Genomic DNA, 71,630 nt, shown 5'->3' with positions numbered 1-71,630 from the left:
TGAGTGACTGTGACAATTTGTAAACAAACATGGCTGCCAGGTTTGCTTCATTAAATACGGAAGATTTTGAGATAATTGTGAAAGAGAAAGACGCATTGAACACCCGAAAGGAATGTATAATAATAATAATATTGGCTGGGGCGGCACGGTAGTGTAGTGGTTAGCGCTGTCGCCTCACAGCAAGAAGGTCCGGGTTCGAGCCCTGTGGCTGACGAGGGCCTTTCTGTGTGGAGTTTGCATGTTCTCCCCGTGTCCGCGTGGGTTTCCTCCGGGTGCTCCGGTTTCCCCCACAGTCCAAAGACATGCAGGTTAGGTTAACTGGTGACTCTAAATTGACCGTAGGTGTGAATGTGAGTGTGAATGGTTGTCTGTGTCTATGTGTCAGCCCTGTGATGACCTGGCAACTTGTCCAGGGTGTACCCCGCCTTTCGCCCGTAGTCAGCTGGGATAGGCTCCAGCTTGCCTGCGACCCTGTAGAAGGATAAAGCGGCTACAGATAATGAGATGAGATGAGAGATGTTGGCTGGCTTTTTTCGTCGTATATCAGATATAGTCCATTCAGGTACTCGTCTTCGACTCGTTCAATATCACGCTAGCTGAATGGAATATATCTGATATACCACGAAAAAAGCCAGTCAATATTATTTAAATAGTATACTCGGAGTTAAATTGTATAACTAAATAAGGAATACATAAATTTATTCGGGATAAAATTAGCTCATATGTTTAAAGTCTTTAATTTTGTGTCAAGCTGCTTTGCGACAATGTCTGTTGGTAAAAGCACAATACAAATAAACTGATTTGACTTGACTATAAGCCAAGCTGTTAAATTATTACTTACATCTATGCACAATGCTAATATCTATATAAATATTACTATTATGGCTGCACTGGTCGACTGAAAACAAAACAAAGTGTGCAGATTTAAAGATGGGCTGCGAGACATTTTATCAAACTCCACAGCCCATACTGACACAAAAATAAAAATGTACTGCCAGCGTGTTATAATAAATGTCTGCCATTACCTTTCTGTGCAGGTATTTGTGCTGGTAGTTGCGCAGAGGCTGTCCATCCAGTAGGATCTGTCCATGCTGAGGCTGGTAAAACCTCTGCAGCAGACTGACAAGAGTGCTTTTCCCACCACCGGAAATCCCCACCAGGGCAGTCATTTTACCGGGATTCAGCTCCAAATTGAAGTCCTGAATATAACACAGAGACACGTTACAATGTGCTTAATGCATTACTCATCTCATCTCATTATCTCTAGCCGCTTTATCCTGTTCTACAGGGTCGCAGGCAAGCTGGAGTCTATCCCAGCTGACTACGGGCGAAAGGCGGGGTACACCCTGGACAAGTCGCCAGGTCATCACAGGGCTGACACATAGACACAGACAACCATTCACACTCACATTCACACCTACGGTCAATTTAGAGTCACCAGTTAACCTAACCTGCATGTCTTTGGACTATGGGGGAAACCGGAGCACCCGGAGGAAACCCACGCGGACACGGGGAGAACATGCAAACTCCACACAGAAAGGCCCTCGCCGGCCACGGGGCTCGAACCCAGGACCTTCTTGCTGTGAGGTGACAGCGCTAACCACTACACCACCGTGCCACCCCTAATGCATTACTCATTACACATATCATATTTATGACATAATAAATTGTAGAAATATGAGACAACAGCTGCCAGACACTGTCAGATTCTGTAACTGTTAAAAATATTGATTGCACATGATATGTAAGGAATAAAACACAGCAGGGTTTTATCTTGGGGATATTGATTATTTTCCTCTAACACAAAGTCATAAAGTCTTTTATTCCTCTGATACCTCAGCAGTTAATATGAGGTTTTTTTTAAATCGTTCTATTCACCCTTGTAAGTTGGTACTATAAACATGACAAAATATTAGAATGAACACATTAATATAAACCGAGCAGCTGGAACTACTGTCAGAGCTGCTGCTACAGGATATTAACCAACACCTTCAATCCAGCATTCAGCAGCACTGTGGTATAGTCACAATTATACATACAGGACACTTTATCGATGGAATAAAAAAAAAACATGTATTCGATTCCCTTCTAGCAGGTTTCATTCATTTGGTTTGATAGCATGCAATATTGTTAGCATATCACTCATCCTATTGTACATGTCTAACGTCACTCTGCCCAGTGGAGAATGAGCCAGAGATGCCTACCCCAAATTTTGAATTTCAGTATTCTTGAAAACATTTTTCAGTATTTTGGAATGACTTTCAGTAACATTAATTTATGCGCATTTCCATTATAAAGAGGTGTATATACCAATATGTTTAACATTTAAATTATTAAAAACTACTGTTTTGTGTGAATTGAATAAACAAAACACGAGCAGCCATCTCAATTGAATTTCCACTCAACAAATTTCTAGAGCATACAATATATCACATTTTTCTAAATACAATAGTGTTCCCTGTTTGCAGACATTACGGTTGACTACCAATCATTGGTATTTAATGTAACTCCTCAAAAGTATTATATTACTATATTGCCTGGCAAAATGTTCTACCTGTTAATGGATTCTAATAAAATTTTTAAAAAAATTCTTATTTCATGCCAAAGAGAGTCCGACATTGTTATCTTAATGTCCCAATATATAAATACTTCAGCATAATGCTTCAGAAGAGACATTGAATAAAATGACATTTATAATTGTATTTAAAAAAGTGGAATGATCAATTTTTTGCCACAATCCCAACAACACTAATTATAAAATTCTGTTTTTGATCATACTACATGTACATTTGCACTTGCAACACTGAAAAGACTTTGAATTAAAGAAGTACAGCCAGTGTTTGATATTTCAGTGAATAAAAATCATATACGTAAAAAGAAACTGAATAAGTTTAACTCACATTTCATGGCACTAATTGGCAAGTTCGACTCCAAGCATAGGTCAACCATCACCACTTCAGCACGTGTCACGTTCCGTGTCTTTTCATCCACAGATTTCGTAAAAAACTGCTGGATACCCCCAGATTTACTTTCCGCCTGACTCGCCATTTCAGCATACTCCATATGTTTTTTTGTAGTTGACATGCCGCGTGCAGTCATCGCGACCACCATGAGTGATGTTAATGTCAGTTCTACACAGTTTGCAGTGCGCGTATCCATTGCCCTTTTGACTGGGTGTAATGCACGGCCATTCTACTGTATATCGTGTGAGGAACACCTGAGACCTGTGTTTCACTTGTCCCGATACTGAGCGTTTCATTTCTACTATTGAGAAGCAGCACCATGCGTGTGTGATGCCGAGCGAAAATAGCGCGAACAAATGTGCGGTATCTGCACATGTCACACACAGCATGTGCGGTATCTGCGCATGTCACACACAGCATGTGTGGTTGTCGTAAAAATAAATAGCTGTGAATCACGCATGGATTGAAAAAGTCGCTTGGACATTTAAAAACAACTCACTGGTATTTTTTAAGACTTTATAATAATTCCGTACAGAATAACACTGTTTGTCATAACATCATATTTACGTAACTTTTCCGTACAAAATACGGCCAATCCATACTAGTAGGCGTCTCTGATGAGCGTTGAATATGGTTTACGATATTGCATGGTTGTCAAGACAACATGGCGTCACACATCGGAGACGTAAAACTTCCATGCTAGCAATTGACTGTGACAATTTGTAAACAAACATGGCCACCAGGTTTGCTTTGCTAAATCTGGAAGACTATGAGAGAATTTTGAAAGAGAAAGACGTGTTGAACACCCGAAAGGAATGTGTATAAATAATAATGTTTTTTTCCATGGTATATCAGATATATTCCATTCAGCTATCATGATATTGAACTCATCTTCAACTCATTCATTATCATGCTAGCTGAATGGAATATATCTGATATACCACTCAACACCAGCCAATATTATTTAAATAACACCTACACTACAATTGTAGGATTGCAAATTTAGTTATCAGCTCTTGACACATTAACAGCAAATAAGCTCATGTAGCGTGTTCTGGCCATGCTGTAATTCGCACCTCCAGCACATTGCGGTCAGGACGTGTTGGATAAGAGAAGGTGATGTTCTGGAAGCTGATGTGTCCCTTCAGTTCCTCTGGCTCCAGGGTCCCATCTGTGCTCACTTCAGGCTTGCGGTCCAGGTACTCAAACACCTTCCCAGCAGCACCCACAGAGTTCAGCATGTCTCCAAATATGTAAATCAAAGTCTGAAAGGGATAGAGCCGTTTTATTTTCATTAAGGTTTTAGGTTCTGACTTCAGTATTTTTAAATATATATATTTTTTTATTTACGAGGTGCACATACCCTAATGTTGTCCGCAAGATCTGACTGGTAGAGGATGAATGAGACCAGATTTCCCGTAGTCATCTGTCCATATGTTATAAACAGGCGACCATAGTATAACATAGCCACCTTCACTCCCAACTCTGTGAGCTGTGAATAACACACAGAAGCATACACATATAGAAATGCATTTTCATATGTAAATATATTTAGCAAAGGAGAGAAGACAGGATTATATCACCAAAATAAATTATCATATTACTGTAGTTGTACAAAAATGCTCTTTAACTAATTTGTATTATAGTCTACTGATATACTGAGATATCTTAAAAACTACACATATGTAGCATATGTCATAAAACCAGTACAAATTTCGATGTTTATTCTGATTTAGTATTGGTTCTAAACACTCATCTGGAATGTGACCCTGAAATAGAGACTGTATACTCACCCTTCTCACCAGGAGGTACAATGCTCTGACTGTGTCCCGTCGAGTCTTTATATTATGCGTGTCCATCAGCCGCTCATCATAGCGACACTTCTCACTCTGCTTTGCGTTGAAGCTCTTTACTGTCCTGATGCTTGACACAGCCTCACCTGCAGCATCATTTGCTCTTGCTATGGAGTCCTGCACCTTCTTTGAGAGTCTCTATAGGAAGCACAAGGGGGGGATGATGATGATGATGATGGTGAAACAAGGTACACTCACCGGCCACTTGAATAGGAACTTGTTCTTGATTCTAAGATTCCTGTTCTTGGCTACAGGAGTGGAACCCAATGTGGTCTTCTGCTGTTGCATGCTGAGATGCTTTTCTGCTCACCGTGGTTGTAAAGAGTTACTATAAGTTACTACAGTGGTGCTTGAAAGTTTGTGAACCCTTTCGAATTTTCTATATTTCTACATAAATATGACCTAAAACATCATCAGATTTTCACACAAGTCCTAAAAGTAGATAAAGAGAACCCAGTTCAACAAATGAGACAAAAATATGATACTTGGTCATATATTTATTGAGGAAAATGATCCAGTATTACATATCTGTGAGTGGCAAAAGTATGTGAACCTTTGCTTTCAGTATCTGGTGTGACCCCCTTGTGCAGCAATAACTGCAACTAAATGTTTCCGGTAACTGTTGATCAGTCCTGCACACCAGCTTGGAGGAATTTTAGCCCGTTCCTCCATACAGAACAGCTTCAACTCTGGGATGTTGGTGGGTTTCCTCACATGAACTGCTCGCTTCAGGTCCTTCCACAACATTTCCATTGGATTAAGGTCAGGACTTTGACTTGGCCATTCCAAAACATTTAACTTTATTCTTCTTTAACCATTCTTTGCGAGAATGACTTGTGTGCTTCGTGTCATTGTCTTGTTGCATGACCCATCTTCTCTTGAGATTCAGTTCATGGACAGATGTCCTGACATTTTCCATTAGAATTCGCTGGTATAATTCAGAATTCATTGTTCCATCAATGACGGCAAGCCGTCCTGGCCCAGATGCAGCAAAACAAGCCCAAACCATGATACTACCACCATCATGTTTCTCAGATGGGATAAGGTTCTTATGCTGGAATGCAGTGTTTTCCTTTCTCCAAACATAATGCTTCTCATTTAAACCAAAAAGTTGTATTTTGGTCTCATCTGTCCACAAAACATTTTTCCAATAGCCTTCTGGCTTGTCCACATGATCTTTAGCAAACTGCAGACGAGCAGCAATGTTCTTTTTGGAGAGCAGTGGCTTTCTCCTTGCAACCCTGCCATGTACACCATTGTTGTTCAGTGTTCTTCTGATGGTGGACTCATGAACATTAACATTAGCCAATGTGAGAGAGGCCTTCAGTTGGTTAGAAGTTACCCGGGGGTCCTTTGTGACCTCGCTGACTATTACACGCCTTGCTCGTGGAGTGATCCTTGTTGGTCGACCACTCCTGGGGGAGGGTAACAATGGTCTTGAATTTCCTCCATTTGTGCACATTCTGTTTGGCTGTGGATTGGTGGAGTCCAAACTCTTTAGAGATGGTTTTGTAACCTTTTCCAGCCTGATGAGCATCAACAACGCTTTTTCTGAGGTCTTCAGAAATCCCCTTTGTTGGTGCCATGATACACTTCCACAGACATGTGTTGTGAAGATCAGACTTTTATAGATCCCTGTTCTTTAAATAAAACAGGGTGCCCACTCACACCTGACTGTCATCCCATTGATTGAAAACACCTGACTCTAATTTCACCTTCAAATTAACTGCTAATCCTAGAGGTTCACATACTTTTGCTACTCACAGATATGTAATATTGGGTCATTTTCCTCAATAAATAAATGACCAAGTATAATATTTTTGTCTCATTTGTTTAACTGGGTTCTCTTGATCTACTTTTAGGACTTGTGTGAAAATCTGATGATGTTTTCTGTCATATTTATGCAGAAATATAGACAATTCTAAAGGGTTCACAAACTTTCAAGCACCACTGTATATCCTTCCTGGCAGCTCAAACCAATCTGGCCATTTTCCTCTGACCTCTCATCAACAAGACGTTTCCACCCACAGAACTGTCACTCACTCAATGTTTTTTGTTTGTCACACCATTCTGTGTAAACTCTAGAGACTGGTGTGTGTGAAAACCCGAGGAGATCAGCAGTTTCTGAAATACTCAAACCAGTCCATCCGGCTCAAACCAACACCCATGCCACAGTGAAAGAAAGTCACATTTTGAGATCACAATTTTTCCCATTCTGATGTTTGACATGAACAGTAACTGAAGCTCTTGATTTGTATCTACATGATATTATGCACTGTGCTGCTGTCAAGGGATTGGCTGATTAGATACCTGCCTAAAACAGCAGGTGTATGGGTGTATCTAATAAAGTGGCTGGTGAGTGTACATCTTAATGGTTTATCATGATTCATATTTTAATTTGTTTAGTTTTGTAGAACACAAGCTTATATTTCAAATAACTAAACACTCGGTAAAAAGCTTTCCTGAGAAAAAGTATAAGCTTGCTTGGAAAGTGGTGCAGCCCATTCTTGCATTTCCAAAAGTCAGTAATAAATAGTACCAGTGCCAACAACCATAATACAGAGCTTCATTTTGTTGAGAAATTGGGCCACACTTTACACCTAATGTCTATGTGTACATTTACAGACTATTTGGTCAGTACCTGGTAGTGTGTATCATAGATGTTCTGTAGCAGTCCATTCAAAGGTGTCTCCAACAGCGTCAGTACAGTGAGCTTCCAGGAGAGTCCACACATCAGGTACAGCATCCCCAGGGTCTTAATCAGGGTTCTCAGAAGGACGTTCACATTTAGAGCTACAGCTTGGGCCATGAGATTGGTGTCTGTGGACAGTCTGGATGTGATGTCACCTGGTGAACAAATGTAGATTAAAAACCCAATGTGATACTCCATAGACAGTCAGGGAAGCAGGTGTACCAACAGTTATATGCTAATGTGGCCATGTGACAACTTAGTGTGTAACAAAACACTGCGAAAACTAAGGTAATTTTTAAAATATCCTTGTTGGTTAGCATGCTAAACCATGATGGGAATATGTAAAAGTCTACCTGTCTTTGTTGTCTCATAGAAGCCAATTTCCTGCTTAAGCAAGTAGCTGAAGAGTTGATGCTTCACTCTACTAATAAAGCTGCCAATCGCACACGTGAACAGACCTCCTCGGCAGCCTGCGCTGAAAGAACTGAAAACGGATAGAAAACATTAAAATCTATTAATAAAATAAGCTTCATCCTAGTAATATAGTAGCCTGTCTTTGGAATATAGCACTGGTTAGGATACTGTTAGGAAATGTTGGGGGAAGCCATAGCCAAATGGTTAGAGAAACAGCTTTGGGACCATAAGGTTGCTGGTTTGATTCCCTGAACCAGCAGAACTGGCTCAAGTGCCCTTAAGCAAGGCACCTAACCCCCAACTGCTCCAGCAAGAGCGGTGGTGTACTTTGTGTCTGATTAGCCAGAGAAAAACTGATGATGTGATTATCACTTGGGGCAAGGACCCGGCCAAAACTAGGAAATGTTGCTATGCTGATGAATACTACAACCCCGATTCCAAAAAAGTTGGGACAAAGTACAAATTGTAAATAAAAACAGAATGCAATAATTTACAAATCTCAAAAACTGATATTGTATTCACAATAGAACATAGACAACATGTCGAAAGTGAGACATTTTGAAATTTCATGCCAAATATTGGCTCATTTGAAATTTCATGACAGCAACACATCTCAAAAAAGCTGGGACGGGCAATAAGACTTAAAGGTACAAAAAAGGAACAGCTGGAGGACCAAATTGCAACTCATTAGGTCAATTGGCAATAGGTCATTAACATGACTGGGTATAAAAAGAGCATCTTGGAGTGGCAGCGGCTCTCAGAAGTAAAGATGGGAAGTGGATCACCAATCCCCCTAATTCTGCACCGACAAATAGTGGAGCAATATCAGAAAGGAGTTCGACAGTGTAAAATTGCAAAGAGTTTGAACATATCATCATCTACAGTGCATAATATCATCAAAAGATTCAGAGAATCTGGAAGAATCTCTGTGCATAAGGGTCAAGGCCGGAAAACCATACTGGGTGCCCGTGATAATCGGGCCCTTAGACGGCACTGCATCACATACAGGCATGCTTCTGTATTGGAAATCACAAAATGGGCTCAGGAATATTTCCAGAGAACATTATCTGTGAACACAATTCACCGTGCCATCCGCCGTTGCCAGCTAAAACTCTATAGTTCAAAGAAGAAGCCGTATCTAAACACGATCCAGAAGCACAGACGTCTTCTCTGGGCCAAGGCTCATTTAAAATGGACTGTGGCAAAGTGGAAAACTGTTCTGTGGTCAGACGAATCAAAATGTGAAGTTCTTTATGGAAATCAGGGACGCCGTGTCATTCGGACTAAGGAGGAGAAGGACGACCCGAGTTGTTATCAGCGCTCAGTTCAGAAGCCTGCATCTCTGATGGTATGGGGTTGCATTAGTGTGTGTGGCATGGGTAGCTTGCACATCTGGAAAGACACCCATCAATGCTGAAAGGTATATCCAGGTTCTAGAGCAACATATGCTCCCATCCAGACGACGTCTCTTTCAAGGAAGACCTTGCATTTTCCAACATGACAATGCCAAACCACATACTGCATCAATTACAGCATCATGGCTGCGTAGAAGAAGGGTCCGGGTACTGAACTGGCCAGCCTGCAGTCCAGGTCTTTCACCCATAGAAAACATTTGGCGCATCATAAAACGGAAGATACGACAAAAAAAAAAAAGACCTAAGACAGTTGAGCAACTAGAATCCTACATTAGACAAGAATGGGTTAACATTCCTATCCCTAAACTTGAGCAACTTGTCTCCTCAGTCCCCAGACGTTTACAGACTGTTGTAAAGAGAAAAGGGGATGTCTCACAGTGGTAAACATGGCCTTGTCCCAACTTTTTTGAGATGTGTTGTTGTCATGAAATTTAAAATCACCTAATTTTTCTCTTTAAACAGGCACGTGCACACATAGGGCTTTAGAGGTGCTTGAGCCCCTGCCCTTTTTGCCTCGAATTAAATGTTGCCCTTTTAAAATAATAATAACAATAAACCTAATAATAAATAATACAGTCCTGTTAGAAGTTTAAAACAACGGCGGTACAAAAACTCCACGGCAATCTACCAATGTTCTTGTATTCCGGGGTGGTTGTGTGCGTTGAGCTGCCGCTTCTCTGTCCATTGCTGCTCCGCTCGAGTGCGGCCAGAGAGAGGGGGCGCGCGGACTGAGTGAGAGGGAAGAAGCCGCTGCGCGCGCTGCCACAGTGATAACAGAGGAGACGGACAGTGAGGCAGCTTGAACATGTGAGTTATGGTCTAACAGTTAACCCTTTCAAACTGTATGGACATGACATTTGGGCGTTTGTAGGGCTACTGACATTTGTGCGAGTAATTTAAGTCTCTATAGTTTAATAATCTGCTTGTTAACTGACGTGACCTGACCTGTTACTGTTCACAATCGATTGCCTCGACCGTGCTTCGGTCTACATGCAAGTATCATATATCGTCAGGAAGCTTACATTCTCCTCTTGTATATATAACTAGTCGTCGACCTCTTCCACAACGTGCTCAAATCAAATGGGTTATGTTTCAGAAAAAAAACAAAAACAAAAGTTTGTGAAAAATGTACTCAGAAGCCTATGCAAAGAAGAGAGGCTCTCTGATCTCCTTCTCCTCTCGATTGAAAAAGACATACGCATAAATCACAATGAGGTCATTAATATCTACAGGGACATGGCCCCCAGAAGGTTACTGCTTTAAGGCCCCTGGAATGTTAGGCTTCTACCTTATGAGAGGAAGGACTGATTTTTATCATTTTGTCCATTAGGCTATTTACTTATTTGTTCAAAGTTCAGGTTTCACTGTTCAATGTTAAATCTTTAACAATAAAAAAGCCTAATAATGCACCAGTGTTTTATTGCTTTGCATGTCTTTTTTTAAAGATTTTTTCTGGGCTTTTTTCACCTTTATTGGATAGGACAGTGTAGAGACAGGAAATGAGTGGGAGAGAGAGACGGGGAGGTATCGGGAAATGACCTCGGGTCGGAATCGAACCCAGGTCCCCGGATTTATGGTATGGCTATGATAATGTGAGTGACAATTTTGCTGACACAAAAGAAATGGCAATTGCATATCACTTTCACCAACACAGGACACATAGCTAAGTACTTACCTTCCTATTAGTATGTTAATTTTAATTCTACATTTCCATATTTTGGAAAGGACCAGGAAAAAAAAAAATCATGCACTTGCTGCCCTTTTTCTGACTTTGAGCCCCTGCCCCTCTATAATCCTGTGCACGTCCCTGTCTTTAAATGATACATTTTCTCAGTTTAAACATTTGATATGTCATCAATGTTCTATTCTGAATAAAATATGGAATTTTGAAACTTCCACATCATTGCATTCCGTTTTTATTTACAATTTGTACTTTGTCCCAACTTTTTTGGAATCGGGGTTGTAGTTCTAGGACTCATATGGTCATTCTAAAAGCTGGCATGTAAGAATCCACAATGCCATGTCATTTAGCCTACTGACCTTCCGAAAGAGAAAAACGTCATTAATATTATTGCGGACAGAAATTCATCCCAGCTGTACTGAGTCTGCAGGATGTCGATCAACTTTCCTGTGTAGAGTGGAATAAACATCTCACCTGAAAACACAAGAACATCTCACCTGAGCATGCTGCTTCATTCAAAAAAAAAAAAAGATTGACTGATTACTTACAAAGGACAGCTAAGGCGAGAAAGACAGATGCCCCGATGAGAAACAGGTAGTCAGGTTTGTACAAGAGGATCACTCTCATGAAGAGCACTCGAGCTTTCTGCTTGTTCTCCTTACTGCTGCTTTCCCCATTAGACTCTGGTAAGAGCGTCTCCCAAAACAGGCATCCCAGAGCAGCAGCAACGCTTCCCAGCAGCCACATCGCAGACTTCTCCAGAGGCCAGCTCCCAAACAGAGTCAACCGACCTGTTTCATACACAGGAGTGATAAAACAGTGGGCTAGAACCCATCGCTTCATCAGTGGCCCTCTCACACCATTATCACTCTCACTCCAGTGGAAGAGTGAACAGAGCACTGAGCATCTCAGCACAGCCTCAGTCCACTGCCTCACTAAGTCAGCTCCACCATCCAAACTCCTCACTTCACCTCTCAGCTGGCTGCCCACCAAGTCCAGCACGTAGATCATCACCAAATCCGTGAATAGAGCAAGAGCAGCCACCAAAAGTTTAGCCATGTTGTAGCCTTGGCTATGAACAGTGTCCCTGATGTAAACAGTAGCTTTTAGGCACCTCAGTATTTCAGGAGCTAGAGCAGTCTGAAGGAAGGTCTTTCCCTGCACTGAAGTCTGACTTCAGGTTTACTTTCAGTTTCATTTTCTTTCCAGGGGTTTTCCAGAATGTGAGCCAAGATATCAGCTGTTCACCACGACCTAAACCTGACAGAACATTTTGTGTGCGTTTTATTCCCCTGTGTAGCTCATATGGATTTTTGTGCGAGCTCTGACTGATTTGAAATATTTTCAGGTTTCTCCATGGGGAGGCGATAAACGCTACCTTTCTACTCAAAGCCTGAGCTAAACCTGCTAATCTCAGATCTGCCTAGCAACTGATGAGTCACCTTAAAGACACACAAAGAAGTTTTGCAGTACAGTCCTGTCCATTTTCCATTATCTATCTATCTATCTATCTATCTATCTATCTATCTATCTATCTATCTATCTAGTCAAGTCAAGTCATTTGTATAGCGCTTTTAACAATAAATGTTGTCGCAAAGCAGCTTTACAGAATTTGAACGACTTAAAATATGAGCTAATTTTATCCCTAACCTATCCCCAATCTATCCCCAATGAGCAAGCCTGTGGCGATGGTGGCAAGGAAAAACTCCCTCAGACGACATGAGGAAGAAACCTTGAGGGGAACCAGACTCAAAAGGGAACCCATCCTCATTTGGGTAACAACACACAACATGACTATAACATGAACAGTCCTAACATAAAGTTAGCTTCGTTGATGCTATAAACCCCCCACCGACGGAAACCCGAGCACAAAACCGTTCACGATAACTGCAGTCCTAAAGTCAGCAAGCCAACTGCAGTCCCCAGCCACAAAAGCACCACTACAAGAGTCCAGAGCGTCCTCCAGGCACGACCCCCAGATCTATCTATCTAGATATCTATCTATCTAGCTAGCTAGCTACAGTGGTGCTTGAAAGTTTGTGAACCCTTTAGGATTTTCTATCTCATCTCATCTCATTATCTCTAGCCGCTTTATCCTTCTACAGGGTCGCAGGCAAGCTGGAGCCTATCCCAGCTGACTACGGGCGAAAGGCGGGGTACACCCTGGACAAGTCGCCAGGTCATCACAGGGCTGACACATAGACACAGACAACCATTCACACTCACATTCACACCTACGGTCAATTTAGAGTCACCAGTTAACCTAACCTGCATGTCTTTGGACTGTGGGGGAAACCGGAGCACCCAGAGGAAACCCACGCGGACACGGGGAGAACATGCAAACTCCACACAGAAAGGCCCTCGCCGGCCCCGGGGCTCGAACCCAGGACCTTCTTGCTGTGAGGCGACAGTGCTAACCACTACACCACCGTGCCGCCCAGGATTTTCTATATTTCTGCAAAAATATGACCTAAAACATCATCAGATTTTCACACAAGTCATAAAAGTAGATAAAGAAAACCCAGTTAAACAAATGAGACAAAAATATTATACTTGGTCACCATTCACACTCACATTCACACCTATGGTCAGTTTAGAGCCACCAATTAGCCTAACCTGCATATCTTTGGACTGGGGGGAAACCGGAGCACACGGAGGAAACCCACACAGACACGAGGAGAACATGCAAATGACCACCGTGCTGCCATATATATATATATGAGCCACCATATGTAATTATATATGAGCCATATATAATTTAGAGCCACCAATTAGCCTAACCTGCATGTCTTTGGACCGTGGGGGAAACCGGAGCACCCGGAGGAAACCCACGCAGACACGAGGAGAACAAGAACATGCAAACTCCACACAGAAGGCCCCTGTCGGCCACTGGGCTCGAACCCAAGAGCTTCTTGCTGTGAGGTGACAGTGCTAACCACTACATTACCGTGCCACCCGATATATATATATATCGGGTGGCACGGTAATGTAGTGGTTAGCACTGTCACGTCACAGCAAGAAGATCTTGGGTTCGAGCCCAGTAGCCGACAGGGGCCTTCTGTGTGGAGTTTGCATGTTCTTGTTCTCCTCGTGTCTGCGTGGGTTTCCTCCGGGTGCTCCAGTTTCCCCCACGGTCCAAAGACATGCAGGTTAGGCTAATTGGTGGCTCTAAATTGACCATAGGTGTGAATGTGAGTGTGAATGGTTGTCTGTGTCTATGTGTCAGCCCTGCGATGACCTGGCGACTTGTCCAGGGTGTACCCCGCCTTTCGCCCGTAGTCAGCTGGGATAGGCTCCAGCTTGCCTGCGACTCTGTTGAACAGGATAAGTGGCTACCGATAATGGATGGATATATATATATATCTCATCTCATCTCATCTCATCTCATTATTTGTAGCCGCTTTATCCTTCTACAGGGTCGCAGGCAAGCTGGAGCCTATCCCAGCTGACTACGGGCGAAAGGCGGGGTACACCCTGGACACGTCGCCAGGTCATCACAGGGCTGACACATAGACACAGACAACCATTCACACTCACATTCACACCTACGCTCAATTTAGAGTCACCAGTTAACCTAACCTGCATGTCTTTGGACTGTGGGGGAAACCGGAGCACCCGGAGGAAACCCACGCGGACACGGGGAGAACATGCAAGTTGACTGTTGGAATTCATTCATTCATTCATTCATTCATTCATTTTTGTTCTGGTTCGGGATGATAGATAGATAGATAGATAGATAGATAGATAGATAGATAGATAGATAGATAGATAGATAGATTGATTGATTGATTGATTGATTGATTGATTGATTCCGAACAGTAAAGAAGATATAAAAACAAACAAAAAAATAAAAAATGCAATCATCAAAACATCGTCATAAACAGAATAGCATAGCCACAAGGCAATAACATAATAATGTTCGGAAAGGATTAGGAAGAAGTAAATAACTTATCAAATCACCGATCCTCCCCTATACTTCACAGTGGGCATGAGGTGCTTTTCTGCATACACATCTTTTGTGATGTATTAGAGTGTTTGTTGCCAAAAAGCTCTATCTTGGTCTCATCTGACCAAAGCACACGGTCCCAGTTGAAGTCTCAGTCCCGCTTAGCGAACTCCAGATGTTTGCGTTTATGCTTGTAAGTGAGAAAAGGCTTTTTATGTGCATGCCTCCCAAACAACTTGTTGGCATGTAGATAGCGCCTGATGGTTGTTATGGAGACTTTGTGACCCCAAGATGTTACTCTTTGATGCAATTCTCTAACAGTGAGCTTTGGAGAACTTTTTACTTCTCTTCCCATCCTCCTCACTGTGCATGGTGGCAAGATAAACTTGCATCCTCGTCCAGGCTTGTTTGCCACTGTTCCAGTTGTTTTAAACTTCTTGATGATTCCTCTGACTGTAGATATGGGCAGGTGTAGGCGAGCGGCTATTTTCTTGTAGCCATTGCCTGACTTGTGAAGGTCGACACACATCTGCCTTACTTGAATGGTGTGTTCTCTTGCCTTTCCCATGTTGAAGAGTGGATAAGAGAAATAGGCCTCTGTGTCACATCATATTTATACCCCAGGGAAACAGAAAGAAAGAAAGCAAGCACAACTTTATTCATCACACACTTTTGAAATTTCCTCTCTGCATTTAACCCATCTGAAGCAGTGAACACACACATGCAAGTAATGAGCACACACACATACCCAGAGCAGTGGGAAGCCATGCTAACAGCACCCAGGGAGCAGCTGGGAGTTAGGTGCCTCGCTCAAGGCCATCCCATATTAACCTAACCTGCAAGTCTTTGGATTGCACCCAGAGGAAATCCGCACAGACACGGGGAGAATATGCAAACTCCACACAGAAAGGCCCTTGCCAGCTGCTGGGTTTGAACCCAGAACCTTCTTGCTGTGAGGTGACCGTGCTAACCACTACACCACCGAGGATGTAATGAATTACTAATTAAAGGTTACTAGATACTCTGATCAAATTTATAAGCTACAGTAGAAATAACAGAAATGCTTCAATTACATTTATTTTCAGGGCGGCACAGTGGTGTAGTGGTTAGCGCTGTCGCCTCACAGCAAGAAAGTCCGGGTTCAAGCCCTGTAGCCGACGAGGGCCTTTCTGTGCGGAGTTTGCATGTTCTCCATGTCCATGTGGGTTTGCTCCGGTTTCCCCCACAGTCCAAAGACATGCAGGTTAGGTTAACTGGTGACTCTAAATTATGTGAGCGTGAATGGTTGTCTGTGTCAGCCCTGTGATGACCTGGCGACTTGTCCAGGGTGTACCCCGCCTTTCGCCCATAGTCAGCTGGGATAGGCTCCAGCTTGCCTGCGACCCTGTAGAACAGGATAAAGCGGCTAGAGATAATGAGATGAGATGAGATGAATGGTCGTCTGTGTCAGCCCTGTGATGACCTGGCGACTTGTCCAGGGTGTACCCCGCCTTTCGCCCGTAGTCAGCTGGGATAGGCTCCAGCTTGCCTGCGACCCTGTAGAACAGGATAAAGCGGCTACAGATAATGAGATGAGAGATGAGAATTGTTATGGGTGCCAATAATTGTGGAACAGAATAATTATTTCTTAGTCAGGGATTTTTTTAAATTCATTTGAGTTAAGGGTTACATTTTTCTATAATTTTCAGTGTAAGATTATGCTTTTGCAATAAAAATTGAATTTATTTTAAGGCTTTTAACACATCTTAACCAGGGGTGCCAATAATTGTGGAGGGCGCTGTGTTTTTGGTTGGTTGGTTGGTTGGTTGGTTGGTTATAATTAACGAGGATCTGGCAACACAACACACAGGTTTACAGCGCCATCTCTGGCCATATCCGTGTAATTGCATTAAAATCCAGCCTGAACACATCAAGGCAGAAAGTTTCCTGTGGACATGGCTCAGTTTCACGTCTTCGAAGCACCTGTAGCAGGTTTTAATTTCGAGAACTCTGCAAGGTATGGTCAACCTTATCCCTCTTCCCTTTGTTGGTATTAGTGTGTGAAAAAGCGATCAGGTAGTGGGGGGTTTTCTTTGGAACCGCATCAACGTTTTTCAAAAACGAAAGTAAGGTCTTGCTGTCCTGTGGTTCAGGATAAAACAATATGTTTTAAAACAAAATAAGACTGATGAGTTTAGGACTGCACTGAGAAACTACAATTAAAATTGTTGGAATGATGAAAACCTTATTTATGGAGAAATGTGAAGAGGTTTCTTTGACTAATGCCTGCCTTTGTCCTGATGTGTCTCCTGCATGTCATTCAGAAATGTTGTATTGGAGAATGCTCTGGCTGAAGGGAAAAGCAAAACGCCCAAACCTTTAAAGACTGGCACAACCATAGCAGGAGTGGTGTTTAAGGTAAATAGAAGATAAGTGTCCAAATAGGATGATGTCTCATCTCATCTCATCTCATCTCATCTCATCTCATTATCTCTAGCCGCTTTATCCTGTTCTACAGGGTCGCAGGCAAGCTGGAGCCTATCCCAGCTGACTACGGGCGAAAGGCAGGGTACACCCTGGACAAGTCACCAGGTCATCGCAGGGCTGACACATAGACACAGACAACCATTCACACTCACGGTCAATTTAGAGTCACCAGTTAACCTAACCTGTATGTCTTTGGACTGTGGGGGAAACCGGAGCACCCGGAGGAAACCCACGCAGACACCATGCAAACTCCACACAGAAAGGCCCTCGCCGGCCACGGGGCTCAAACCCAGACCTTCTTGCTGTGAGGCGACAGCGCTAACCACTACACCACCGTGCCGCCCTAGGATGATGTCTTACGCTACGTTCACACTGCAAGGCTTAATGCTCAATTCCGATTTTTTTATGAAATCCGATTTTTTTGTGAGGTCGTTCACATTAACAAATATATGCGACTTGTATGTGATCCTCAGTATGAACGAAAAGCGACCTAAAAGTGTTCCGCATGCGCATTGCAGGATACGACGACGTCACACGCAGTGAGCATGGCCAGTGTTTAGGGAAGTAAAACCGCCCGGTTGCGGTATGACCCATCCAATCTAGCTTGAATAGCTGTATCCCCCCAAATGGAAATCAGCTCCCTAACCTCTGCGTCCTTCCATTGAGAAGATTCAGAACCTTCACAGCCCGAAGCGTCCCTCGCATTGATGTCATGCGCAGGGGCGCAGATACGTTTTTTGAACTGGGGGGGACAAAAAACTGGGGGGGGGGGGGGGGGACAAAGCTGCCAGCAAACCAACCCCAACCCCGATATGCCTGTCAAACTTGTTGTTAGTAACCATAGCAACCAAGCTCGAGCTCGCAACCTGTGCAGTCTGCGCAGCTCAACCAACCGAATATCAGTCTTTGTTTTATGTGAATTGTTGCAACTATGTATACACTGCTGTGCACCTCAATAAACCGAATGGTAATTAGTCTTTTGATTTTTCCGTGAGGTTTGCCTTATGCAAAGAAAGACAGCATAGACGTTTTTTCCTCCCTATAAGTGGGGGGGGGGACCGAACGAGGTGAATTTAAATCTGGGTGGGACGAGTCCCACCCTCTATCTGCGCCCGTGATTATGCGCCATGTTGTTGTAACTTTTTTTGAGAGACCCGCCGCCTACTTCAGCGCAGAATAGTGACGTTTGTGGCTTGTCGATGACGTGTAAGTCGGATGAATGCGACCTGGCGGTTCAGATTGAAGTCGCATATGAAAAGAGCGGATAGGAATCGGAATTAGGACCACATATCCAAACGGCCTGGGTCGGATTTGAAAAAATCGGATCTGTGTCGTTCATATTGTCAATAAAAGATCGGATACAGGTCACATATGGGCGAAAAGATCGGATTTGAGTCACTTCAGCCTGCAGTGTGAACGTAGCCTTAATGATTTTAATGACCCAAAGTATTCTCTTACAAACCTCATGTCACAGAAACCTTATGTGTGTGTGTGTTTGTTTCTAGGATGGTGTGATCCTGGGAGCTGACACAAGGGCCACCTCCAGCGAAGTAGTTGCTGACAAAATGTGCTCCAAAATTCACTTCATTGCTCCAAATATATAGTAAGTTGACTGTTGGAATTCATTCATTCATTCATTCATTCATTTTTGTTCTGGTTCGGGACGATAGATAGATAGATAGATAGATAGATAGATAGATAGATAGATAGATAGATAGATTGATTGATTGATTTATTCCGAACAGTAAAGAAGATATAAAAACAAACAAAAAATGCAATCATCAAAACATAATCATAAACAGAATAGCGTAGCCACAAGGCAATAACATAATAATGTTCGGAAAGGATTAGGAAGAAGTAAATAACTTATCAAATCCTAACCCTCTATACCACCGTTAATCAAACGTCACTTTCCACCATAATAAACTATATATACAAAAAAAAGCAAAATCAACAACAAAAAAAACCATACCAACATACCAACACATACCAAGATGGTATAATATCGCCCAAATCAAATCATATATAAAATATATAAAAATACTTATGCTATGCATATATACACACATACAATACATATATACAGTACATACATATACAACCCCGATTCCAAAAAAGTTGGGACAAAGTACAAATTGTAAATAAAAACGGAATGCAATGATGTGGAAGTTTCAAAATTCCATATTTTATTCAGAATAGAACATAGATGACATATCAAATGTTTAAACTGAGAAAATGTATCATTTAAAGAGAAAAATTAGGTGATTTTAAATTTCATGACAACAACACATCTCAAAAAAGTTGGGACAAGGCCATGATTACCATTGTGAGACATCCCCTTTTCTCTTTACAACAGTCTGTAAACGTCTGGGGACTGAGGAGACAAGTTGCTCAAGTTTAGGGATAGGAATGTTAACCCATTCTTGTCTAATGTAGGATTCTAGTTGTTCAACTGTCTTAGGTCTTTTTTGTCGTATCTTCCGTTTTATGACGCGCCAAATGTTTTCTATGGGTGAAAGATCTGGACTGCAGGCTGGCCAGTTCAGTACCCGGACCCTTCTTCTACGCAGCCATGATGCTGTAATTGATGCAGTATGTGGTTTGGCATTGTCATGTTGGAAAATGCAAGGTCTTCCCTGAAAGAGACGTCGTCTGGATGGGAGCATATGTTGCTCTAGAACCTGGATATACCTTTCAGCACTGATGGTGTCTTTCCAGATGTGTAAGCTGCCCATGCCACATACACTAATGCAACCCCATACCATCAGAGATGCAGGCTGCTGAACTGAGCGCTGATAACAACTTGGGTCGTCCTTCTCCTCTTTAGTCTGAATGACACGGCATCCCTGATTTCCATAAAGAACTTCAAATTTTGATTCGTCTGACCACAGAACAGTTTTCCACTTTGCCACAGTCCATTTTAAATGAGCCTTGGCCCAGAGAAGACGTCTGCGCTTCTGGATCATGTTTAGATACGGCTTCTTCTTTGAACTATAGAGTTTTAGCTGGCAACAGCGGCTGGCACGGTGAATTGTGTTCACAGATAATGTTCTCTGGAAATATTCCTGAGCCCATTTTGTGATTTCCAATACAGAAGCATGCCTGTATGTGATGCAGTGCCGTCTAAGGGCCCGAAGATCACGGGCACCCAGTATGGTTTTCCGGCCTTGACCCTTACGCACAGAGATTCTTCCAGATTCTCTGAATCTTTTGATGATATTATGCACTGTAGATGATGATGTGTTCAAACTCTTTGCAATTTTACACTGTTGAACTCCTTTCTGATATTGCTCCACTATTTGTCGGTGCAGAATTAGGGGGATTGGTGATCCTCTTCCCATCTTTACTTCTGAGAGCCGCTGCCACTCCAAGATGCTCTTTTGATACCCAGTCATGTTAATGACCTATTGCCAATTGACCTAATGAGTTGCAATTTGGTCCTCCAGCTGTTCCTTTTTTGTACCTTTAACTTTTCCAGCCTCTTATTGCCCCTGTCCCAACTTTTTTGAGATGTGTTGCTGTCATGAAATTTCAAATGAGCCAATATTTGGCATGAAATTTCAAAATGTCTCACTTTCGACATTTGATATGTTGTCTATGTTCTATTGTGAATACAATATCAGTTTTTGAGTTTTGTAAATTATTGCATTCCATTTTTATTTACAATTTGTACTTTGTCCCAACTTTTTTGGAATCGGGGTTGTACACATACCTATAACTATACACATCCATGTGTACACAGACGCCCATATCATAATTATGCATATTTATGCTTATATATTATATACAATTATGCACTAATACACACACAAATACTCACTTTTTATATAATATATCCGAATGTACCCATACCCACATATATACACTTATATTATCAATAGCATGTTATTGTAATTCCTCCTCCCTATACCTCATAAAGATCTGTTCCTTATACCTTTACTAGATAGATAGATAGATAGATAGATAGATAGATAGATAGATAGATAGATAGATAGATAGATAGATAGATAGATAGATAGATTGATTGATTGATTGATTTACTTGATTGAGCCCAGGCAGGGAGATTGTTTTGTTGCAACAGCAAGTTATCACACATGCAAAGAAAGCAAAAGACTTACAACATAAAACCCAAGAACAAGCCGACTGATATATATATATATATATATACACACACACACATCAATGGCGACTCCTCCATTGAGGAAAGGGAGGAAGATCCTCCCTTAAAGTTTTAAAGAAAGAATTTCCAGGACACATTAGTTTAAAAAAACGCATATAATTAATAGACAAATGTTTAAAACATGTCAAAACAGTTGAAATAACTATATTTTATTAATTAAAAATGGAAGAAAAACTCGCCAAAATATCGTCCTCCCTAACCTCCTCATTGACATCCATTGTATGCGCTCAGAACATGGGCGATTCGCGGGCTCCTCTTTTAACATGGGAGTGAATGGGCGAAAGGGAGGCGATTCCTCCGTTTGGGCGGGTCTATTTGCCTGTCATCAAGCAGCCAATCAGCAGAGCTGCATTCGTCAGTGCGGCCAATCAGAATGAAGAGATGAGTTGGCGGGTTGAAATCATAGCATACTTACTGTCAGTGTCACTGCCGAGCTAGAGTAGTGTCGTTTTGAGTAGTGCGGACAGTGGAGAATTTGACTAATTGTTGGCTATTGCTTTGTTGTAGTTTATCAACTTAATAAAACGCGATGGAGGAACGTGACATTGTGTACACGATGTTAAACACGCCATTTCAAACACTGGGTTATGAGGAGAAGGTTAGAATCAAAACCGAAGGGAGACCAGTTCCCCAACTTAACATTCAGAAACCGAATGGTAAGCTAAGTGTGTTTAACACCAACACCTCATGGTATCGGAGATACCCATGGCTAACAGGCAGTGTCACAACCAAACGGCTGTATTGCTGGCCTTGCCTGTTGATGGGTAGCAAATCCCAAACATGGTCTGTGCAGGGATTTAATGACATTAAAAATTTGGACAGGGCCACCAAGCGCCACGACCAGACCAAGGAACACGTTGGTGCAGCTATTCATCTGAAATTGCTAGGCAGTGTGTCAGTTGACCAGCTAGTGGACGAGGGTGTGCGGATGCAAGTGGCACAGCACAATGCTAAAGTGCGTCGCAACAGAGATACACTGAGGCGTCTGATTGATGCTGTGGCGTATTTGGGCATGCAGGAGCTGGCATTTAGGGGGCGGGATGAAGGGCCAAATTCAGACAACAAGGGAAACTATAGGGAGCTGACGGAACTGATTGCACGGTATGACAATTTGCTGGCAGAGCAGTTGCAGTCTTCTGGTGTTTTTAGTGGCATGTCCTGTGGCATCCAGAACGACTTGATCTGTGCAATCGGCACGTCGATCAGCCACGAAATATCGAAAGAATTAAACGTGACTCCGTTTTTTTCATGGCAGATTGACGAAACCACTGATATAGGCTGTCATTTCCAGCTCTCAATTATCGCGAGGTTCGTGGACAGTCAGGGCATTATTCAGGAACGTTTTCTGGGCTTTTTCGATGTGTCTAGTGGGAGGGATGCGCAGTCATTGTTTCAGTTTGTGCAGTCCGAGATGTCCCCTTACAACTTCACTGAGAAGTTGGTTGCACAAACTTACGATGGTGCTGCGGTGATGGCCTCGGCTCTCAATGGACTGCAGGCTAAAGTGAGAGAGGTTGCTCCAGCCGCAACTTTTGTTCACTGTCACGTCCACCGCCTGAATCTCGTCCTTAGTCAAGGTGTCAAGGCCATACCCAAAGTCTTTTTTGCAAACCTGGGTGGGTTCACGTCATTCTTTTCCAAATCAAGTAAGAGGGTGGCACTACTTGAGGAATCTGATTGCGCGAGAATGCCAAAGACCGCTCCAACACGTTGGAATTTCTCATCCAGGGTCGTGAATACTGTCGCAGGTAACCATGAAAAATTGCTTAACACATTTACCCGCGTTCTAGAACATCCTTCTGTGGATGATGAAACAACTCGATTGGCGGATGGCCTGAAGGCAAAATTGGAAGACTTTGAGTTCATGTTCTTGCTTTTTACTTTTGAGGAGCTGTTTGCACAGACTGACGTTTTATTTAACATACTGCAACAGAAAGTCATGGATGTTGCCTTCTGCAAACAGCGCATAGAAAACTTTATGCAGTTGCTTAATGAGCTGAAGTCAGACAGGGCTTTTGAGAAAACATACAGCAAAGCTGCCAGTCTCACAGAAGACCCCGAATTTGGTCACAGGAGAAAGAGAAGGCAGGGTGAGCAAGACCATCGCCAGGTCTATAAAACTCTCTATGACTCCGTGCATGACAGCATCAAGGCCCAACTCACACAGCGCTTCAGCAGCTTGGCCGTTTGCATTTCATGGAGCTGTTAGACTTTGACAAATTTGAATCATTTAAAGCAGAATTCCCTTCTCGTGCATTGTCCAACTTGTCAGAGGCATATGGGAATTTCTTTGATGAGGCCAAACTGAAGGTGGAACTGCAGCATTTCTACAGTGATGCAGAGATCCACTCTTCCCGAAAACTGTGTGAGGCTATCAGCTTCATGAAGTCAAACGGGCTTGATGAGGCAATGTCTCAGGTGTATAGACTCATGTGTCTGATTGCCACCATTGGTGCCACCTCAGCAGGAGTTGAGAGGAGCTTCTCATGTCTGAAGCGCATAAAAAGCTTCACCAGAAACACAATGGGACAAGAGAGGTTGAAAAGTTTAGCAGTCATGTCAATTGAAAGGAGGATGCTTAAATCTCTTCAACAAGATCCCCAGTGGTATGAGCAAGTCATTGACAAATTTGCCACCCAGACATCCAGGAGACTTGACTACTTTTTTTAAATGAATTACTGTTTTAAATTTGACCCATTCACACCTCACATAGCTCATTCAACAAGCATTACACTACATGGTATTTCCCATGCTGATGTGTCCTCAAAAACATTTTACTTTTATTTCTTGCAGTAACAAAAAACCCCATTTTTAACAGAGCTTATCTTTAAAAATATACAAACCCCCTAACAGTTGTAAACACCCACACAACTTCCAACCTCTCTCTCTCTCAACCATCCACCTATCTATTCACTCACTGTCCTCCCCTATTTTTATGACCACAAGTCGCCACTGATATATATAAGTTAGGTCAATATGGGGGCGGCACGGTGGTGTAGTGGTTAACGCTGTCGCCTCACAGCAAGAAGGTCCGGATTCGAGCCCCGTGGCCGGCGAGGGCCTTTCTGTGTGGAGTTTGCATGTTCTCTCCGTGTCTGCATGGGTTTCCTCCGGGTGCTCCGGTTTCCCACACAGTCCAAAGACATGCAGGTTAGGTTAACTGGTGACTCTAAATTGACCGTAGGTGTGAGTGTGAATGGTTGTTTGTCTCTCTATGTCAGCCCTGTGATGACCTGGCGACTTGTCCAGGATGTACCTCGCCTCTTACCCATAGTCAGCTGGGATAGGCTCCAGCTTGCCTGCGACCCTGTAGGACAGGATAAGCGGCTACAGATAATGGATGGATGGATATATATATATATATATATTATAAAGTTAGGTTAATATGGGGGCAGCACAGTGGTGTAGTGGTTAGCACTGTCGCCTCACAGCAAGAACGTTCAGGTTCAAGCCCCGTGGTCAGCGCGGGCCTTTCTGTGTGGAGTTTGCATGTTCTCCCCGTGTCTGCGTGGGCTTCCTCCGGGTGCTCCGGTTTCTCCCACAGTCCAAAGACCATGCAGGTTAGATTAACTGGTGGCTCTAAATTGACTGTAGGTGTGAATGGTTGTCTGTGTCTACGTGTCAGCCCTGCGATGACCTGGCGACTTGTCCAGGGTGTACCCCGCCTCTCGTCCATAGTCAGCTGGGATAGGCTCCAGCTTGCCTGTAGGACAGGATAAGCGGCTACAGATAATGGATGGATGGATGGATGGATGGAGGTTAATATGGGACGGCCTTGGGCTGAGATGCCCTTGAGCGAGGCACCTAACTCCCAACTGCTCCCCGGGCACTGTTAGCATGGCTGCCCACTGCTCTGGGTATGTGTGTGTGTGTGCTCATTGCTCACGTGTGTGTGCATGTGTGTGTTCACTGCTTCAGATGGGTTAAATGCAGAGAGGAATTTCACAAGCATATGATGAATAAAGTTGTTCTTGTTGTTTAATGTATGCTTGGTACATGTGAATGTGCGTTAATAGTGCTAAAAACAAGAATTGAGATAAATGAAGAAAAAAACTGTGCCAAAGTGGCAGTATTGTATGGAAGATCTCATCTCATCTCATTATCTCTAGCCGCTTTATCCTGTTCTACAGGGTCGCAGGCAAGCTGGAGCCTATCCCAGCTGACTACGGGTGAAAGGCGGGGTACACCCTGGACAAGTCGCCAGGTCATCACAGGGCTGACACAGACACAGACAACCATTCACACTCACATTCACACCTACGCTCAATTTAGAGTCACCAGTTAACCTAACCTGCATGTCTTTGGACTGTGGGGGAAACCCATGCAGACACGGGGAGAACATGCAAACTCTGCACAGAAAGGCCCTCGCCGGCCATGGGGCTCGAACCCGGACCTTCTTGCTGTGAGGCGACAGCACTAACCACTACACCACCGTGCCGCCCCGAATGGAAGATTGACAGATATATTGATCGTGAAATAGATGGATAGATAAAAACAAATAAACTCTAACGGTGCAACATGATGAATGACAGTAAACAAATAAGCTCTGGCAGTGCAAGTGGATGGATCCGATCCAAGTATCAGTGGATCTGATCCCATAGATGCCAGTCCATCACAGCATCATACACACACATTCATGCACCATTTCATATCTTGGGGGCAATTTAGCATTAAGCCAACCCACCTATTGGAAGAGAGCAACTGCTGGCATATTTTTAGGAGGTAATATGAAACCAGGCACCTGAATTGAAGATCCAGAACCAGACCCTGGAGCTGTATGGCATCAACACTACCCACTGCACCCATTGTGTCAACCGCAATAGGATTCAGTTAAACAATATCAGAATAATAAACAAAAATCACACTCTTGATACAGCAAAAATGTCATAATTTATTAAATATTATACTATTATGGTAAGATTTTTAAAAATGGCACACAAAGACTGACTGTAATACAAAGGTGTAGTCATAGATTTCTCATGTGTTTTTGTGTTTTAGTTGTTGCGGAGCAGGGACTGCTGCAGACACGTTTAAAACTACAGAATTGCTCTGTTCCAACCTCGCAATTTTCTCCTTGAATAGCGAGAGGAACCCCAGAGTCACCATGGCAGCTCACATACTACAGGATATGCTCTTCAGGTGGGAAATGTGTTTGTGTTAGTGATGAGAGGTTTTTTTTTTTTGGTATAACTTTTTTTTTTTTTTCAGAGAGCTTCAGCGGTGCATAATTTATTCCAGACACTGGTTAAATATATTCTCACGAATCTGTAATTAAGTGCAAGTTTTCTTTCTGCCATTTAACTGTCCATCATCTGGCTGTTATATTCCAGATATCAAGGTACAATTGGGGCACATTTAATTCTAGGAGGGGTCGACTTCACCGGGAACCATCTCTACACAGTGAGCCCCTTTGGGAGCATGGACGAGCGTCCATATCTTGCTATGGGTAAGTATGTGACATTTACCTTACAGAAATGTACAGTATATTGTGCCTGTGCTAAATATACCAATGTTTGTTTGTTTTTTCAGGATCTGGTGATTTAGCTGCAATGAGTATCCTGGAGGACAGATTTAAAGCCAATATGGAAGTAGGTTTGTTTTGAAAAAGCTTTTGAACATTAGCACCTCTGAATTGATGGACCTGGTAGACAAAATATCAACGTTTGGGCGGCATGGTGGTGTAGTGGTTAGCACGGTCGCCTCACAGCAAGAAGGTTCCAGGTTCGAACCCAGTGGCCGGTGGGGGCCTTTCTGTGTGGAGTTTGCGTGTTCTCCCCGTGTCTGCATGGGTTTCCTCCACGATCCAAAGACATGCAGTTAGGTTGACTTGGGGTGCCCTTGGGCTGAGGTGCCCTTGAGCAAGGTGCCTAACCCCTGACTGCTCCCCGGGCGCCATAGTGTGGCTGCCCACTGCTCTGGGTGCGTGTGTTCACTGCTCCAGATGGGTTAAATGCAGAGGATGAATTTCACTGTGCTTGAAGTGTGCATGTGACAAATAAAGGTTTCTTTTTCTTCATTTGTCAGTGTCCAAATACTTATGGACCTACAATGTTTGGCCAAAATTTTGTGGACACCTGACCGTAACATTCATATGTGTTTGAATGTCCCGTTTCAGATGTAGTCCCCCTTTGCTGTTACCAAAAAAAGAAACATTCTTCTGGGAAAGCTTTCCACTCGATTTTGGAATGTGGCTGTGGGTATTTGCCCATTTAAAGGTCCCATGGCATGGTGGTTTGTTGATGCTTTAAACGGGCTCGTGGAGGCTTCCGGATGTTATATCCGCAGCCTTTCTCGAAATGAACCCTCGGCACGTAAACATAGCCTCCTAGGAGAAAGCCCCATTTCAGCGCTTTTCCCAGTGCGTCGTTTTGCTAATGAGAAGCAGGAGGCGGGGAAGGGTAGAGAGTGGGGGCGGGTCATGGGGGGAGGGGCTTGACCAAGCTGCGCACACACATATTCGCTGCTATCAGCGCCTGTAGCCACGCTGCTAAGACAAAACCCCGTTCTCCCTCGGACTCCTTTCGTAAACTCAACGTGACACAGAGAGTGAGAGTGTTCGGAGTGGTAGTTTACGAACGTATAATACCCTAGGCTTGAACACGCACTCCATAACCAAAGAGGATAGAAGCAGCAACTACAACAACATATCGCTTATCCAACAGAAGACATGCATTGCGGAGCAATAGTCAAACATAAGCTCATAAGTTACAGTCAATTTCCAGACTAAACTCAGTTTAACAGAGCATGCTGCATGCTCTTTAGTTTTGTAGCGCAGATTACCTGGCTAACTGCAGGAAGCGGTTAGCTGCACAGCTAATGTAGCCATTGCTAGGCTAACACACCGATTTTAAAACATGGCAAAATGACCAGTTATACACTTACTTGTTCGGTGTTTGTGGCTGATGCGGCAGGGATGCTTGGTATGGACCCAGGCTTCAGTGACCGTTGATGTGCAAAACCTGCCCTGTACTGTCCCAAGTTGTGGAAACATTCCTCAGGAAAATGCTTCCGACAAACATACACCGTCTTAGGTAGACTCGACGGCGTATTATTGAAGTAAATAAAATTAAGCCACTGCGTCTTCAGGGGCTCTCCCGTCGGCAGTAAAAACAGACTCTTTTCTGTGTTGTCACATCCATGTACAGCGCAATTTCCATGTTTCGCTCGCTTAGGTGATGCCATGTTGTTGTGTCCTCTATGGTCTCCTCACTACAACTGGGCGGGGCAATTCATACAGTGGGTGGGAATCCAGAGGGGGGCGTGGGGATCATCTCCCTTGCTGACGTAGTAAAGGGAAGAGCTTATCAATGCGCCGTTTTGACGCGCCATTCTCAAATGTTGGGCATAGTTTGGTTTACACATTATGAAATTTCTAGCCACTGGGGTGACTTAAGAAGGTCAGAGGAACTCAGTTTAATGTTAAAAAACCTCAGAAAGTGAAAATTTCATGCCATGGGACCTTTAAGCCACAAGAGAGTTAATGAGGTCAGGCACTGATGTTGAGTGAGGAGGCTGGGGGTGCAGTCGGTGTTCTAGTTCATTCCAAAGGTGTTCAGTGGGGTTGAGATCAGGCCTCTGTCCAGGCCACTCAAATCCTTCTACTCCAGCATTAGCTGTAGCTGAGAACCTGCAGTTCCTGCTGGTTCCTGGGGTGTTTTCCCTTCAGTTTTGCCTTTAGCAAGTGAAATGCATGCTCACCTGGATTCAGGTCAGGTGATTGACTTGGTCATTGTACAGCATTCCATCCCTATGCCTTAAAAAAGTCTTGGGTTGCTTTTGAAGTATGCTTCAGGTCACTGTCCGTCTCCACTGTGAAGCACAGTCAAATGAGTTTTGAAGCATTTGGCTGAATCTGAGCAGGCCTGTAACCCTTCAAACTTATCCTGCTGCTTTTGTCAGCAGTTACTTCACCAATAAGTACAAGGCCGCCATTGGCCGCCATACACGTCTACCCAATAAGATGAGGTGGTATGCTTCAGATCATGAGCAGTGCCTTCCCTACTCTATACTCTTTTCTCTTTACATCATTCTGGTGTTGTTGATGTTTGTCTCACCCATAGAATGCTGTTCCAGATCTGTATGGGATTTTTAGATGTTAATCTGGTCTTGAATTTTCATCTTGCTCTTGATTGACAGATATGCCGACCTCCTGGAGGGTGTTCTTAAACAGGCCAATTGTTGTTAAGGGGTTTTTCTTCACCAGGGAAGGAATTGCTGTTATTCACCACGGTTGTTTTCCGTGGTCTTCTGGGCCTTTTGATGTTCCTGAGTTCACCAGTGTGTTCTTTCCTTTTAAGCATGCGCCAGATAGTTGACTTGGCCACATCTAGTGTTTTTACTATCTCTGTGATGGGTTTGTTTCGATTTTTCAGCTGAATAATGACTTGTTTTACTGGCAGAGACAGCTCTTTGGACTTTATATTGAGAGTTAACAGCAACGGGTTCCAAATGCAATTGCCACACTTGAAATCAACCCTAGACCTTTTAACTGCTTAGTTGTAAGTGAAATAATGAGGGAATAACACATAACTGGCCATGGAACATGCAACCAATTGTATGATTACTTTTGGACCCTTGAAAATACAGGACTAAATATAGTGCTGTAATTCCTCCAACATTCATCCAATTTGGATGTAAACACCCTTAAATTAAAGCTAAAGGTCTGCACTCATATCCATCCATACATTATCTGTAGCCGCTTATCCTGTCCTACAGGGTCGCAGGCAAGCTGGAGCCTATCCCAGCTGACTATGGACGAGAGGATGTCTCCAGGTCATCACAGGGCTGATGCATAGACACAGACAACCATTCACACCTACAGTCAATTTAGAGCCACCAATTAACCTAACCTGCATGTCTTTGGACTGTGGGGGAAACCAGAGCACCCAGAGGAAACCCACAGGGAGAGCATGCAAACTCCACACAGAAAGGTCCTTGTCAGCAACTGGCCTCGAACCCAGGACCTTCTTGCTGTGAGGCGACAGTGCTAACCACTACACCACCGTGCCCCTGTATATGTTATTTACATGTTCATTCTGTGCTTCCAGCTAGATGAGGCTAAGGCATTGGTGCGTGATGCAATCCAATCAGGCATCATGAGTGATCTTGCTTCAGGTCACAACATAGACCTGTGTGTGATCACCGGACAAGGGGTTGATTACATCAGACCTTACCAGGAGTCTGAATACAAGGACGTCAGGTGAGATGAATAATTTTCTACTGAAACATTTTTGTATGTATAAAAAGTTATGCTCCAGTAGTTATTATCTTTATTTTCAGTATCTAAGTTTGCCTGGCTATATACTTGACTACATAGGAGCCTAATATGTTGATGCTTGCTTAAGCCATCAATACTATGTAAGCAAAAAAAAAAACAAGGGGGGGGGGATTAAATAGGCCTCTAAATGTCAAATTAGTGTAAATGTAAAAACTTGGGTATACCTACATTATGCAGGTACAGGTCAAGAGCTTCAGTTAGTGTTCACATCAAACATCAGAATGGGGAAAAAGTATGATGTCTGTGACTTTAACCATGACATGGTTCTTGGTGCCAGATGGGCTGGTTTGAGTATTTCAGAAATTGCTCATTTCTGTCTGCATGTGTGTATTTTTCTTTCTTTTTAGAAAGCAGAAGTATAAGTATAAGCAAGGTACAACCCCAGTCTTGACAGAGAATGTGGTTCGTTTGGAGCTGGAGCTACTACACGAGACAGTTCAGACTATGGAAACAGCCTGAGCCAAAAAACCACAGTCATGATGTATTTTATTCAGTCCACCATTTATTACCACCATCAATAACTTTTGTTAATGATTACTTATATAACCGTATTGTAATAAATACATGATGTCTTGGTATCATTTTTGTTTTATTTTTATGGCTGACAGCAAAATACATTAATGCCAAATTTTGTTGAGGATAAATTGGTAATTATTAAAATTTTAATTAAATGTCCTAAAGTGTGCTGATGAATTGAGAATTGTCCAAATGAATGTAATACAAATTAATTCAAATGTAATGAATGCTACATTCAAAGCCAGTGTATGATACTGTCTACCGCACGTCTTCATACGATATCTGTGTCATGTCAAAGTTAGGAATAAGGTGATTACATTTCAATTAATATGTCATTAAAAGGAGTTTTAAACCCATTTTTTAAATTTAAGTGTAACGACAATTAGGTGGTCAGGCACCAAATATTTAGCATTTCTTGTTTGCTCGTTTCAACATCAAAATATCTTTTGATTTTTGCAGTACACAGTAAAACCTTAAAACTCGAAAAAGCTACTTTTTCCTTTTATAATCAAATTTATAGCCTACATCCAACAATAAACAGCCTTGACTGAATTAATACATTATCTATCTATCTATCTATCTATCTATCTATCTATCTATCTATCTATCTATCTATCTATCTATCTATCTATCTATCTATCTATATTTTTTTTAATGAAGTCGCCATTCATATTGACTAAAGGTATCTACTCTCCCTTGTATTTTTCCTGTAGAAAAACAATGCGAATGGTATAGATTTTTATAATTAACACATTTAATGTAACAATCTTTATTTTTGCAACATCTTACAGTTTCCTACATTGCACATAATGCCCTTTAACTACCTCGTAGTAGTGGCACCAGTGGGATTTAACCCTTGTTTCGTCTCTACCTAAAAAGAGTGATTCAACAGGACTTTAGTTTTTTAGTCTGCCTAGAACTCTCACGTCCTCACACTCTGCTAAAATGGAACAGGTTGCTAAGTTTTAGCTTTCATGCTAATACTGCCATCATTGGCATTTTGTCATCTCATAGTTTGCAAAAGAGTCGAGTCAAGTGTCAGCTGTAACTCAGTGCAACTGCAAGGCACTGGATCTTTGAGTCCAGTGTTTACAGTCTCCATTACGTATGTCTATGCTGGATTTCTCATTAATATTACATTGAGCATTCCTGGCAAATGGAGAGTAAGAAATTAAGCTCTTGCTCTTTAATTTTTAGGCGCTAACAGTGAGACCTGGTTGTTATCACTTGTGTCTGAAGTGTGTTCTCCTATTGAGCACCATTGTACAGTAACTGCGCTAGTAATAAGTGGCATGTACACAGGAAGAGACTAGCAGTGATGTGGTGACCAGGGACCATGGAATATCTATGAAATTTGTCCAGTTGTAGTAATGACAGGTGAAATAACTTTTGGCGATGTGAAGTGGGCAGGTACCAAGTTAAACTCATCTCAACTTTGAGGGAACATGATTGAGGTGACTACTAATGGGAGCGAAGGATACCATTGCCTGAAAGATGCTGCCTACACTGAGTTATACATATAAAGATACAAAAGGGATACCTAGGCAACCAGAGCTTGAAATGTCCCCAAGCGACCAACTGTCCACTACTGTCCACTACAGTGATAACCACAGGCACGGTGGTGCAGTGGTTACCACTGTCGCCTCACAGCAAGAAGGTTCCAGGTTCGAACTCCACGGTCAGTGGGGGCCTTTCTGTGTGGAGCTTGCATGTTCTCCCCATGTCTGCGTGGCTTTCCTCCCACTTCAAAGACATGCAGATTAGGTAAAAATTGTTGAACTTGTTGTACGTCGCTCTGGATAAGGGTGTCTGCTAAATGCCAGGAATATAATGCAACTGTCCCCCACCACCTCTAACTTCTCACGGGAAGAAAGAAAATATCAACACCAACCAAATTAGCACCAGAGTCACGAAAGCACATCATAAATACTTGTATACAAACATATTTAATATACAGTGCAAATGTCTTAGGTACATGTAAAGAAATACTGTCGACCAAAAATGGCTTAAAAATAACGAAATTAAATGTTTCAACATTAAAAAAAAATACTATAAACAGCAGTAAGCCACAATAAATGAAAAAAAGTCAATATTTGGTGTGAGACGGCCCTTTGCTTTAAAAAATCATAGTCTCCGGTACAATGAGTGCAGGTTTATAAGGAAATGAGCTGTAGGTTTTACTGAGCATCTTGCAGAACGGGCCACAGTTCTTCTGGACACTTTGTCATACTTGCTTCTTAATTTTGCACCAAAACCCAGTAGCCTTCATTATAGTTTCTTTTTTAATCTGAAAAGTGGTCTCTTATGGAAAATGCTGCTCAGATACAAACTCCCCCCCCCCGTAACATTTAAATTTGTGCTGGAAAACGAACGTTTGGAACTCAAAAATGTTTTTGTACTGATTCGATAATGTACAAGTCCATCCATTATCTGTAGCTGCTTATCCTGTACAGGGCTTGCAGGCAAGCTGGAGCCTATCCCAGCTGACTACGGGCGAAAGGCGGGGTACACCCTGGACAAGTCGCCAGGTCATCGCAGGGCTGACACATAGAGACAAACAACCATTCACACTCACATTCACACCTACGGTCAATTTAGAGCGACCAATTAGCCTAACCTGCATGTCTTTGGACTGTGGGGGAAACCGGAGCACCCGGAGGAAACCCACACAGATGTGGGGAGAACATGCAAACTCCACACAGAAAGGCCCTCACCAGCTGCTGGGCTCAAACCCAGGACCTTCTTGCTGTGAGGCGACAGTGCTAACCACTACACCACCGTACCATTCTAATGTACAAGTCATAAAATAGAAATCTATAACAAAGTTTGTGTGAAAAAATAGGGTGTCTAAGACTTTTGCTCAGTACTATATTACCTTACTATATTACCTTTATGAACAAAATAAGTGAAGCAAAAACCATCCATCCATTATCTGTAGCCGCTTATCCTGTTCTACAGGGTCGCAGGTAAGATGAAGTCTATCCCAGCTGACTATGGGCGAGAGGCGGGGTACACCCTGGACAAGTCACCAGATCATCGCAGTTCTGACACACAGACACAGACAACCATTCACACTCACATTCACACCTACGGTCAATTTAGAGCCACCAATTAGCCCAGGGGTGTCAAACCTGATCCATAAAGGGCCGTGTGGCTGCAGGTTTTCATTCCAGCCATGCAGCAGCACACCTGACTTGGCTCATTCAATCAACTGAACTGTCTTCACACAGTCAAATACTTGCAGCCACACCCACCCTTGATTAAAGGGTGGGTGTGTCAGTTGATTGAATAAGCCAAATTAGGGTGCTGCTGCATGGCTGGAATGAAAACCTGCAGCCACACGGCCCTTTATGGATCAGGTTTGACACCCCTGAATTAGCCTAACCTGCATGTCTTTGGACTGCGGGGGAAACCGGAGCACCCAGAGGAAACCCACACAGATGTGGGTAGAACATGCAAACTCCACACAGAAAAGCCCTCACCGACCGCTAGGCTCGAACCCAGGACCTTCTTGCTGTGAGGCGACAGTGCTACTGTAACCACTACACCACCATGCCACCCTAATGTACAAGTCATAAAATAAAAATCTATAACAAAGTTTGTGTGAAAAAATAGGGTGTCTAAGACTTTTGCTCAGTACTATATTACCCTTATGAACAAAATAAGTGAAGCAAAAACCATCCATCCATTATCTGTAGCCTCTTATCCTGTTCTACAGGGTCACAGGTAAGCTGGAGCCTATCCCAGCTGACTACGGGTGAAAGGTGGGGTACACCCTGGACAAGTCGCCAGGTCATCACAGGGCTGACATATTGACACAGACAACCATTCACATTCACGGTCAATTTAGAGCCACCAATTAACCTAACCTGCATGTCTTTGGACTGTGGGGGAAACCGGAGCACCCAGAGGAAACCCACGCAGACACAGGGAGAACATGTAAACTCCGCACAGAAAGGCCCTTGCCGGCCACGGGGCTCGAACTCAGGACCTTCTTGCTGTGAGTCAACAGTGCTAACCACTACACCACCGTACCACCCTAATGTCCATCCATCCATTCGTTATCTGTAGCCGCTTATCCTGTTCTACAGGGTCGCAGGCAAGCTGGGGCCTATCCCAGCTGACGATGAATGAGAGGCGGGGTACACCCTGGACAAGTCGCCAGGTCATTACAGGGCTGACACATAGAGACAAACAACCATTCACACTCACATTCACACCTACGGTCAATTTAGAGCCACCAAATTGACACGGGGAGAACATGCACACAGAAAGGCCCTCACCGGCCGCTAGGCTCGAACCCAGGACCTTCTTGCTGTGAGGCGACAGTGCTAACCACTACAGTACACCACCGTGCTGCCTAAATGGATTATAAATTGATTGTCAGTTTGTGATAACAAACTTGGTTATCAATGCTCATTTTCCTATCATTAACGATATTTCTGAAACAAAATTGGCTACACATGCTGTGTATATGATTTCCTACTACACAGTTGAAGAGGTCACAGCGCCACCTGCAGGCAGGAGGTCTCCTGAGCACTGATGTGAACAGACCAGCACTTTCATTGGACAGGTGTGAGGAGGGTTTTTTTGTTTTTTCCTTCGTAAAAATTCACTTTTGTAACTTTGATGTATAATAGAAGTCGGATTTTGGCAGTTTATGGAGATTTTAGACTGCATTTCAAACCAGCTTAGTCATAAGCGAGAGGGAAATAAAGCAGCAACGCTTCAGCTTTCGGTTTCGAAAAGGAAAGTAAGAGGAAGGTTTTTGTTCAGACTTATCGACATATCGTATTTCACAAAGGTTTTTTCTTTCTTCCAGGACTTTGTTTTTATTCATTATTCATCGTTTTAATCGAATCATGGCCCTTTTGGAAGCCAGTGGATCCTCGGTTCGGTTCGGACTCGGCTCACACCGGACCCAGTTTGTGGATCAACCGAATCACTACAGATTTGGGACAAAATCCCAGGAGTTTGCTGTTCCACTTGGGGTTGATGTAAGATCTGCATATTTTCCACTGATATGTGTCCAGTGTCCTGTAGTGCAGTGAGTGTAGGAACCCCAGTGTCAGTGTCTTCCGTCATTGTGTTCTCTCTTACAGCCAAGTCTTCCTCATTAATGTGTCTCATCTCATCTCATCTCATTATCTGTAGCCGCTTTATCCTGTTCTACAGGGTCGCAGGCAAGCTGGAGCCTATCCCAGCTGACTACGGGCGAAAGGCGGGGTACACCCTGGACAAGTCGCCAGGTCATCACAGGGCTGACACATAGACACAGACAACCATTCACACTCACATTCACACCTACGGTCAATTTAGAGTCACCAGTTAGCCTAACCTGCATGTCTTTGGACTGTGGGGGAAACCGGAGCACCCGGAGGAAACCCACGCGGACACGGGGAAAACATGCAAACTCCACACAGAAAGGCCCTCGCCGGCCACGGGGCTCGAGCCCGGACCTTCTTGCTGTGAGGCGACAGCGCTAACCACTACACCACCGTGCCGCCCCGAAAAGTAACATTTTAAACAATATCTCAGTGAACACAAACAATTTCCAAAATGTTGACAAGACAAAATTTAACTCTTTACCCCTTAAAGCAGTTGCTACAGCCACCCTTGTATATACTGTTCACCCTTAGAATATCTCATCTCATTATCTCTAGCCGCTTTATCCTGTTCTACAGGGTCGCAGGCAAGCTGGAGCCTATCCCAGCTGACTACGGGTGAAAGGCGGGGTACACCCCGGACAAGTCGCCAGGTCATCACAGGGCTGACACATAGACACAGACAACCATTCACACTCACATTCACACCTACGGTCAATTTAGAGTCACCAGTTAACCTAACCTGCATGTCTTTGGGGGAAACCGGAGCACCCGGAGGAAACCCACGCGGACACAGGGAGAACATGCAAACTCCACACAGAAAGGCCCTCACCGGCCACGGGGCTCGAACCCGGACCTTCTTGCTGTGAGGCGACAGCACTAACCACTACACTACCGTGCCGCCACTTAATTGCCATAGTATACAAAACCTTCTGCTATATATACAGTGCTGAGCGTAAATGAGTACACCCCGTTTGAAAAGTAACATTTTAAACAATATCTCAATGAACACAAACAATTTCTAAAATGTTGACAAAAGTTTTACTCTTTACCCCTTAAAGCAGTTGCTACAGCCACCCTTGTATGTGTATATACTGTTCACCCTTAGAACATATTTACAAGAAAAAAAGTCTAAAGACAAGGTTTTGTTCATATCAGTTTTCCCCTTCATTATGTTGAAACAGTCATGACATATCATACATTTTTGAAAAGAGGGCGTGACACAGAATACAAAAATCACTCATAAAGTTATGTTTCAACATTCACCAACTCACAGGTAGTGTCTGAAAGGTGAGTAATACCTGTGTGAAAACTAATCTTCACATTTTACATGAAGAATTCATGTCAAATGGTGTACAATAAATGATTACTGCAACTTTCAATCAGAAAGCTTGTTTCACTCTACGTATGTAGAGGCAAATTCAGAGTCGTCAAATGTCGTCATTATGGTGCATGCATGCCGGCGTCATGTGTCGTCATTATGGGATATACACGGGGTCGTCATTAAGGGGTAAAGAGTTAATATAACATCTGTTTAACTTATAACGTGAAAGTAAGGTTAATAATATAACTTAGAGTACACATTTTTCAGTTTTACTCAAATTAGGGTGGTGCAAAAATGAGTACACCCCACAACAAAAACTACTACATCTAGTACTTTGTATGGCCTCCATGATTTTTAATGACAGCACCAAGTCTTCTAGGCATGGAATGAACAAGTTAGCGACATTTTGCAACATCAATCTTTTAGTGACCTCTTTTAGTGACTGGATGCTGGATGGAGAGTGATGCTCAACTTGTCTCTTCAGAATTCCCCATAGGTGTTCGATTGGGTTCAGATCAGGAGACGTACTTGGCCACTGAATCACTTTCACCCCGTTCTTCTTCAGAAATCCAACAGTGGCCTTAGATGTGTGTTTAGTCATGTTGGAAAAGTGCACGACGACCAAGAGCACGGAGTGATGGTAGCATCTTCTCTTTCAGTATAGAGCAATACATCTGTGAATTCATGATGCCATCAATGAAATGCAGCTCCCCGACACCAGCAGCACTCATGCAGCCCCACATAAGGACACTGCCACCACCATGTTTCACTGTAGGCACCAGGCATTTTTCTTTGTATTCCTCACCTTTGCGATGCCATACAGTTTTGAAGCCATCAGTTCCAAAAACATTTATCTTGGTCTCATCACTCCAGAGTATAGAGTCCCAGTAGTCTTCATCTTTGTCAGCATGGGCCCTGGCAAACTCTAGGCGGGCTTTTTTGTCCCTGGGCTTTAGGAGAGGCTTCTTTCGTGGACGGCATCCATGCATGCCATTCCTCTGCAGTATACACCGTATTGTGTCACGGGAAATCGTCACCCCAGTTTAGCTTTCTACTTCTTTAGATAACTGTAGTGAACTTGCATGCTGATTTTCTTCAACCCTTCTCATCAGAAGACGCTCCTGTCGAGGTGTTAACTTCCGTGGACGACCTGGACGTCTCTGTGAGATGGTTGCAGTTCCATCTTTCTTAAATTTTTGCACCACTTTTGCTACAGTATTCTGACTGATCAGTAAAGCTTTGCTGATCTTCTTGTAGCCTTCACCTTTGTGGTGGAAAGAAATTATTTTCTTTGGGGAATTCTGAAGAGACAAGTTGAGCATCACTCTCCATCCAGCATCCAGTCACTAAAAGAGGTCATTGTTGAAGAATGGAAAAAGATTGATGTTGCAAAATGTCGCCAACTTGTTCATTCCATGCCTAGAAGACTTGGTGCTGTCATTAAAAATCATGGAGGCCATACAAAGTACTAGATGTAGTAGTTTTTGTTGTGGGGTGTACTCATTTTTGCACCACCCTAATTTGAGTAAAACTGAAAAAATGTGTAATCCAAGTTATATTATTAACCTTACTTTCCCGTTATAAGTTAAACAGATGTTATATTAAACTTTGTCTTGTCAACATTTTGGAAATTGTTTGTGTTCATTGAGATATTGTTTAAAATGTTACTTTTCAAAGGGGGTGTACTCATTTAGGCTGAGCACTGTAAGTCCCAAGGCTTAGACTGGATAGAAAAGTAGCTTACATGTCTGAACTAAATACAGGTAATGACATCACCAATAAGCACTAGCCTACCTATAGAGAAGCTTTCATCTCATCTCGTCTCATCACATCACATACTGAGTCCAGATAAACTCACGGTGGAGTAAGTGGTTAGCACGGTCGCCTCACAGCAAGAACGTTCTGGGTTTGAGGCTGACGAGGACCTTTCTGTATGGACTTTGCATGTTCTCCCCGTGTCTGCGTGGGTTTCCTCCAGGTGCTCCGGTTTCCCCCACAGTCCAAAGACATGCGGTTAGGTTAATATGGGACGGCCTTGGACCAAGGTGCCCTTGAGCGAGGCACCTAACTCCCAACTGCTCCCCGGGCGCTGTTAGCATGGCTGCCCACTGCTCTGGGTATGTGTGCGCATGTGTGTGTTCACTGCTTCAGATGGGTTAAATGCAGACAGGAATTTCACAAGCATGTGATGAATAAAGTTCTTAAAATAAATTTAAAAAAAACACACCCAAAGTACTGATGACAGTCAAAAATAAAATAAATGGTCTTCCTCGTGTTTCAGCCGTCAGCCTTTCTGAAATCATGCAGCTGTGATGATGGGATATCCATAGACTTGGACCACGGCACCACGACTCTGGCTTTTAAGTTCCGCCATGGCGTCATTGTAGCCGTCGACTCCAGAGCCTCATCTGGACGCTATATTGGTAAACATGCTCGCATCTCATCAACAGTCACGTAAAGGCAGATCCTCAGAGTTCAGAACGGTGCAGTGTACAAAAATCAATAAATTTGATCATAAATAGATTTTGTCTAATCTTACTATTAATGTTTTTTTTTTGTGTGTGTGTGTGTGTTAGCTTCAAAGGAGGTGAATAAGGTGATCGAGATCAACCCTTACCTGCTGGGCACCATGTCTGGTTGTGCAGCAGACTGTCAGTACTGGGAGAGACTTCTGGCGAAGGAGTGCAGGTCTGTCTGAGCAAAATCTGAAGGGGTGGGGTGAATCCCCAACAGGATAAAGTTACCATTCTGTGTACATGAAGTGCATTAAACATGCCCAAGCATAGCTGGCACATTTTATAGACTTTTCACTGTTGCAGAGTACAGCCATGATAACACATTACTAACCTGTGCACGTGTGTTTTATGTCTGTCTTCAGGCTTTACCAGCTCCGTAACAAGCAGAGGATCTCAGTGTCTGCAGCTTCCAAGCTGCTGTCCAATATGATGCTTGGTTATAGAGGCATGGGCCTGTCTATGGGTAGCATGATCTGTGGCTGGGACAAGAAGGTAGCCTTCAGCACTTGATATGCATTTTTTTAAACTCCTCTGTCCATTCACCTTCAATTGACATTTTTAAGATTAATTTTATTGCTGTTTAGTCTGATCACTGCAGCGGCAACTGAAATCAGTTATGTTTCTGTCTTTCTTAAATCAGATGAAATCAGGTCTATCGACTTTTTTTTTTTTTTTTACATTTTCTTAAAATCATAGTATGTGCAATCCTTCCACCTCAATAGTACTGAACAACCAACTGCATCTGACACACTTGAGCAACTGAACTGACACAAAAATAATAAATTAGGATCGGTTTTCTTCTTCAGCATGTATTTCATCAAATAGCTATTGCTTCACCAAGCTGCAGTGTATTACTGCTGAGTCGAGCTTGCTCTTGATAGTCTTCCACCCACTTTATACTGTTTCTGCCGGTAACACGTACATACAAATGATCTGTCATGATTTTTTTTTTCTATCTTCCAATACTACACAACTTGCTACCTACCTAACTAAACACGAACGCAACAACGGCAGGCAATAAGTTGTGGTCATGATCACCTGGGACGCACTACATAGAATAAACAGGTTCATTCAAAGGAACTTAAACATATTTGTCTCTCCATCCGCAGGGTCCTGGTCTGTACTATGTAGATGAGAAAGGAACACGTCTCTCAGGGGATATGTTTTCCACGGGCTGTGGGAACAGCTTTGCGTACGGGGTGGTAGACAGCGGCTTCCGTGAGGACATGACCGTGGAAGAGGCGTATGAGCTCGGCCGCCGTGGCATTGCTCACGCCACACACAGAGACGCCTACTCTGGTGGAGTCGTGAACCGTAAGTGATATCCATCCATTAAGTACTTAAAACCATAATATTTTCATGGAAAAAAAAGTATATGCACATACATTTTGTGTTCAGAAGCATACAGCGCCCTCCACAATTATTGGCACCCCTGGTTAAGATGTGTTAAAAGCCTTAAAATAAATTCAATTTTTATTGCAGAAGCATAATCTCACACTGAAAATTATAGAAAAATGTAGCCCTTAACTCAAGTGAATTAAAAAATAAAAATCCCTGTCTAAGAAATAATTATTTTTCGTAAAATCACCTGTTCCACAATTATTGGCACCCATAACAGTTCCTAGAAAATAAATGTAATTGAAGCATTTCTGTCATTTCTACTGTAGTTTATAAAGTTGATCAGAGTATCTAGGAACCTTTAATTAGTAATTCATCACATCCTGTTCCCTGGGATATAAATATGATGTGACACAGAGGCCTATTTCTCTTATCCACTCTTCATCATGGGAAAGGCAAGAGAACACACCATTCAAGTAAGGCAGATGTGTGTCGACCTTCACAAGTCAGGCAATGGATACAAGAAAATAGCTGCTCGCCTACACCTGCCCATATCTACAGTCAGAGGAATCATCAAGAAGTTTAAAACAACTGGAACAGTGGCAAACAAGCCTGGACGAGGATGCAAGTTTATCTTGCTACCACGCACAGTGAGGAGGATGGGAAGAGAAGTAAAAAGTTCTCCAAAGCTCACTGTTAGAGAATTGTATCAAAGAGTAGCATCTTGGGGTCACAAAGTCTCCATAACAATCATCAGGTGCTATCTACATGCCAACAAGCTGTTTGGGAGGCATGCACGGAAAAAGCCTTTTCCCACTTACAAGCATAAACGTAAATGTCTGGAGTTCGCTAAGCGGGACTGGGACTTCAACTGGGACCGTGTGCTTTGGTCAGATGAGACCAAGATAGAGCTTTTTGGCAACAAACACTCTAATACATCACAAAAGATGAGTATGCGGAAAAGCACCTCATGCCCTCTGTGAAGTATGGGGGAGGATCGGTGATGCTGTGGGCCTGTTTCTCTTCCAAAGGACCCGGGAACCTTGTTAGGGTGCATGGCATCATGAACTCTTTGAAACACCAGGACATTTTAAATCAAAATCTGGTGGCCTCTGGCCGAAAGCTGAAGATGGGTCGTCACTGGGTCTTTCAGCAAGATAATGACCCTAAACGTGTGGCCAAATCCACACACAAATGGTTCACCAGACACAAAATCAAGCTCCTCCCATGGCCATCTCAGTCCCCAGACCTCAACCCAATTGAAAACCTGTGGGGTGAGCTGAAGAGGAGAGTGCATAGGAGAGGACCCAGGACTCTGGACGATTTAGAGAGATTGTGCAAAGATGAATGGTTGAATATCCCTCTCTCTGTATTCTCCCATCTTGTGAAATGTTATAGGAGAATATTAAGTGCTGTCTTGTTGGCAAAAGGGAGTTGTACAAAGTAATAACATCAGGGGTGCCAATAATTGTGGCACACATGATTTCATGTAAAAGAATTATTTCTTAATGTGGGATTTTTTTCACCACTGAATAAATGCACTTGAATTAAAGGTTGGGTTTTTCTCTTTTTTTGCATTGTTGTCCTATATTATTTTAAAAAAAATGAATTTATTAGAAGCCTAAGAACATATCTTAACGAGGGGTGCCAATAATTGTGGAGGGCGCTGTAGCACTGTTTAGGACTTGTACATTGTATTGTGCAATAAAAATGCAAAACTGCTCTCTCACTGCTCTGTGTATTTATGGTAATGTCTGTCAATTGAACTGTGTGCTTTTTTTTAATACCTTCTTAGTCTATCACATGAAGGAGGACGGTTGGATTAAGGTGTGCAAGGAGGATGTATCCGATCTCATCCATCAGTACAGGAAAGGAATGTTCTGAACCCACAGATTATTTTATACTTGCACACTAACACTGTATTTGATGATTCATTCATGAAAAATAAAGATGGTTTTCAAAGCAAACACTAAATGATGTGTTTCTTTTTAGACAATAAGTGATTCTGAAAATGTGACCCATAGCTGAACATAATGTGACGTGTATAAGAAAAGACTTTCCTGACAAATAAGTATATAGATATCAAAGCTGCTCCTGAAATACTTCTGTGATATCCTTGTAAGTTAACTACATATATATATTTTCCTGGGGTTGCCTTTGGGAATGTGTGTAGGTGATAAAATTGATCACAGCTTGGATAAATGCAAAAACTATTTCGACTTATTTATTTATTTATTTATTATATAGACACAAGTGTTTTACTGGGAAATACACCACTTGTAATCTTCATACAAACTACATCTGGGATATTGAGTAACATATTTTTCAATCAATTAATTGTTTTGATAAATTTGGGTACTTTTTGTTTGTGAATGTGTCTCATCTCATCTCATTATCTCTAGCCGCTTTATCCTTCTACAGGGTCGCAGGCAAGCTGGAGCCTATCCCAGCTGACTACGGGCGAAAGGCAGGGTACACCCTGGACAAGTCGCCAGGTCATCACAGGGCTGACACACAGACACACATTCACACTCACATTCACACCTACGGTCAATTTAGAGTCACCAGTTAACCTAACCTGCATGTCTTTGGACTGTGGGGGAAACCGGAGCACCCGGAGGAAACCCACGCGGACACGGGGAGAACATGCAAACTCCGCACAGAAAGGCCCTCGCCGGCCACGGGGCTCGAACCCGGACCTTCTTGCTGTGAGGCAACAGCGCTAACCACTACACCACCGTGCTGCCCTGGCTTGAAGATATGAAGTTTATCTTCTCATGTTGAAAAACTCATATTTTTCATACGAAATACATCGCAGACCTGAGTGATATATTTCCCGATATTTTACTTCAATTACGTCACTCCCAGTGTTTTCCCGCTGACTTGACGCGCTTTGTCAAAATGGCGAACCGGTTAAAAATTAAAATACTTTTGATTAACTTGCATATTATTTTGTGGATGGGCGGCACGGTGGTGTAGTGGTTAGCGCTGTCGCCTCACAGCAAGAAGGTCCTGGGTTCGAGCCCCGTGGCCGGCGAGGGCCTTTCTGTGTGGAGTTTGCATGTTCTCCCCGTGTCCACGTGGGTTTCCTCCGGGTGCTCCGGTTTCCCCCACAGTCCAAAGACATGCAGGTTAGGTTAACTGGTGACTCTAAATTGACCGTAGGTGTGAATGTGAGTGTGAATGGTTGTCTGTGTCTATGTGTCAGCCCTGTGATGACCTGGCGACTTGTCCAGGGTGTACCCCGCCTTTCGCCCGTAGTCAGCTGGGATAGGCTCCAGCTTGCCTGCGACCCTGTAGAAGGATAAAGCGGCTAGAGATAATGAGATGAGATGAGATTATTTTGTGGATGTGTCTAATATATAATAAAAAGAATATTCACAGCGGCGTGAAGATATGAAGTTTATCTCCCCATGTTGAAAAATATTTTACTTGTTTGCTTCGCTCACTCATGATATATACATTCACCACTTGAAGATAAAATTAATAGCTTCATGCCACCCTTGAAATTACATTTCAAAAGTTTGGAAATGTAATTTCGAGCATGCCAAACAAATATCTCTACCAGAGGTTATTCTGAAATTATATGTGATGTGATGTGAACGCAGTCTACAACCCCAAATCAGTAAAAGTTGGAACTGTATGTTGAAATTTAAATTAAAACCGAAAACAATGATTTATAAATAATCTTTGAACTGTATTGCAATTAAAACACTCCAACAGCACATTATTTAATGCTTTACCTCATGAATTTCATTGTTGTTGTTTATTTATTTATTTATTTATTTATTTATTTTTTCAAAACAAATACTTATTTCAGTTCTGATTCCTGTAACACATTTAAAAAAAAGTTAGGACGGTAAAGCATTTACCGTACCAGTCTATAATGTTGCCATTCCTTCTCACAACACTCGAAAGATGTTTCAGGACTGAAGACACCAAGTGATGAAGTGTTTCAGGTGTTATTCTCCCTGCAAACAGGTCTTAAGGTGTGCAACAGTATGGGGTTGTCATTGTCATATTTTTATTTAAAAATTCACCACACGTTCTCTATTGGGGACAGAGGGGACAGGCACCCTCTTCTTCCACAGCCATGCCTTTGTACTGTAATGTGCGCAGAATGTGGTTTTGGATTGTCTTGTTGAAATATCTCCGGAAAAGATGTCATCTTGAAGGCAGCATATGTTGCTCCAAAATCTCAGTGTACTTTTCTGCATTAATGCTGCATGACAGAAATGTAAGTTACTTTTGCCAAGGGTACTGACACAACCCCATACCATGATGCATCCTGGCTTTTGGACTTGTTGTTGGTAACAGTCTGGATGGTCCTTTTTGTCTTTTGCCCGGAGCACACGGCATCCATTTCTTTCAAAAAAGACTTGGAATACTGATTTGTCTGACCACAATACATGTTTCCACTGTGTGATGGTCCATCCCAGATGCCTCTGAGCCCAGAGAAGTTGACAGAGCTTCTGGACACAATTAACATTAGGCTTTCTTTTTGCATAGTAAAGTTTTAACTAGCATTTGTGGATGTAACTCCATCTTGTAGTGCTTGAGAAAGGTTTGCCAAAGTAATCCCAAGCCCATGTGGTTATATCAGCTATAGATGAATGACCATTCTTGATGCAGTGCTGTCTGAGGGATTGGAGATCACGGGTGTTCAGCTTAGGCTTGTGCCCTTGCCCTTTACACACTGAAATACCCCCATATTCCTTGAATCATTTATGATATTATTCACCATAGAGGGTGAAATATCCAAATCCCTTCATATCTTTCTTTGAGGAATATTGTTTTTAAACATTTCGATAATTTTCTTGTACATTTGTTGACAAACTTGGATTCACGACCCATTTTTGCTCCTCAAAGACTAGGCCTTTCCTGGATACTGATTTTGTACCAAATATCGATTACAATCACCTGTTGACATCACCTGTTTCAAATCACATCACTATTTAATTGTTTTACCGCCTTACTAGCCCTAAATTGCCCCCATCCCAACTTTTTTTGGAATGTGTTGCAGGCCTGAAATGCAGGAATGGATGTTTCATCTCATCTCATTATCTCTAGCCACTTTATCCTTCTACAGGGTCGCAGGCGAGCTGGAGCCTATCCCAGCTGACTACGGGCGAAAGGCGGGGTACACCCTGGACAAGTCGCCAGGTCATCACAGGGCTGACACATAGACACAGACAACCATTCACACTCACATTCACACCTACGGTCAATTTAGAGTCACCAGTTAACCTAACCTGCATGTCTTTGGACTGTGGGGGAAACCGGAGCACCCGGAGGAAACCCACGCGGACACGGGGAGAACATGCAAACTCCACACAGAAAGGCCCTCGCCGGCCCCGGGGCTCGAACCCAGGACCTTCTTGCTGTGAGGCGACAGCGCTAACCACTACACCACCGTGCTGCCCCAGGTATGGATGTATATTAACAAATTACAATGAATTTGATCAACAAAACATGAAATATCTTGGGTTCATACTGTCTGCAAAGAAATACAAGTCAAAGTAAATTTATAAATCACTGCTTTTTTTTTTTTTTTTTTTGCATTTTCCATAATGGGCCGGCATGGTGGTGTAGTGGTTAGCGCTGTCGCCTCACAGCAAGAAGGTCCGGGTTCGAGCCCCGTGGCCGGCGAGGGCCTTTCTGTGTGGAGTTTGCATGTTCTCCCCGTGTCCGCGTGGGTTTCCTCCGGGTGCTCCGGTTTCCCCCACAGTCCAAAGACATGCAGGTTAGGTTAACTGGTGACTCTAAATTGACCGTAGGTGTGAATGTGAGTGTGAATGGTTGTCTGTGTCTATGTGTCAGCCCTGTGATGACCTGGCGACTTGTCCAGGGTGTACCCTGCCTTTCGCCGATAGTCAGCTGGGATAGGCTCCAGCTTGCCTGCGACCCTGTAGAACAGGATAAAGCGGCTAGAGATAATGAGATGAGATGAGATTTTCCATAATGTCCCAACTTTTTCTGATTTGGGGTTGTAAATTTTACAGTATTGTATAATGTATATTGTTTGCTTTTATCTGTACTATGATAGCTGCGATAATGTATTGCTACAAACCCAAAAGAGACAAACAGGAGTAACATCAGTAACTTGTTACTTTCATTTGTGGGTTCATTGGGGAGGTTTTTACTTCATGGAAGACATCCGAGTTCTAGTTGTTGGATATCTTGCACTTACTCCTTCCACTTCCAGTGTGATGCCAGTAGCAGATCCTGACCCACTACTACTGCTCTATATTATCTCAGACCCCGTTTACACGTAGCCGGGTATCTATAAAAACGGATATTTATTTATGCGGTTGCACCCATCATTTCAGTCACTGAAAACGGCTGCTTTCGAAAACTCCGGGCAAAGTGGAGATTTGTGAAAACTCTGTTTTCATGCCTGTGTGTAAATAGTAGAAAACTGAGTTGTCTCTGTGTTATGGGGACAACAGAGTTTTAGCATTGTGATCTGACGGTCCCTCCTCCTCGGCTTTCAGATCTCTGGTAGGCTTTCTATTTGTTTGACATGTTTTTGACAGCCTTCCCTGGCTGTTTTTGAGCATTGTGTAAACGGAATTATTTTCTAGTACGGGGAGGAGAAGATACCCGTTTTCATAAATACCCGGCTACGTGTAAACGAAGTATCAAACTGCCTGATTCATCCTGATGCTTTACTGCTGTCATGTTTCTCTTGTTACTTCATCTAGATTTATCTGCTTTGACTTACCTTGGTACTTTCAATGCTGAAAAACAGTGTATGTCTAAAAATCACACACTTGATTCAGTAGATAAATTCACATGATTACAGCCATTGTGCATGTCAGAGAAAAGACAACTGTGTGCTTATCCCAGAACTATTACTCATAAATATGCTTGGTGCTACCCAAACAAGGATCCATCCATCCATTATCCGTGACCGCTTATCCTGTGCAGCGTCACGGGCAAACTGGAGCCTATCCCAATTGACTGTGGGCAACAGGGAGGGTACACCCTGAACAAGTCGCCAGGTCATCGCAGGGCTGACACATAGACACAGACAACCATTCACACTCACATTCACACCTACAGTCAATTTAGAGTCACCAGTTAACCTAACCTGCATGTCTTTGGACTGTGGGGGAAACCGGAGCACCCGGAGGAAACCCACGCGGACACGGGGAGAACATGCAAACTCCGCACTGAAAGGCCCCCGTTGGCCACTGGACTCAAACCCAGAACCTTCTTGCTGTGAGGCGACAGTGCTAACCATTACACCACCCAAACAAGGTTGTTGTTTTTTCAAAGTTCCTCTGGCTTTCTATACAAATAAACATGAATTAAATTCACATTCTTACTCTACAGTCCCTATAGAACAGAATCCACTTATAACACTAGCAGAATTTCAGGCTGTATCAGAAGAATCAATTTTGGCATGTGTACGGTAAGAAATATTTAGCCATTTAAAAACAAAAATAAATCTTGATCACTGGTGGTGTTGCACTAGTATGTTAGTTTTGAATATGTACAGAATACAATATATCATGTGGGCCTTTAATCAAGTGTTGGAAACTTCCAATCACAGATGATCCCCCTCTCGCATTTTGGTGCCAATTTGTATACATTTTATTTGCACTGAAATAAGGGGAGGAACTGCTATGTCCGTGAAAGGTAACCAGCCCAGTATACTATAACATGTCGCAATGCATAATGAATTATTATATAATAATTTTCCGAAACACACATGTACTGTAAGTAACATTTGAAAGAATATAGGGTAGAATGAGGGGGAAATGACAGACTGCATTTCACATTACGCTGTCAGCAGGACTGTCCACATTGACCACAATGTGAAGTTAATATTCCATAATGTTTTGTAATCTCTGTATTGTGTAAAGACACTGCTAAAAAGTTATACAGGAAAACACCACAGCTACAGAATCGCTTTTTGTCTAAAAGAAAACATCATCTTTTCGTGTTTAGTTTGAAAATCATTTTTATTTTCATTACTGAATCGTGTCAGATACAGTGTTAGTGTGTGAGTATAAAATAATCTGTGGGTTCAGAACATTCCTTTCCTATACTTATGGATTAGATCGGATACATCCTCCTTGCACACCTTAATCCAACCGTCCTCCTTCATGTGATAGACTAAAAAGATATAAAAGAACACAGAGACATGGGTTGAGCATTCAGACAGCATAGTGTATAAAATATAATGATCATTTTACTTTACAGTGTAGTGCAAAATAATATTTACAGTATTTACTCTCATGATCACTAACCGGTATAAATATACAGGCACATCCTTATTACAAGTTCTAGTTTTAAGTGAGGATCTAATGGATGGATATCACTTACGGTTCACGACTCCACCAGAGTAGGCGTCTCTGTGTGTGGCGTGAGCAATGCCACGGCGGCCGAGCTCATACGCCTCTTCCACGGTCATGTCCTCACGGAAGCCGCTGTCTACCACCCCGTACGCAAAGCTGTTCCCACAGCCCGTGGAAAACATATCCCCTGAGAGACGTATTCCTTTCTCATCTACATAGTACAGACCAGGACCCTGCGGATGGAGAGACAAATATGTTTAAGTTCCTTTGAATGAACCTGTTTATTCTATGTAGTGCGTCCCAGGTGATCATGACCACAACTTATTGCCTGCCGTTGTTGCGTTCGTGTTTAGTTAGGTAGGTAGCAAGTTGTGTAGTATTGGAAGATAGAAAAAAAAATCATGACAGATCATTTGTATGTACGTGTTACCGGCAGAAACAGTATAAAGTGGGTGGAAGACTATCAAGAGCAAGCTCGACTCAGCAGTAATACACTGCAGCTTGGTGAAGCAATAGCTATTTGATGAAATGCATGCTGAAGAAGAAAACCGATCCTAATTTATTATTTTTGTGTCAGTTCAGTTGCTCAAGTGTGTCAGATGTAGTTGGTTGTTCAGTACTATTGAGGTGGAAGGATTGCACATACTATGATTTTAAGAAAATGTAAAAAAAAAAAAAGTAGATAGACCTGATTTCATTTGATTTAAGAAAGACAGAAACATAATTGATTTCAGTTGCCGCTGCAGTGGTCAGACTAAACAGCAATAAAATTAATCTTAAAAATGTCAACTGAAGGTGAATGGACAGAGGAGTTTAAAAAAATGCATATCAAGTGCTGAAGGCTACCTTCTTGTCCCAGCCACAGATCATGCTACCCATAGACAGGCCCATGCCTCTATAACCAAGCATCATATTGGACAGCAGCTTGGAAGCTGCAGACACTGAGATCCTCTGCTTGTTACGGAGCTGGTAAAGCCTAAAGACAGACATAAAACACACGTGCACAGGTTAGTAATGTGTTATCATGGCTGTACTCTGCAACAGTGAAAAGTCTATAAAACGTGCCAGCTATGCTTGGGCATGTTTAATGCACTTCATGTACACAGAATGGTAACTTTATCCTGTTGGGGATTCACCCCACCCCTTCAGATTTTGCTCAGACAGACCTGCACTCCTTCGCCAGAAGTCTCTCCCAGTACTGACAGTCTGCTGCACAACCAGACATGGTGCCCAGCAGGTAAGGGTTGATCTCGATCACCTTATTCACCTCCTTTGAAGCTAACACACACACACACAAAACATTAATAGTAAGATTAGAAAAAATCTATTTATGATCAAATTTATTGATTTTTGTACACTGCACCGTTCTGAACTCTGAGGATCTGCCTTTACATGAATGTTGATGAGATGCGAGCATGTTTACCAATATAGCGTCCAGATGAGGCTCTGGAGTCGACGGCTACAATGACGCCATGGCGGAACTTAAAAGCCAGAGTCGTGGTGCCGTGGTCCAAGTCTATGGATATCCCATCATCACAGCTGCATGATTTCAGAAAGGCTGACGGCTGAAACACGAGGAAGACCATTTGTTTTATTTTTGACTGTCATCAGTACTTTGGGTGTGTATTTTTTTATTTTATTTTTTTATTTATTTTAAGAACTTTATTCATCACATGCTTGTGAAATTCCTGTCTGCATTTAACCCATCTGAAGCAGTGAACACACACATGCGCACACATACCCAGAGCAGTGGGCAGCCATGCTAACAGCGCCCGGGGAGCAGTTGGGAGTTAGGTGCCTCGCTCAAGGGCACCTTGGTCCAAGGCCGTCCCATATTAACCTAACCGCATGTCTTTGGACTGTGCATACTTGCCAACCCTCCCGATTTCGGTGGGAGGCTCCCGATTTTAGCCTCCATCTCCTGCCTCCCGATCGTATTTGTTAAAAACTGGATAATCTCCCGGTTTTGGGAAATCCCTACCGCCAAGTTAAAAATACTCCCGATTATGTCCAATCAGAATCGTATGAGAAACAGTGCTGACGTCAAATGATTTTTAACTAGTCAACGAACAGAAAGACAGTCACTTCCATAATGTAGGATTCACCCAGGCAGTCCAACATTTTTTATAAGCAGTCATTCATCATGGCCACTAAACCAATACCAAATGGCAAAAATATGAGTGCAAATACCAGGTTGCATGGGAGAATGAATTTCCATGGATAAGCAAATGTTCGACCAGCCAGAGCAATGCATTATGCAAGGTAAGACTACAAAGCGATTCATTTATCCCAATTATTCAATTGCGATGTAGTAGTTTTTGTTGTGGGGTGTACTCATTTTTGCACCACCCTAATTTGAGTAAAACTGAAAAAATGTGTACTCTAAGTTATCTTACTTTCACGTTATAAGTTAAACAGATGTTATCTTGTCAACATTTTGGAAATTGTTTGTGTTCATTGAGATATTGTTTAAAATGTTACTTTTCAAACGGGGTGTACTCATTTATGCTCAGCACTTTTATATACAGGAGAAGGTTTTGTATGCTGTGGCGGCTGGTGGTGTAGTGGTTAGCGCTGTCGCCTCACAGCAAGAAGGTCCGGGTTCGAGCCCCGTGGCCGGCGAGGGCCTTTCTGTGTGGAGTTTGCATGTTCTCCCCGTGTCCGCGTGGGTTTCCTCTGGGTGCTCCGGTTTCCCCCACAGTCCAAAGACATGCAGGTTAGGTTAACTGGTGACTCTAAATTGACCGTAGGTGTGAATGTGAGTGTGAATGGTTGTCTGTGTCTATGTGTCAGCCCTGTGATGACCTGGCGACTTGTCCAGGGTGTACCCCGCCTTTCGCCCGTAGTCAGCTGGGATAGGCTCCAGCTTGCCTGCGACCCTGTAGAACAGGATAAAGCGGCTACAGATAATGAGATGAGATGAGATGAGATGAGACACATTAATGAGGAAGACTTGGCTGTAAGAGAGAACACAATGACGGAAGACACTGACACTGGGGCTCCTACACTCACTGCACTACAGGACACTGGACACATATCAGTGGAAAATATGCAGATCTTACATCAACCCCAAGTGGAACAGCAAACTCCTGGGATTTTGTCCCAAATCTGTAGTGATTCGGTTGATCCACAAACTGGGTCCGGTGTGAGCCGAGTCCGAACCGAACCGAGGATCCACTGGCTTCCAAAAGAGCCATGATTCGATTAAAACGATGAATAATGAATAAAAACAAAGTCCTGGAAGAGAGAAAAAACCTTTGTGAAATACGATATGTCGATAAGTCTGAACAAAAACCTTCCTCTTACTTTCCTTTTCGAAACCGAAAGCTGAAGCGCTGCTGCTTTATTTCCCTCTCGCTTATGACTAAGCTGGTTTATTTGAAGAATCACATCGAAAAGTCAAACTTTTATAAAGCCCACACACATATATTTGATTTTTTTTTAACATAAAAATAAGGTTTGAAGAAGAAAACTCCTCTCCTACCTGCCGGGTTGAGCGCTCGGCGGTCCAATGAGAGCAGCTCGTCTGTTTTCAGTAAGACTCCCTGCCGGCAGGTGGCGCTGTGGGACTTTTTTTTTTTTTTTAAACTTCACACGTGCACATGTTACAGGCGGTGAATTTTATCGACAGCGTTCACTTATGTTTTTCATAAACAAAAGAAAATATCGTTTGATAAGGATGAATACTGTTATTTTCACATGGCCTGGCACACATAAAGAGGGAAACACTGTGGAGCTGGGTGGTACTGTCATTTCATAGCATGGAAAGTCTCGTCTCATTATCTCTAGCCGCTTTATCCTGTTCTACAGGATCGCAGGCAAGCTGGAGCCTATCCCAGCTGACTATGGGCGAAAGGCGGGGTACATCCTGGACAAGTCACCAGGTCATCACAGGGCTGACACATAGACACAGACAACCATTCACACTCACATTCACACCTACGGTCAATTTAGAGTCACCAATTAACCTAACCTGCATGTCTTTGGGGGAAACCGGAGCACCCGGAAGAAACCCACGCGAACACGGGGAGAACATGCAAACTCCACACAGAAAGGCCCTCACCGGCCACGGGGCTCGAACCCGGACCTTCTTGCTGTGAGGCAACAGCGCTAACCACTACACCACCGTGCCGCCCAATCTCATTATCTGTAGCCGCTTTATCCTGTTCTACAGGGTCGCAGGCAAGCTGGAGCCTATCCCAGCTGACTACAGGCGAAAGGCGGGGTACACCCTGGACAAGTCGCCAGGTCATCACAGGGCTGACACATAGACACAGACAACCATTCACACTCACATTCACACCTACGGTCAATTTAGAGTCACCAGTTAACCTAACCTGCATGTCTTTGGACTGTGGGGGAAACCGGAGCACCCGGAAGAAACCCACGCGGACACGGGGAAAACATGCAAACTCCGCACAGAAAGGCCCTCGCCGGCCACGAACCCGGACCTTCTTGCAGTGAGGCGACAGCGCTAACCACTACACCACCGTGCCTCCCAGGAAGTATAATAATAATTTTATTTATTTATTTATTATTTATTTAACAAGGAAAAGTCCCATTGAGTTACAATAACTCTTCTCCCAGGGAGTCCTGGACAAGACTGGCGGCAAAAAGTTTCAAAATTCATTTAAAAAAAAAAAACAAGACAAAGTTACAAACTACATCACAAATCCCATACTATACATACTAAAACACAAACAAGACATTACACTTAATATGACAAATAACAAGCTAATACCGACACACAACTTAAAGGGCACCTAGTTAAAAACAATGACACTGTTCAGTCAGAGTTGACATTAAAAGGTTTTTAAAAGTATTGAAAGATGGAAGTGATTCTAGATTTAAAATGCTTTGGAGTTCATTCCAGACATTTGGTGCATATGATGAGAAAGCTGTTTTACCAAGTTCTGTTCTTGCTAATGAAATAATTAGTAGTATTTTTTTCGCGGTCCAAATCCTGCGCTCTGATTGGCTGGTGAGCGGGTCCGTATCCTACGGTACGGACCCCAGTTACGGACCCTGGTTACGGACCTCTGGCGACTCGCTCATTCACAAGAACAACAAACGTAGAATTTTTTTGTCAACATTTATCTTTTTTATATAAGATTTATTTATAAGATTATTAAAAATCTTGTAAATTTTTACCAGCATTTCTCAGGAGAATAGCATTAATTTTACAGCATGGATAGCGATAACGACAGTCTTCACATCGAAAGCGAGTTTTACTACCCTGAGGAAGAAGAAATAAAAGAAAACATTTCAGGAGAAAGCTAAAAACCTCTAACTTGCTAACGCCGATCAAAAACATGGCTGAATCCTGAATGACTCCTATTTGTATAAATAGGGGACTACATAGGCAGCAAAATGTAGTTTTATCCCTGCCATGGAAGTGCACTTGTATACCAAGGAGGAAGCCATTTGCATTACAACCGTGAATGAGGATTCAAAATGGCAGCTCGCCCACAACCCTGCTTGCTGTTAAGCAACAGTAACCACTGTGCCACCAATCATAATCTCATCTCATCTCATTATCTCTAGCCGCTTTATCCTGTCCTACAGGGTCGCAGGCAAGCTGGAGTCTATCCCAGCTGACTATGGGCGAGAGGCAGGGTGCACCCTGGACAAGTCGCCAGGTCATCGTAGGGCGATGGGCCGAACCCAGGACCTTCTTACTGTGAGGTGACAGTGCTAACCACTACACCACCATGCCGCCCATATTAAAGAACTGTCCATCCATCCATCCATCCATCCATCCATTATCTCTAGCCGCTTATCCTGTCCTACAGGGTCGCAGGTAAGCTGGAGCCTATCCCAGCTGACTATGGGCGAGAGGCAGGGTACACCCTGGACAAGTCGCCAGATCGTCGCAGGGCTGACACATAGAGACAAACAACCATTCACACTCACATTCACACCTACGGTCAATTTAGAGCCACCAATTAACCTAACCTGCATGCCTTTGGACTGTGGGGGAAACCGGAGCACCCAGAGGAAACCCACACAGACACAGAGAGAACATGCAAACTGCACACAGAAAGGCCCTTTTTGGCCGCTGGTCTCGAATCCAGGACCTTCTTACTGTGAGGCGACAGTGCTAACCACTACACCACCATGCCGCCCATATTAAAGAACTGTCCATCCATCCATCCATCCATCCATCCATTATCTGTAGCCGCTTTATCCTGTTCTACAGGGTCGCAAGCAAGCTGGAGCCTATCCCAGCTGACCACGGGCGAAAGGTGGGGTACACCCTGGACAAGTCGCCAGGTCATCACAGGGCTGACACATAGACACAGACAACCATTCACACTCACATTCACACCTACGGTCAATTTAGAGTCACCAGTTAACCTAACCTGCATGCCTTTGGACTGTGTGGGAAACTGGAGCACCCAGGGGAAACCCACGCGGACACGGGGAGAACATGCAAACTCCGCACAGAAAGGCCCTCGCCGGCCACGGGGCTCGAACCCGGACCTTCTTGCTGTGAAGGTCTAACCACTACACCACCGTGCCGCCCCTGCTTGAAGTGTACATGTGACAAATAAAGGTTTCTTCTTCAAAACCTTGGAAGGTTCATGTGGACTTTGGTTTGGCTGCAGTTACACGTTATTGACCAGAGATGGCGCTGTAATTCTGTGTCTGATCGCAACACACCCGGCTGTTTGGACTCGTGATAGTTTCCTGAATCTAATCGTCCAAAACTGCCACTTCTGTGTACAGTAGCTATGGACCCAGCAAAATCCCAGAGTAAAGGTGTGAGCACAGGTGTAAGTATATCTTACTGTATTATTAATATTGACTGATGATAGAGACTCGTTTATGATTTCAAATCAGACTGAGCTCGGATAAAGAGAACAGAGACTGACCATGAAAAAGAAATCACATTTTGAAGGCTACATTGTTTATTTCTCATTTCATTTGATGATTCGTTGCTGTTTCTATTGGTAATATATTGCAGTTCTGTCGAAGCATAAATGTGTTTTCATTGTGTTTAGTTACTTTCACTTTCATCTAAAGAATGACGCCTCCATTTCTCTCTCAGAAAAAAAACCCCTACTGTACTAAACTGTATCTTTCCTTGTGTCTGAGGTGGTACCCTCTACTCTCATCCCTGTAGTGTGTAACTTTGAATGTAAGGTACCTTTGAACTGATTTAAGGTATACAATTGGGGATTAAGGACTGTTCAGTTTTATATGTTAAAGTTACACTAAAATATACACACTAAAAGAAATGGAAAGGTACACTTTAATAGTAGAGTGTACTATGAATTCATTCATTCATTCATTCATTCATTTTCAGTATAACACTTCATCCTGATCACAGCTGTAGCAAATACACCCTGGATGGGACACAAGCCCAGTGCAGACCAGTCTAACACACACAAACACACGCATTCACACCCAAAACCGATTTAACATAGCCAGTTGATCCACTAGAAATACCGTGACTTGGCCTAGAGTGGCACGGTGGTGTAGTGGTTAGCACTGTTGCCTCACAGCAAGAAGGTTCTGGGTTCGAGCCCAGCGGAGTGAAGTTTGCGTGTTCAACCTGTGTCTGTGTGGGTTTCCCCCAAAGACATGCGGTTAGGTTAACATGGGACATGGTCTGAGGTTGGGCTGAAGTGCTCTTGAGCAAGGCACCTAACCTCCAACTGCTCCCTGGATGCTCTGGGTATGTGTGTACACTCATTGTGTGCATGTGTGTGTTCACTGCTTCAGATGGGTTAAATTTCACTGTGTGCTTAAGTCTGTGATTGAGTGTGCGTATGACAAATAAAGGATTCTTGGCTTGGCTTCTAGTGGTCAGCGTGTCCGCATCTCGACTGAGAGATCACGAGTTCTACTCGTGGTCGGGTCATACCAAAGACCATTATAAAAATGTTATCTACTGCCATCTGGTAAGGCACACTACAATACAGGTGCAAGTAGGGAGTCAAACTCTTGCGGTTACCAGAGGACTAGCCCCCTATTGTAACCAAGGGCTATAGAAATGGAGATTGGCATGTGCCCCATGTGCCTCAAATAGCTAGGTAGTACTGGGACAGACCAGATCCTGCCATGGGAGGGGATGCTGTCAGAAATAGGGATATCGTAGGAGTCCATTTCTGTCCCCCAAGGCACAAGCTACACTAATGTACCCCCTAGGCCTCATTATTGGACTTCAAGCTAACCTCTTAGGGTTAAAAAAGTACATAAATGTTCCCAATCGGTATATAAATGGTACAAATAAATACCTTAGATGTTACTGCCCCAGTGACAAGCCGTTGTACCCCTAAAGGTACAGTGATGTAATTTGTTTTCTGAGCGTGTAAGAGGAAACCAAAGAACCTGGAGAACCTTCATGGACATAGGATAACATGCTAAACTCCACCCATACAGTATCCTGAGCTCAGGATTGAACTGGGGACCCTGGAGCTGTGAGGCGCAACATTAATTTCTGCATTATTGTGCTGGTCGAGCATAGAACATGAGTTTAGCTGTAATGTCATAATACAAAATAACTACAGTAAAACACCATAGTGATATAGAAACCAGATTTATAATCAACCTATATTATACTGTACATGTTATCATTAGAATTAATTGTATGTGTGACATTTTTCAGCACTCAGTGACTACTTTAAGATCACATCAGGAGATCTGCTACTGGTATCCTGTAATCCAGTACTACCTGCTGCAGGGTCGGGTGATTAAACCATCTCCCCACTGACTCTTTGGTGGCTGGACACCCTGATGGAATTAAATACAAGATCCATCTAAAGGGCGTCGGCTCTGGAGAGCCAGAAACTCCTTCAAGTCGATTGTGGAGTGGTGCCCCTTTGACTCTTTCAGCCTTTAGTTTCTCAGTGAAGTGACTATAACCTTTAAGGGTTAAGGCATGCTGAATCTGAACCTGAACCTGACCGCTTTAATAAGTACCTTTAGAGTAGGTAAAATAAAAGCATTTTTTATTTTTAACTGCACATTTTGTCAGCCCGCCTTACTTAAGCCTTTTGGTGTAAAGGGACCGGTAAGGGACCACTGCTGGCCGTTGTGGCTCAGGTGGATAAGGCGCCATACCATAAATCCGGGGACCCGGGTTCGATTCCGACCCGAGGCCATTTCCCGATCCCTCCCCATCTCTCTCTCCCACTCATTTCCTGTCTCTACACTGTCCTATCCAATAAAGGTGAAAAAAGCCCAAAAAAAATCTAAAAAAAAAAAAAGGGACCACTGCTGACCAGATACTATTTGGAAATTGTACCATCAGCACAGCAGTGACACTCACATGATAGTGTGTGTGATGTTGTTATGAGTGTATCAGGTGGTGTAGCATTTCTGGATGTAACGCTTCAGTGTTACACCTGGGTTAACAACAGTCCACCAAAAAATGCCCAGTGGTAAGAAACTGGCATTGATAAATACTAGGATGAACATAAGTTGTGCATACAAGATGATCGACAGTTTCCAACTGAACATCTACAAGGTGAGCCAACAAGTTGCCAGTAATTGTACACTCTAGCAATACCTCTACACCAGATACACTTGTACCATCTCCATATACACCACAATGTTAGCATCACTGGTGTACTGAGAATGGTCCACTACTAAAATAATAGGCCATGTAGTCCCTTTCCATGGATGGATCAAGACCAAATGTTAAGGGGGTTGAGTCCAAGTTTCAAGGCCGAGGCTAGAAGTCTTTAACAATAGAGTTAATACAGAAAATTTATCGAGACTGGCTCAAGGGTAAAGAGTGTCACGGTCCCTAGGAATTTTAACATACAGTATGTAAAAAATATTAACTTAACACTCATGCCATTTTTTGACAGACTACCATCATTGCAGTGACGTACAATGGAGGCGTTATCATCGGTTCAGACTCGAGGGCCTCAATTGGTGGGTGAGTATACAAATATTACTTAACCAGTATGCTATGGGGCGGCACAGTGGTGTAGTGGTTAGCACTGTCACCTCACAGCAAGAAGGTCCAGGTTCGAGCCCAGTGGCCGACGAGGGCCTTTCTGTGTGGAGTTTGCATGTTTTCCCCGTGTCCGCGTGGGTTTCCTCCGGGTGCTCCGGTTTCCCCCACAGTCCAAAGGCATGCAGGTTAGGCTAATTGGTGGCTCTAAATTGACCGTAGGTGTGAATGTGAGTGTGAATGGTTGTCTGTGTCTGTGTGTCAGCACTGTGATGACCTGGCGACTTGTCCAGGGTATACCTCACCTCTCGCCCATAGTCATCTGGGATAGGCTCCAGCTTGCCTGCAACCCTGTAGAACAGGATAAGCGGCTACAGATAATGGATGGACGGACAGTATGTTGTGTGTGATAAATGGGATATTTAGCATTTGTTCAATAAATTCCATGATATTCATGTTTTATTTTCCTTTGTTGTGTTTTTTGTTTTATTGTAATCTATAGGTCTTATGTATCATCTAAGGTCATTAACAAGCTGATCCAGGTTCATGATCGGATATTTTGCTGCATGGCTGGTTCATTGGCAGATGCACAACATGTCACAAGAGTGGCCAAGTTTCAGCTGTCTTTCCACAGGTAATTATCCATAACAGGCATCAACGTTAACTTTTGACACCTTAAATGGCCTCAAAAGTTTTTTGCCCCCCTTGAATTTCCTTTTGCCCTAAAATTTTGTGGTATTTTGGCAAGTTTTCAAGTACACGGTTCAAGGCAATACTGATATTTTTTCTAGGGGTATAATTGAGTTACTTAGACAAAAGTACATGTTTTTTAAAAAACAACATTTATTTTTAAAAACAACATTTATTTCTGCAACAGAAGAACAGGACAAGCCCTGAAAACATGAAACATAAATCAATATCATATATGTAAGACTTACATACGGTACTAGTACAGTATATAATACGCCTTTTTATATCGAGTTTAGGACACAAAACACACTTTGTTTTGACTATAACAATGACTAGCAATATTGCAAAGATGAATTATAAAACTAAAAACATTATAAAACAGGAGTCTGTACTGCAGTACTGTCTTATCATTCAGTTTGCCATTGCATTTAGGAGGAAATTAAACAACTTTTGTAGTGTGGTTTACTATTTGAGACACAAAAGCATGTCTTTCCATTCATTGAATGTACTTACCACTAGCTTTTTTACATATATACATGGACGTCCTGACGTCAACCCGGGAAAACATAGAGGGCACCAGCGACCACTCATAGTGATGAAAAGCACAAATGCGCACACGCGCTTGAAGCGAGTCAATCAGAATCACCGTGACAAATCGGGAAGTAAAAAACAAAATGGCAGTCACAGGGGAGGCGAGGATGCTGGTTAATACGTCTTGTTTTTTGTAATGTACTCGCTCAAAAATCATTTTTGTGCTTAAAGAAACCAACCATAGGTGTCCCCAAATGGGCCTAACTCACTAAAATATTTCTGCCCGAGCATCTTGGTCGGGCAAATCGGGCATTTGGGCATTGCCTGGCGTTGAGGCTTGCATAAACTTATTTAGATTTAGTAATGTGTGTGCATGCGTACACACTTTATTAGGAACGCAGGTAATGTTCATATCAACCATCAGAATGGGGAAAAAATGTGATCTCAGTGATTTTGACCGTAGCATGGTTGTTGGTCCCAGACAGGCTGGTTTGTGTATATAACTATAACTGCTGATCTCCAGGGATTTTCAGACAGAACAGTCTTTAGAATTTACTCAGAATGGTGCAATAAGGGGAAAAAAACATCCAGTGGGCAGATGTTCTGTGGATGGAAACACCTGGTTCATGAGAAAGGTCAGTTGAGAATGGTCAGATCACCACTCTGTACAATTATGGTGAGTAGAAAAGTATTTCAGAATAAACAATCTGTCTAACCTTGAGTTAGATGGGCTGCAACAGCAGAAGACCCTGTCAGGTTTAATTTCTGTCAGCCAAGAACAGAAAGCTGAAGCTGCAGTGGGCACAGGCTCACCAAAACTGGACATTTGAAGACTAGAAAAAACGTAACCAGGGCTGATGAATCTCGATTTCTGCTGAGGAACACAGATGGTCGGGTCAGAATTTGGTACCATTTGCATTAAATCCATGGACCCAAAATGCCTTGTATCAACAGTCCAGGCTGTTGGAGATGGCGTAATGGTGTGGGGAACATTTTCTTGAGGCACTTTGAGTCTGTTAATACCAATCAGTCATCACGTGAGTGCAACAAACTTTCTGAGTATTGCTGCTTACCATGTGTATTCCTTTATGGCCACGTTTTACCATCTTATAATGGTTGTTTCCAGCAGGATAATGCACCATGTCATAAAGCAACAGTCATGCATTTTGAAAACCAAAATGTATTTTAAAGAAGTTGTTTAATAGCACATAATAGCACACTGAGTAAAGCTAATAGGGCCTTTAAAGTATTTGAACGTTATTGCATTTTTGTAGTCTTACTGTTTTTTTTTAAATACAAATTTGATTTATTCATTTACTTTTATCAGTTTACCTTAAGGATTTTCTCATTCTGTATTTTTATTTTTGATTGTTCTTTTTTCCTCATCCTTGTATCCATTTAATTTCACTTTGCTGATTTTATGTTCTATTTTCCCATTTTTAAAAAATTCACTGTTATAATTTGTATGTCTAGTTAAAGATAGACTGCTCTGACACCCAGTTATTTTTGTTTAGTAGACTGAAAGCTACTGAATTCTAATCACAGACTTCCAGTTTTATTAGGGTTTTTTTAATAGAACAATTAATGAATTTAGGGCCACGTGACCCTAAATTCTCCACTATTTTTGCCTGCTTCAGCATGACCCAATTTAAGATACTTTGTCATGCGTCACGTGGTGGGCTTTCCCCGTTCGCGCAAGGCATTGTGGGATACAAATTTGAAACAGGAGAGAAAATTGAGGACGTGAGTGTGTGAATGAATCGTGGAAGACTGACTACAGTAACGGAAAGCGAGAAGAAAAGACGTTATGTTGCGAAGGAAAAGAAACGCAGGACCAAACTAATAAATATCAACGGTCAGCAAGCACCTCAGTGTGATCAGCTGTTCGTTTAGTGACAAAATTATGTAACTGTCAGTGCACAGTCAAAGGTAAACCTGCGCATGTGCACATGGACTTCCTCTGTCTGCTTGACTGCGCGAAGCGAGCGATTTCATGCACATTATTTGCTCAGGAATCCCCTAAAATTAAATAACTTCCCAGCCACAGAATGGCCTGATATTTTGTGATATATTACAGAAATAAACATGTATCACAATGACCAAATTTCAGAGGGAACTAAATTTCACCGATTTTATGAAATCGAAAGGCCGTCTCGCTTTAAACAATATGTAAAGTTGCTAGTATTATTCATTTGAACAGAAGAGTTGTTCAGCAGCATTACTTGAATTTATACTATGAGCTGTCTATCAAAATTGTTTCTAAATTTTTCCCAATGCCTTCTCTCTGCCTAGTATACAGATGGGGTCTCCTCCTTTGGTGAAAGCTGCAGCCACTGTGCTAAAGGAGTTGTGCTACAATAATAGGGAAGATCTACAGGCTGGTTTCATCACAGCGGGTTGGGACAAAAAGAAAGGGCCACAGGTATGATGGTGTGGTAGCGGTTTACAGTATACATTCAGCTAAAGACTGTGAAACGAATCACAGCCGACAGTAATTAATATATGCTCAGATGGAGCCTGTGCAGTTAAGACAGTATCTCACTGGGCTGCGACAGCCTGCGACTAGTTGGAGACACGACAATTGCGATAAAATATGCGAATTAGCGACAATTTTCACTTGGAATCACACTGAATTGATATTCGCATATTTTATTGCAATTGTTGTGTCTCCAACTAGTCGCAGGCTGTCGCAGCCCAGTGAGATACTGGCTGAACTCGCACTTCCTGTCTCACGGAAACTGACTTGAGAAGGGTTCGTGATGGCTTTGCGACACCAGTGACATATTTGCGGCTATTTTGAGAGAAATTTTGTCGCACAAATTTTTTTAACATGTTCAGCGACGAAGGAGCGACACTTTGCGACTCATGCGAGGACATTGAGAAGCCCCACGAATGTTTCAAGACACTTTTGAAACTCTCTCGCGAATGACGTTCGCAATTTGTCGCAAGTTGTCGCAGCCCTGTAAGATACTGGCTTTATAGACTGAAGTCCCCGCTGGAAAATGTAAATGACTTCTCACCTAAATTAGATCACTAGATACATCACTGTAGATATACTAAGTATCCCCACAGCCATCTTGATATGTTTTCTCTCTGCTTTGTGTGTGTATGTGTTTTAGGTGTACACAGTATCAATGGGAGGGATGCTGATTAGTCAACCCTTTACCATCGGTGGTTCTGGTAGCACATATATCTATGGCTACATGGACGCTAAGTACAAACCTAATATGAGCCAAAAGGAATGCATTCAGTTTGTTACGAATGGTAATAAGCCCTGTTAAATCCCATAGACCTATTTAAAGCATATTATTGAGTAACTACTGTGAATGTAATGGGATAAGTTATGTAGATATGAGAGTGAGGAATGTGTGAGGCTGGGCCTACCAGTGAGTCTGGGATTTTAAGGCGCTAACCAGCATTACAGAAAACTAGAAAATTAAGTTAGAGTTACAGAACAGCTTCATCAGGAATACTGTTAAGAATTTAAAAATATATATAATAGTTTTGATTTACCATGTTCTTGTTCATGTCATGATTTAGTAATCTAATATACCATGCACTGAGAGGCTCCGGTTGAAATTATGGATTCTCTGAGGTGACTGGTACAGCCCCACAGAAAATAGTACTATGCCAGTCACCTCAAAGAATCCATAATTGTCAGTGCCTTGTATATTTGATTTATATCCCTCATCAAAAAATTCCAAACTAAAAGTGTTAAGATTGAATCTCGGCATAAACTCGCTGGAGGCAGTCATGTTTGTTGTTTACGTCAGAGCGACCTTTGACCTGCGCATGTGCAATGTACCATGTTATTGCTTGCCTCACTAGGCATGATCACGATACGTAGACCTACATACACAGACATGCTCACGGAGCCACAGCCGTGACTCAAGTCGGCCGTATAGCTTGAAATTGTGACATCAGTTCATGGTATATCCAGGATATACCATGACTGACTCACACCATATCCTTTTTTTGTTTTGTTTTTTTGACATCACGAGATACAGTTAGGTCCATATATATTTGGACACTGACACAAATTTTGTTTTTTTACCTGTTTACTGAAACATATTCAAGTTATAGTTATATAATGGACATGGACATAAAGTCCAGACTTTCAGCTTTCATTTGAGGGTATCCACATTAAAATTGGATGAAGGGTTTAGGAGTTTCAGCTCCTTAACATGTGCCACCCTGTTTTTAAAGGGACCAAAAGTAATTGGACAATTGACTCAAAGGCTATTTCATGGGCAGGTGTGGGCAATTCCTTCGTTATGTCATTCTCAATTAAGCAGATAAAAGGCCTGGAGTTGATTTGAGGTGTGGTGCTTGCATTTGGAAGATTTTGCTGTGAAGAAAACATGCGGTCAAAGGAGCTCTCCATGCAGGTGAAACAAGCTATCCTCAAGCTGCAAAAACAGAAAAAACCCATCCGAGAAATTGCTACAATATTAGTAGTGGCAAAATCTACAGTTTGGTAGCCTACATCCTGAGAAAGAAAGAAAGCACTGGTGAACTCATCAATGAAAAAAGACCTGGATGCCCACAGAAGACAACAGTAGTGGATGATCGCAGAATAATTTCCATGGTGAAGAGAAACCCCTTCACAACAGCCAACCAAGTGAACAACACTCTCCAGGAGGTAGGCGTATCAATATCCAAATCTACTATAAAGAGAAGACTGCATGAAAGTAAATACAGAGGGTTCACGGCACGGTGCAAGCCACTCATAAGCCTCAAGAATAAAAAGGCTAGATTGGACTTTGCTAAAAAATATCTAAAAAAGCCAGCACAGTTCTGGAAGAACATTCTTTGGACAGATGAAACCAAGATCAACCTCTACCAGAATGATGGAAAGAAAAAAGTATGGTGAAGGCGTGGTACAGCTCATGATCCAAAGCATACCACATCATCTGTAAAACACGGTGGAGGCAGTGTGATGGCTTGGGCATGCATGGCTGCCAGTGGCACTGGGTCACTAGTGTTTATTGATGATGTGACACAGGACAGAAGCAGCCGGATGAATTCTGAGGTATTCAGAGACATACTGTGTGCTCAAATCCAGCCAAACTGATTGGTCGGCGTTTCATAATGCAGATGGACAGTGACCCAAAACATAAAGCCAAAGCAACCCAGGAGTTTATTAAAGCAAAGAAGTGGAATATTCTTGAATGGCCAAGTCAGTCACCTGACCTCAACCCAACTGAGCATGCATTTCACTTGTTAAAGACTAAACTTCAGACAGAAAGGCCCACAAACAAACAGCAACTGAAAACCGCTGCAGTAAAGGCCTGGCACAGCATTAAAAAGGAGGAAACACAGCGTCTGGTGATGTCCATGAGTTCAAGACTTCGGGCAGTCATTGCCAACAAAGGGTTTTCAACCAAGTATTAGAAATGAACATTTTATTTACAATTATTTAATTTGTCCAATTACTTTTGAGCCCCTGAAATGAAGGAATTGTGTTTAAAAAATGCTTTAGTTCCTCACATTTTTATGCAATCATTTTGTTCAACCCACTGAATTAAAGCTGAAAGTCTGAACTTCAACCGCATCTGAATTGTTTTGTTCACAATTCATTGTGGTAATGTACAGAACCAAAATTAGAAAAATGTTGCCTCTGTCCAAATATTTATGGACCTAACTGTACATTGCTTAATCAGCGGTGGAACTATTTAATGTTACGTGAGCCATCCTTGGTCTATCCCTGCATGGGAGTTTTTTTGATGAGGGATATGTGTTATTTCATAGTGTCAATGTCTTCATTATTCATCCAAAATATTAGAAAATAATAAAAATGAAAAATATCTTCAATGAGCAAGTATACCAGAACTTTTGACTGGTAGTGCCGATAAACAGTAGTATAAATAGTATGTATAGTGTCTGTAGCACTTCGTATGGGTGGGTGGAGCACAGAAGGACGGCAGGCCAGAACTGAGTTCACAAAACTCTTTAATTTTCCCTTTTCAGTGGAATATTAACTCTCCCAGCCACACACACACACAAGTCGTCTGGTTGGGGAGAGAGCTCTCTTCCTCTGCTGTCTCTCTCTCCTTATATAGGGCGCGGTTGCTGGGAAGACACACAAACACAGGTTAATTGACATTAGGTGTAGTGATTCTGCCACTTACCTTCCCTGACTCCGCCCTCCGGTCACAGACCGGCGCTTGACCATGCCCCTGCTGCCACAGCGTCATTCTGTGACACTGTTGAATCCCGAAATTTGTTGACTAACAGTATTATATCTCCAACTTAGACAGTGAATGATGTAAATGTGTTGTACATTTAGTCAAACATAACTGTGGTAATATCTTGCCTTATATTGCTAATGTTTGGCACACTCACACTCTCTCTCTTTCTGTCTCGTTCCAGCTTTGGCATTGGCCATTGGCAGAGATAACGTGAGTGGTGGCATCGCTCATTTGGTGGTGATTACTGAAGGTGGAGTTGAACATGTGGTTGTTCCTGGTGATAAATTACCAAAGTTCAGTGATGAATAACTGATAAAAATAAAGACAGCTAACCACTAAGTAACTACTGTGATATACTGAAATGGAAGCGAGAGTACACTAATGGAGTATACTTATTCCAGTCAATTGAAAAAAAAAAAAGTAGAGCACCTGTGTAGTGAATAAGAAGCCATTAGGGGTACCGCCATGTTCAACATTAGATTTTTTTTTTAAATAAAACTTCTTTTGCTTAAAAAATGAAGCAGTTATCTTCTTTTGTGGTTGATTTGGTTTAATTGCCTAAAATTCTTTCACAGATGAGAGGTGAACATTTTGCATCATATAATATTGCAGTTCATGAGAATAATGTCTCCATTCATGTTTGTGTTTTTCTGTCAGCATTATCACTTAGGAAATGTAATCTAATCTTGTGCAATTAGTAGCTAAAGTATTTTTGAAGTATTTTGCTGGACACTTTCTTGCTGTTACTCAGGGGGTTTTTTTAAAAGGACAAAACATCTGATACAAGAACTGATAACACCTCAATGATGTCATACATTCTGTTCATGTTTAGAAATATTTTTGGATATCTATTATGTTGTAAAGCATGCACTGACATGCTATTTACTGTTTTTGGCATGTTTTTAATGGTAACTTTGAACATGAACGATAAGCATTTGCGGTGGTGCACAAGACACCACAAGGTCCAGCAATACATCTGGATAATGTTCAAGCTTTTCCACCATGACAGAAGGATCAGGAGAGGGGACTGCATTACTGTTCTTCAGTAGCATGACAAGCTGTGATTTTTATCTTACTAACTTCAAAAGAGAGAAAAACAGAGAGGCTGATGCAGGAACGAATGTTCATAGCTGCTGTAACGTAAAGGATAACAAAGACTAACTTGTCTCATAAATGTTCCACAACGTTAAATGACAGTTAAAACATAAAAATTGTAAGCATTAGAGGTGGTATAATGGCACGAGTAGTGTTGCTGTCTCACAACTCCAGGGTTCGGATCCTGAGCTCAGTTTACTGTATGTGCAGAGTTTTGCATGTTCTCTCTGTGATCCTGTGGGTTTGCTCTGTGTTCTCCAGTTTTCTCCCACCTGCCAAAAGCATACAGGTAAGTGGATTAGCTAAGCTAAGTTGTGCCTAGGTGTAAATGAAGTGAGTGTGTGAATGCATAGTGTCCAGTTGATGGGGTGTCTCTACTTGCACACAGTGGTTCATCTCATCTCATCTCATCTCATCTCATCTCATCTCATCTCATCTCATCTCATTATCTCTAGCCGCTTTATCCTTCTACAGGGTCACAGGCAAGCTGGAGCCTATCCCAGCTGACTACAGGCGAAAGGCGGGGTACACCCTGGACAAGTCGCCAGGTCATCACAGGGCTGACACATAGACACAGACAACCATTCACACTCACATTCACACCTACGGTCAATTTAGAGTCACCAGTTAACCTAACCTGCATGTCTTTGGACTGTGGGGGAAACCGGAGCACCCGGAGGAAACCCACGTGGACACGGGGAGAACATGCAAACTCCGCACAGAAAGGCCCTCGCCGGCCACAGGGATCGAACCCGGACCTTCTTGCTGTGAGGCGACAGCGCTAACCACTACACCACTGTGCCGCCCCACAGTGGTTCAAATTGTTGTAAAATTGCTGTGGCATACAAGGAATAAAAGGCTTCAAAACCAGGGTGCCGTAACAGGGGAGGCAAAGCAAGCAATTGAGCTGGAAGAGGGCCCAAAAATGGCTGGTTTCCTAAGTTCGTTAAATTGTTGTTGCTGTGGACTAATGTAATCAGCTGTCCTCTCCTACTTCTACTTCATTTAATAAATTCTGTGATCGGCCATGTACATGAGACAACAATGACATGTCCAGAAATCCCCTTAGGGTCCCTGTGCCACTAGCTTGCTGCGAAAAACTTTGTAATTACAGAGCCGCATCCTAACACCATGAAGTGCACGTACCTTTCAGGCAATCTAAAAAGAAAACACAGGTAAGAGGGGGAGGAAAAGAAGAAACAAAACAATGGAAAGTGAGAATCTGTTACATTGAATAAATTAGTTATGCCAAGGGTTTAATTTGTTCCAGCAGATAAATGGTTTGGTTGACAATTCTATCAACAGCTAGCTAGTCAGTAGCCTAGCTTATTCTGTCTAAACTGTTATTAAACTTAACTGTTTAGGGCTGTCAAAGTTAACGTGATGTTCTAAGGTCATTGGACACATTGTGAACAAATGCTAAAGAACACATTGTGGTTGTATTAACTGTGGCCAAGACCCCCAAGTAACAGTTTTAAAAGATTTGCAGTAGGGGAGAGCAGGGAGAGTTGGGGCAGGGGAGACTTGGGACAGTTTGTATTCCCATAAATTAATTTCAACCACTCAGGTTTTAGATTACATCAGAAGTTAGCTGTTGCCCCTTAGAGTAACCTACTTCCTTTGGATCCATGACGCTGGACACTGCAGCAAGGCATGTCTCATGTCTCCCCTCAATGCCTCATATCTCCCCTCAATGTCTCATATCACCCCACATGTCTCATGTCTCCCCAAATGTCTCATATCTCCCCTCAGTGTCTCATCTCCACCCTCAATGTCTCATATCTCCCCACATATTTGTTTCAAGACTATCATTCCACAGCATCTGGTGAACAAACTGGGTCCCCTGGGCTTCAGCACCCACCTATGCAACTGGCTGCTGGACTTCCTCACTGAAAGACCACAGTCAGTGCGGGTCGGACAGAACACCTCCAGTGTCATCACCCTCAGCACAGGCTCCCCTCAGGGCTGTGTCCTGAGCCCTCTGCTGTTCACTCTGATGACACACGACTGTGTCTCCAGGGCTACCAGCAAGCACATTGTGAAGTTTGCGGATGACACAACAATGGTGGGCCTCATCAGGGATGATAACGACCTGGCCTATAGAGAGGTGGTGGAGCAGCTGGTGGGCTGGTGCAGGGAAAACAACCTGATCCTGAACGTGGACAAAACTAAAGAGATCATTGTTGACTTCAGGAAAAACCAACCCAGCCACGCTCTACTTCTCCTCAACAACACAGCCGTGGAGGTGGTCAGTAGCACCAAGTTCCTGGGGATGCACATCACAGACAACTTCACCTGGTCTGTGAACACCGCATCACTGGTCAAGAAGACACAGCAATGTCTGCACTTCCTGCATAGGATGAGAAGAGCCCACCTGCCTCCACCCATCCTCACTACATTCTACAGAAGCACCATCGAGAACGTTCTAACCAGCTGCATCTCTGTGTGGTGTGGAGGCTGCAGTGCCTCTGACTGGAAGAATGTGAGGAGAGTGGTGAGGACAGCAGAGAAAATCATTGGGACTCCTCTTCCCTCCATTCAGGACATTGCACCAAGGCGCTGCATATCTTGAGCCAGAAACATCATCAGTGACCCCTCACACCCTCACTATGGACTGTTCTCACCTCTGGAAAGAGGTTCCGCAGCATTTGGTGCAGGACCACCAGGTTCTGTAACAGCTTTTTCCCCCAGGTCACCAGACTGCTGAACTCCAAACCCAAACTCTAAACTTCTATTTATAACTTGAACATTCCTAATTCCACAGGTCACTTTATACTATTGCACTTTATAATACTTTTGCTGCTGCATAATTTAATTTAATACAATTCATATTTATTTCTGTGCTGAGCCAAATTGCAACGAAATTTCGTTCGGTGTACACTTGTTGCATACTGAATGACAATAAAGGTTGTCTAAGTCTCTAAGTCTAACATATCTCATGTCTCCCCTCAATGTCTCATGTCTCCCCTCAATGTCTCATGTTATCCCTCAGTGTTATATCTGCCCATATGTCTCATGTCTCCCCTCAATGTCTCATATCTCCCCTCAGTGCCTCATGTCTCCCTACATGTCATATTTTGCCACATGTCTCATGTTTCCCCTCAATGTCTCATGTTTCCCCATATGCTTCATACAGTATATTCGCACGTCTCATATCCCCCCTCAATGTCTCATGTTTCCCCACATGCCTCATATATTCCACATGTCTCATATCCCCCCTC

The 71,630-nt window shown here is 42.8% G+C and overlaps 5 protein-coding genes across 5 annotated transcripts in view; 3 read left to right on the top strand and 2 right to left on the bottom strand.

The window, feature by feature from the left end:
• The window catches only part of LOC132866251 (antigen peptide transporter 2-like), a 14,755-nt gene extending 2,371 nt beyond the window's left edge, over nt 1-12,384 (bottom strand). The window contains exons 1-8 of the mRNA XM_060898932.1: nt 11,567-12,384; nt 11,378-11,492; nt 7,862-7,992; nt 7,458-7,663; nt 4,757-4,954; nt 4,327-4,455; nt 4,040-4,228; nt 1,026-1,199 (exon numbers count right to left, since the gene is read on the bottom strand). Coding sequence (XP_060754915.1) covers nt 1,026-1,199; nt 4,040-4,228; nt 4,327-4,455; nt 4,757-4,954; nt 7,458-7,663; nt 7,862-7,992; nt 11,378-11,492; nt 11,567-12,077 — 1,653 coding nt within the window. The 5' untranslated portion in view covers nt 12,078-12,384. The remainder of the gene's footprint in view (nt 1-1,025; nt 1,200-4,039; nt 4,229-4,326; nt 4,456-4,756; nt 4,955-7,457; nt 7,664-7,861; nt 7,993-11,377; nt 11,493-11,566) is intronic.
• A 4,472-nt stretch (nt 12,385-16,856) lies between these two features.
• Nucleotides 16,857-31,465, top strand: psmb13a (proteasome 20S subunit beta 13a). The gene is made up of 8 exons (XM_060898931.1): nt 16,857-16,960; nt 17,268-17,361; nt 18,936-19,033; nt 26,609-26,749; nt 26,941-27,056; nt 27,140-27,198; nt 30,658-30,809; nt 31,235-31,465. Exons 1-8 carry the CDS (start codon nt 16,899-16,901, stop codon nt 31,344-31,346), a joined length of 834 nt encoding a protein of 277 aa, XP_060754914.1. The 5' UTR covers nt 16,857-16,898; the 3' UTR covers nt 31,347-31,465.
• A 4,444-nt stretch (nt 31,466-35,909) lies between these two features.
• On the top strand, nt 35,910-43,653 carry LOC132866248 (proteasome subunit beta type-8-like). Its single transcript, XM_060898930.1, has 7 exons — nt 35,910-35,976; nt 36,226-36,400; nt 40,114-40,255; nt 40,409-40,520; nt 40,711-40,840; nt 41,458-41,662; nt 43,482-43,653. The coding sequence occupies exons 2-7, from the start codon at nt 36,266-36,268 to the stop codon at nt 43,568-43,570; spliced, it is 813 nt and encodes a 270-aa protein (XP_060754913.1). The 5' UTR covers nt 35,910-35,976; nt 36,226-36,265; the 3' UTR covers nt 43,571-43,653.
• A 5,984-nt stretch (nt 43,654-49,637) lies between these two features.
• LOC132866247 (proteasome subunit beta type-8-like) lies at nt 49,638-53,565 on the bottom strand. The gene is made up of 7 exons (XM_060898929.1): nt 53,477-53,565; nt 53,055-53,229; nt 51,416-51,557; nt 51,159-51,270; nt 50,839-50,968; nt 50,021-50,225; nt 49,638-49,810 (listed from the first exon to the last, which is right to left on the bottom strand). The coding sequence occupies exons 2-7, from the start codon at nt 53,187-53,189 to the stop codon at nt 49,722-49,724; spliced, it is 813 nt and encodes a 270-aa protein (XP_060754912.1). The 5' UTR covers nt 53,190-53,229; nt 53,477-53,565; the 3' UTR covers nt 49,638-49,721.
• A 3,068-nt stretch (nt 53,566-56,633) lies between these two features.
• Nucleotides 56,634-67,834, top strand: psmb12 (proteasome 20S subunit beta 12). The gene is made up of 6 exons (XM_060898928.1): nt 56,634-56,768; nt 59,814-59,884; nt 60,405-60,536; nt 63,416-63,545; nt 64,243-64,387; nt 67,496-67,834. Exons 1-6 carry the CDS (start codon nt 56,727-56,729, stop codon nt 67,621-67,623), a joined length of 648 nt encoding a protein of 215 aa, XP_060754911.1. The 5' UTR covers nt 56,634-56,726; the 3' UTR covers nt 67,624-67,834.
• The last annotated feature ends 3,796 nt before the right edge of the window (nt 67,835-71,630 follow it).

Source organism: Neoarius graeffei, chromosome 18, assembly GCF_027579695.1.
Source record: "Neoarius graeffei isolate fNeoGra1 chromosome 18, fNeoGra1.pri, whole genome shotgun sequence".
Classification (NCBI taxonomy): domain Eukaryota; kingdom Metazoa; phylum Chordata; class Actinopteri; order Siluriformes; family Ariidae; genus Neoarius; species Neoarius graeffei.
The sequence above is the reverse complement of the archived record's forward strand: the minus strand, read 5'-3'. Positions and strand labels throughout refer to the sequence as shown.

Bases quoted from the DNA above. Each gene is read 5' to 3' on its own strand.
- psmb13a (XM_060898931.1), top strand. From the start codon at position 16,899: ATGGCTCAGTTTCACGTCTTCGAAGCACCTGTAGCAGGTTTTAATTTC. The intron at 17,362-18,935 runs GTAAATAGAAGA...GTTTGTTTCTAG, and splicing joins TAGCAGGAGTGGTGTTTAAG to GATGGTGTGATCCTGGGAGC. The intron at 26,750-26,940 runs GTGGGAAATGTG...GTTATATTCCAG, and splicing joins CTACAGGATATGCTCTTCAG to ATATCAAGGTACAATTGGGG.
- LOC132866248 (XM_060898930.1), top strand. From the start codon at position 36,266: ATGGCCCTTTTGGAAGCCAGTGGATCCTCGGTTCGGTTCGGACTCGGC. The intron at 36,401-40,113 runs GTAAGATCTGCA...CTCGTGTTTCAG, and splicing joins CTGTTCCACTTGGGGTTGAT to CCGTCAGCCTTTCTGAAATC. The intron at 40,256-40,408 runs GTAAACATGCTC...TGTGTGTGTTAG, and splicing joins CTCATCTGGACGCTATATTG to CTTCAAAGGAGGTGAATAAG.
- LOC132866247 (XM_060898929.1), bottom strand. From the start codon at position 53,189: ATGGCTCTTTTGGAAGCCAGTGGATCCTCGGTTCGGTTCGGACTCGGC. The intron at 51,271-51,415 runs GTAAACATGCTC...TGTGTGTGTTAG, and splicing joins CTCATCTGGACGCTATATTG to CTTCAAAGGAGGTGAATAAG. The intron at 49,811-50,020 runs GTAAGTGATATC...ATATCTTTTTAG, and splicing joins CTCTGGTGGAGTCGTGAACC to TCTATCACATGAAGGAGGAC.
- psmb12 (XM_060898928.1), top strand. From the start codon at position 56,727: ATGGACCCAGCAAAATCCCAGAGTAAAGGTGTGAGCACAGGT. The intron at 56,769-59,813 runs GTAAGTATATCT...ATTTTTTGACAG, and splicing joins GTAAAGGTGTGAGCACAGGT to ACTACCATCATTGCAGTGAC. The intron at 59,885-60,404 runs GTGAGTATACAA...TGTAATCTATAG, and splicing joins TCGAGGGCCTCAATTGGTGG to GTCTTATGTATCATCTAAGG.